General features: G+C 40.4%; 6 protein-coding genes across 10 annotated transcripts in view; 5 read left to right on the top strand and 1 right to left on the bottom strand.

The window, feature by feature from the left end:
* LOC103149460 (nipped-B-like protein B) overlaps positions 1–556 on the top strand; it is a 27,341-nt gene extending 26,785 nt beyond the window's left edge. For all 3 annotated transcript variants that reach the window (XM_007568651.2, XM_007568665.2, XM_007568660.2), the window contains one exon: positions 1–556. This exon is cut by the window's left edge and continues 169 nt beyond it. In XM_007568651.2, coding sequence (XP_007568713.1) covers positions 1–182 — 182 coding nt within the window. In that variant the 3' untranslated portion in view covers positions 183–556.
* Positions 557–1,528: 972 nt separating this feature from the next.
* nup155 (nucleoporin 155) lies at positions 1,529–16,223 on the top strand. The gene is made up of 34 exons (XM_007568638.2): positions 1,529–1,697; positions 1,887–2,054; positions 2,647–2,784; positions 2,886–2,982; positions 3,113–3,183; positions 3,265–3,357; positions 3,547–3,810; positions 3,905–3,978; positions 4,759–4,850; positions 4,938–5,035; positions 5,123–5,290; positions 5,376–5,476; positions 5,854–6,024; positions 6,108–6,218; positions 6,355–6,449; positions 6,541–6,626; positions 7,084–7,225; positions 7,314–7,380; positions 8,100–8,215; positions 9,770–9,873; positions 10,025–10,158; positions 10,278–10,469; positions 11,243–11,381; positions 11,470–11,605; positions 11,688–11,841; positions 11,941–12,045; positions 12,433–12,587; positions 12,677–12,806; positions 12,899–13,012; positions 13,673–13,793; positions 13,882–13,992; positions 14,294–14,430; positions 14,517–14,623; positions 15,492–16,223. The coding sequence occupies exons 2-34, from the start codon at positions 1,913–1,915 to the stop codon at positions 15,628–15,630; spliced, it is 4,104 nt and encodes a 1,367-aa protein (XP_007568700.1). The 5' UTR covers positions 1,529–1,697; positions 1,887–1,912; the 3' UTR covers positions 15,631–16,223.
* Positions 16,224–17,321: 1,098 nt separating this feature from the next.
* Positions 17,322–18,814, bottom strand: ora5 (olfactory receptor class A related 5). The gene has a single exon (XM_007569839.2). It carries the CDS (start codon positions 18,574–18,576, stop codon positions 17,479–17,481), a length of 1,098 nt encoding a protein of 365 aa, XP_007569901.1. The 5' UTR covers positions 18,577–18,814; the 3' UTR covers positions 17,322–17,478.
* Positions 18,815–19,000: 186 nt separating this feature from the next.
* zdhhc8a (zDHHC palmitoyltransferase 8a) lies at positions 19,001–30,667 on the top strand. The gene is made up of 10 exons (XM_007568625.2): positions 19,001–19,326; positions 25,720–25,841; positions 25,948–26,105; positions 26,444–26,616; positions 26,733–26,835; positions 27,689–27,780; positions 27,892–28,021; positions 28,137–28,254; positions 28,790–28,902; positions 29,012–30,667. Exons 1-10 carry the CDS (start codon positions 19,223–19,225, stop codon positions 30,299–30,301), a joined length of 2,403 nt encoding a protein of 800 aa, XP_007568687.1. The 5' UTR covers positions 19,001–19,222; the 3' UTR covers positions 30,302–30,667.
* Positions 30,668–43,189: 12,522 nt separating this feature from the next.
* Positions 43,190–63,585, top strand: arvcfa (ARVCF delta catenin family member a). Of its 3 annotated transcripts, none has more exons than XM_016680036.1 (16): positions 43,190–43,645; positions 50,423–50,599; positions 51,119–51,708; positions 55,398–55,876; positions 55,957–56,143; positions 56,215–56,341; positions 56,593–56,761; positions 58,450–58,467; positions 58,628–58,699; positions 60,307–60,434; positions 61,183–61,333; positions 61,416–61,608; positions 61,859–61,970; positions 62,330–62,417; positions 62,535–62,611; positions 62,687–63,585. In XM_016680036.1, the coding sequence occupies exons 1-16, from the start codon at positions 43,625–43,627 to the stop codon at positions 62,777–62,779; spliced, it is 2,682 nt and encodes an 893-aa protein (XP_016535522.1). In that variant the 5' UTR covers positions 43,190–43,624; the 3' UTR covers positions 62,780–63,585. The 3 variants fall into 3 exon arrangements, with proteins under 3 accessions (XP_016535522.1, XP_007568667.1, XP_016535528.1); XM_007568605.2 differs by having other exon boundaries at positions 43,191–43,645; positions 56,215–56,332; XM_016680042.1 differs by lacking the exon at positions 58,628–58,699 and having other exon boundaries at positions 43,191–43,645.
* A 4,428-nt stretch (positions 63,586–68,013) lies between these two features.
* LOC103149423 (bone morphogenetic protein 10-like) overlaps positions 68,014–69,903 on the top strand; it is a 3,271-nt gene continuing 1,381 nt past the window's right edge. Inside the window, exons 1-2 of the mRNA XM_007568593.2 lie at positions 68,014–69,334; positions 69,589–69,903. The exon at positions 69,589–69,903 is cut by the window's right edge and continues 1,381 nt beyond it. Of these exons, the coding sequence (XP_007568655.1) occupies positions 69,001–69,334; positions 69,589–69,903 (649 nt within the window). The 5' untranslated portion in view covers positions 68,014–69,000. The remainder of the gene's footprint in view (positions 69,335–69,588) is intronic.

Below are 69,903 nucleotides of genomic sequence, written 5' to 3'. Positions count from 1 at the left end.
CTGGACCGTGGACTGTGGCGAAGAAACGGGACGGTCGCAAAAAGGTGCCTTGGGTCGACAGCATCAAGGAGTCGGACATTATTTACAAGAAAATCTCCTTGACGAGCGGACAGAAGCTCACGAACAAAGTGGCACAGACGTTGCGAGCGCTGTACGCGGCCAAGGATGGGTCAAAGAGTTAATGGCGAAAACGAGCGGCCCTCGCAGCTCACATCTCTGGATCTGCTATGTTACCTTCAGAGACAACATTCACGATTTAGATTTAAGGCTCTGGTGGCGGAAATCTTTTTGAAATACTGATGCTTAAGTTAACACAAGAGAAACGAAGAAAATGTTTGTGAAAACATTGTGTGGGAGTTCCTTCGCTGTTGTGCAGCAACTTGGATGTTTGATTTTTACTCCCGCTGTATCATAGTTTAACTAAAAAAAACATGTTTATATCTGAACATAATTCTGTAATAAAAAAAACAAAAAAAAAAACAAGCTGAATGTTGGAAGTTAGTGTATTGATGATGTTCTTAATAAAGTGTTTTTTGTTTTTGGAATTATAACTAGATCCAGATGAATTTATTTACTTGATGTGAAGTTCAACAAACTTTCATGTCTTGTTATTAAAAAAAAAAAAAAAAAATGGTGTAGCACCATCTCTGTTACGTTTGACATGATCTATTTATGGGGATAGCGGTACAGGATCTGTGCTAAAACTGTTTTAATATACAGTTGATTTGGTGTTTTATAGCGCAGGGCAACAATTAAGTGTCCTACCACCCCTCCGGTGGAGCTTATACTACAATTAATCGTTCTTATTCTTTTCTACGTATTGTGTTAGTTTTTGCAGAAATACTTTGACATTTTTTGTCCTTGGACTGTTTTTTTATCTGCTTTGTTCAGCTACTTATCTCCTGTTGTCTATAGTATCAGACTTCTTTAAAGCTGCATTTTAAAACCAACAAGACTAGTTTTACAACTCAGGTTTGGAGTTATTGGTAGCTCTAATTTGAATGTGCAAAACGTTTTCTGATTTGTGTTTATGTTACGTTTGTGATATAGTGTTATCTTTACTACTTGTTTGTGCTTCTGGGAGGCGTAGTAACAAAATGGCAACAGATTCAAGTTTGTTATTTGTAGACATTATTGGTGGGTTGATTAATTTCAGAAGTCTTTTTATGCCTGAGACACAGTAACAGTTCTCTAAAATGGTTAAAAAGATGTGAAAAAAGCAATGAAAAGCCTATGATTTTTTTTTAAAGAAGAGATAAAGAAAAAGTCTATTAACAATTAATAGCTCTACAGGCTATGATAAATATTATCAGGACATAAATGTTCCCTATTGTTTTCCTACATGTGTAGTACCTTTTCTTATAAATACTGAAAAGAATAGTACGTCTTTTAGAACAATATGATTGCTCAGTCTCCATTCCAGTAGGTGGCGGTAATGCACCAAAACATTACTTGCCTACTACCATTAAACAATGGTCTGATTGTTCAGACCAGTGGGTGGCAGCACCACCTTTTCTCGATCTCAAACAGCAAATCATTAGAGAGTAAAGAAGAAAACTTCCGCGCATGAGGTTGGCGGGTTGTTAGTTGCTTGTATGTGTATATGCCGGGTGTTTTTGTTTAAATTTGCAGCACAATAGACGTAACAAAACGCCTCAGTTAGCAAAGTCAGGCCCGCGCGGAACATTTGCATCCTGGTAAACTAACTAATTTACTTTTAAGAACAGTGTTTTTGACATGTAGCTAGTTGTTAGCTTGTATGCTACATATTGCATGCATAATTCCAGCAGTCAGCTAACCGGCGCTATATCAACTTGCTAGCATCGGCTAATTTTGACTCATAAAATATTTTAATTTGCTCGGACACGTCTCTGTTCGACTCCCAGGTTAGTCAGCGGTGGTTTTCCCTGCCATGCCGTCCGTCGCTGGAGCCAGCAGCCCCGCATCTGCGCTCGCCGAGGCGCTGGATAACTCTGCCCGGTTGATAGACAGACACTTGCAGGATGACCGCTGCTTTCCTGACCTGTCCGAGCTGCTCAGCGTCCCGTCACACAGTAAGTCTGAATTTTCATCCCTAACTTCAGAGGATGGGAGGAATGGGCGGGTCTGGGAAGTGAAAACACCTCTTCACACAAATTGGGCATTACTTTTAAACTTCTCAGAAACTAAATGATTTGCTCAGTTAAACACAAGAAATGTTCATCCCCCCTCAAATGGGTGTGAAATGTACATTTAAATGTAAGACTCCCTATTGCACACCATAGCAAATTGCAGCCGCCACAAAATCAATTTGTGCAATCTTGCAAATGACTAGCTATTCTGTATTTGTAAGGCATTTTCAGGTGACGTGCACATAAACACTGCTATTCGATAGCAGTGTTTATATTTATTATGATAAACCCTATTTTCCTGATTCTTCTTTCACAGTGTGTCCTGCAGAACAGAAGCAATATTGGCATGCATGATACCTACAGAATAACATCCAACCAGTTATTATGTTCAAGCATTCCTTTGCAATCGCAATGCACTCTGTGACGTTGCGATGACTGTTATTTGATACACTGCGCAGCTCTGTTTATGTCTGAGCTGAGAAATCATTTTATACACAGACTGACCCATTTCTTAATTTTATTTGTTCATTAACAGACATGCCGTCCATCTCTGGCGTGTCGGACATGGACTACCCTCTCCAGGGACCCGGCCTGCTCAGCGTACCAAACCTCCCAGAACTCAGCGCAGTCAGAAGAATCCCACTGCCGCCTGAGCTGGTGGAGCAGTTCAGCCGTATCCTTTCAGTCATTTAGTGAATGGTTGTCCTGTGGTTTCATACCAGAAAAGCATGTTTTGTTTTTTCCTTTTCGATTTTCAGCTTAACCGTCTTACAGATATGCAGTTTAATTGCATGATGGGGGTTTTTCCTGAGATCTCTCGAGCGTGGCTCACAATCGACAACGATATCTTCATGTGGAATTACGAAGACGGGTTGGTATTATTTGACGCTGTCATTTGAAATGTTTCTCAAAACCTGCTGAAACAGATTATTGGTCCTCACCAATTTCATTTGAGCCTTTGTTTATAATGTCTGTCTCTTCCTTTCTTGTGATATTTATAGGGGAGATGTGGCCTACTTTGATGGCCTAATTGAAACGATTCTAGCTGTGGGTCTTGTTAAACCAAAACAAGGTATGCGCAAAAATGTTTTTGCATCTGTATTTTTCCTCCCTTTTTATTTGAGTTTGAGCTCTTTTTCCTTTGTCTTCTCAGGGATTTTACAGCCCCATATCCACTACCTCCTGGTTTTAGCCACATCTGTGGATGTAGTAATCCTTGGACTGAGTTTCCCCAAGAGCCAAGCTGGTAAGTTTGTCCTATTTATTGGAGCATTTAATTTTTCTTGATGTTTCTGAGTGTTATTTGCATAAGTCATACCTTTAAAAAAAAATGCAGCCAGAAGCTTAATATTGATGCCTATTTTTATTAGGATTTGGTCAAACTACCTTTAATAAAACCAAGGTAACATATTTTTATGTCTCCATCTTTTTACAGCATTAAATGACAGCATGTCTGGTGGGATGCAGCTTCTGCCGGACCCCCTCTTCTCAATCCCAACAGACAACACCTACATCCTGTCCATCACCTCTACGGATCTGGGACGCATCTTCATGGCAGGAAAGGACGGTTGTCTCTATGAGATAGCTTACCAGGCGGAGGCGGGCTGGCTCAGCCAGCGCTGCAGAAAAATTAACCACTCCAAAAGCTCTTTGTCCTTCCTCATCCCCTCTGTGCTCCAGTTTTCTTTTTCTGAAGATGGTGAGAGGAAGGAACACATTTTCACATGAAATGAAGCTTTTGGCAGTCAAACGTTTCTGTTTGATGATTCTGTTTTTGGCCCCGTTCTCCGCAGATCCCATTGTGCAGATTGCGATCGATAACTCTCGCAACACACTCTTCACCCGCTCTGAGAAAGACGTCCTACAGGTATGACTGCAGCTCTGATCAGAAGTTTACATACGCCCAAATTTTGAGCTGTGAAAGATGCTTTTCAGCTCTTCTGTTTTCAGGTTGAGAGATAATTTCTGTGATTTTTTTTTTTTTTTTTAAAGAAGAATTGGGTGCACAGGTTTGAATTTGCAATAGATCTCTGGAGGGTTAATGCTGACCTTCTTATTCCTTTTCAAAACTAGTTTTGATGTGTGTTTGTAATTATTTTCTTGCTGGGGCATCCGACTCTGTGCAAGTTTCAATCATCTAAAAATGAGCCCAAAATATTCTCACCTCTTGCAGATTTAGATGTGAAGTTCTTTTCATTCAAATAAAAATTTTGTTCTGAAAGGAAATAAGATGGGTGTCTAAAGATAATGAAACTATGTGGAAGGGACATAAAGTATAAAGTATAAAAATCTTTATTAGCAAAGATTTTTCCACAGGTTTCTGAATGTTTATCATGTTATTTCAATGAATTATTCTGGTGTTGAGCTCCAAAGCATTGACGTTAGAAGGCCTTAATGCTTTTACACTTTGATGTTAGAAAGGGGCAAGCAAACCACATGTTGTTTGCAGTTGCTACCCTGTTGCTAGGTTTGAAAAGCTTGCCTCAAACATTGCTCTCATCATTGTGGGAATTGTCCATACAATGTTTCTCCAGAGTTAAACAACTGTTCAAGTGAATCCAGACTATTGCGTCTAGTTATTTGGATTACGACCTTCACACACACAAAATTCTACAGTGAGCTAAAATATTTCTCTATTTTTTCCTAGGTGTATGATCTGGGTGCTGATGGGCAAGGGATGAGTCGGGTGGCGACAATGTCGCAGAGCTCCATCATAGCGGCTGCAGGAAACATTGCTCGGTACATTGGGGTGTACAGGTTTGTTCCTTTTGCGTCAGTCAGTGTCCTCGCATTCTGACCAACGTTTTTGTACAACCTTGTTTTTAGGACAATTGATCGTTCGGTCTTCAAACCCATCGTCCAAATCTCAGTCATTGACAGATCGGAGTCCTTGGATTGCCACCTGCTTGCCGTTACTCATGCAGGTAAAAATTTGATGCTGAGGAGACAGATCTTTATTTTATTTTTTTAGTTGGAAGTTTGTAGTGACCTTGTTGTTTTTGTTTTTGCAGGTGTGCGCCTGTACTTCACCACCGCGCCTTTTGCACCTCAGCACCAGAAGCACGTCGCCGTTCGCCCGAGCCTGCTGTCGTTGATCCACGTTCGGCTGCCGCCTGGTTTTTCCGCCTCCTCCACACTGCAGAAGCCCTCCAAAGTCCACAAAGCTCTGCACAGCAAAGGTTGGAGACCAGATGTGATTCCCAAATTTAGCTATGTTTGTCTGATTTCTGTTACTGATGTGAAATTAAACGTCTGATGCTGCAGGCGTTCTCCTCATGGCCGCTTCGGAGACGGAGGACAGTGACATTCTGTGGTGCATCAACCACGACTCCTTTCCCTTCAAGAAACCCCTGATGGAAACTCAGGTTGAAGATAACAAACAATTACAAATTAGAATATTCAAATGAGGAGACTTGTATGTAGTGGAGACATTTTAGCTACATTTATAATTTATTTAACCTGTATTTATCCAGGATAAAGGAAAACCACACATGTACAATCAGATTGCAAGAAGTTATTTACTCAACATATTATGTATTCATTGTGGATGAAGAAAATCTGCATTAAAGTCGACTCCTGTTAAGAACCACTAATTATAAGTTATGCCATCAATCCAACCTGAAAACGCAGCGACTGAGATTTGGTGTGAAAAGCTCCAAATATTATTCCATTCTTCCCCTTCATGAGCTTATTATTAACTATTGCTGCGATATGTTTATTTTCTTGTACATTTCTTTTGCAGATGACGTCAAATGTTGATGGACACTCTTGGGCTCTTTGTGCCCTTAACGACGAAAAGCCTCCCAAGTTTTTTACTCCTCTCAACAAGGAGCATATCTCCATCACAGATTCGCCCGTGGTCGTCCAGCAGCACAACATTCCCGCGCAGAAATTCGTCCTCCTTTCCGCAAAGGTTAAAAAACCGCAGTCACTCCTCATCCCTTTAAAGTTTAATCTTAGTTTAAGAGTTTCTTCTAAACTCTTTCTACCTTTCAGGGAAGCCACATCTTTCAGAAACTGCGTCCGGTTGACCAGCTGCGCCACCTCCTGGTCAGCTGCGCTGCAGGAGAAAGTGAGGATATCGAGCGCTTCTTCAAGCTGCACAGGGTAAAGAGCTTTTCTGCTGCTGTTGATGCTTAAAGAGCCTTGATGTGTTGTTTTTTGTTGTTTTTTTAACCTGTATTATGCACGTATCTAAGCAACATGTTCTAATACATCTACATATTTATCTTGTTTTGTTCAGGAGGAGCAGGCCTGTGCCACAGCGCTCATCCTGGCTTGTTCCAACGCCGCCTGTGACAGAGAGGTCTCCCAGTGGGCCACCAGAGCTTTCTTCAGGTCAGATGATGATTCTTGCCCCTGCATAGCCGTGATTGTTCGCATTATGTGCAAACTAAAGACTGTTCTTTCTTTTATGTGTTGGGATTAGATATGGAGGAGAAGCACAGATGAGATTTCCTGCTGCCATGGCAACACCCAGTACTGTTGGGCCTGTGATGAGCTCTCCAGCACCGGGTCAGTGTAAAGATTTGTTGGAGATGGATCTGTTGCAATAACATATTTTGCTGAGTGATAAGTCATCCCTGAAATAAATACAAGAAATGATAATGTTGTTTTTGAGACCATTTTGTAGTAAAATATTGATAAAGGCTAATGAACTTTAATATTGTTTGAAATGAAACACCACAACCAAAAACGACAAATAAGGAGGAGTTTAAAAAAAAAAAAAACTACACACAACCGAATCAGTTAGTTATTGCCTTCCAAAAAATATTAATCAGAATGGAAGTTTTTGAGCTTATTTTAATTTATCTTGTGATCAATTAATTAATTGCTTATTGCGAGAGGCTTAGTTGGAGATGCATCCTCGTTTTAAAAAATAAAACTGTTGTCATAAGGTCTAAAACCCCATTCACACTATGACAGGACATGATTTATTTATTTTTTCATTTATTTTCATTACCTGTTTCAGGTGTGGTGCCTCCTGCGTTTGCAACACCATTTGCACCGATGCAGTCTGGATCTGCACCCATCACTCCCATGTCGGCTGGGCCTGAGGTGATTTTCTCCGGAAAACACAACGGCATCTGCATCTACTTTGCTCGCATTCTCGGGTAATTCTGCATGATTTTCTCCTCCAGATCTGCATGTTTTACGTTTGCCTGTGTTGACCTCTAAATATGCTTCCTTCTACGCTAACAGGAACCTTTGGGACGGGAGCCTTGCTTTTGAGAAAACGATGAGCAACGGAAATCAGACTGTCAGCATTGTAAGTGCAATGACACTTTAAAACTCCATCCAGATGTTCCTGGTAAATGAAAAAGTACTACCTCTATTTTTCCACTATTTTTTTTTTTTCTGGTAAGTGCAGTGGAGATGCAGGATGGTCATAACAGCTTCAGAAAACTTTCATAGTTCTCAGAAAAGGATCCTAATTTGGAAGCACACCTATAGTTTTAACTTAACATATATGGAAATCAACGTACAGCCATTATTCCGAAGACTAATTATCTGACATTGTGCCATAGAGATTTCTGATGGCGCCATGCGAGTATTTAACATTCTGCACAAGCATATGATCTCCTCTCATGGGCTCTGTTCCCTCCATTAGCATTACAGTTATTGACTTTTACACGTCTTGATGACACAAACCTGGATTTCAGTTTGAGAAAATTACACCTGAGTTTTGAGGGAATTTGATCAGTGTCTCGTCGGCCGTTTGAGCCAATGCCTGAATTGCTGTGTGACATTTGTAGACTGCTCCCTCTTCGTAATACACTTTCAGGTTGAAGATTGGTAATTTTACTGGGCTTTTTTTTTTTTTTTTCCCCAAGCTCTGGGATTCTTGGGAGCATCTGTCAGTTTTAGTTGATTTCAAAATGGGATTAAAGGAAATTATTGGTTTCTGTTCTACAGCACATATGATATACTGAAGTAGCCTTTTTTTTAAAAATATTTATTATTTTTTTTAATTCATTGCCCTCACAGTTGGAAAGCACCGTTGACTCGTTTGAGCTGGAGGCCATCCTCCTGCAGCTCAGAGGTTTACAGGAGTTCCTTGATAAAAACTCTCAGCTCAGTCCGTCTTCTCTTGGTGCTGCAAGGTAAGAAAGAGCCTTTTCCTGAAAGTGTTTCATCAGAACAGTGTTTTTGTTTTGGCAGCTGATCTCTACTTCACCTGTTATTTAATGACAACAGTCATTTTATATTTTTATATTTGTCAACTTGAGTGTAATAAAAAAAAAAAAAATGCATCCGTTATTTTTAAATTGAGCCATTAAAACGTAAAGCTACACCCACATTTTATCTAAGTCCAATTTATGTCCACAGTTTTGGTTACCAGACATTTAATCTAAAATTCCCTTATCTAAAAGCAAAGAGCTTTTTTACTGTGGTTTACAATTGAATCAAATTCATAGTATTTGGTTCCCCATACTAGAACCTAAATTGATGCAACAATTCTTCTGGGTTTTAAGAAAAATTGTGTGTAAACTGGACCTTCTTTTTAAATGTCAAATAATACATCGATTGTTGCTCATCTCTATATTTGCTTGGACACAATAAATGTAGAGCCAATAAAAATGGTGGTAAATACGGATATCAAGTTTATGGTGTCATAGGTCTGGTTGTGAAAACGGTATAGTAAAAAGTCTGAAATAATTATTTACCAAACCGCAGAATTAATTGCGACACAATCGATTAGTTGGTAAAGCTCAGCTATTTATGCAAATGTCTCCAATATTATAAAAACTACATGAGGAAGAACTTAGTGTGGGAAAGTTTGGAGCTTCGACTTGAGGAATGTGGAGGAACTTTATGATAACAAGCCCTGCAGTGAGGGTTTGTTTTGCTGGAATAAAGCTGCAGGCCTTTTTCATTTGAGCTACTTGAGCCTGGTTACCAGCACATCATTAGCTCTTATCAGCAGCAGCATTCAGCATCCAGCTCTTCTGCTTCCTCAGATGGGATTTTAAAAAGAGAAATCCATCTGAGGAGGCAGATGAGCTGGGCAGTTTGGACTAAATATACAGAATATGTGTCAGAGTTATTTCGGTGACCATTTCTGCCCATCTGTGTTTTAATCAGAAGGAAAACAAGTTCAGAGACTTGAAAGATGAATCAGTCAGACTGGGTTGCATAAAAAAAATAAATAAAAAAAAGCAGCTGCAGGACGCTGGTTCCACTGCTTTTCCTCCAGCTGACTGCACTCTCATTAGACACTGGAACAGGAGATAATACCTGAAGAACTCTGCAGATTACAACTGTTTTTGTTGTGCAACAAAGTTTGTTTATGGTTGGCATTGAAAAGCACAACTGAATATGATATTTGGTAGGATATTATATTTCAAATGCAATGTGGTCAATATATCTTACATGTCTTTATGACAAAGATGCTAAACTCAAAAACAGTGCTGGGGAAAACCCTGATTAGATTCATCATTGCAATATTTTAACAAAATCACAATTTTATGTTTTGTTCTAGTACTGTGCCAATCAAAGCTGTTAAAAATCATTTAAAATATTTGATTTCCATGGGCTTTCTGACCTGGAAACTGAACTTTCTTCACTTTCTAATATGACTTTGCCATCTCTTTGTGTCTCTCTCTTGCCTCCTTTTTAAACTTGCATGATTTTCCTTCTGTTCTGGCCCTCGTTAGCTTCAGCTCCCCCGCCAACCTGCAGCAAAGGCTGCTGGGATTTATGCGCCCTGACGGAGCCAGCTCCCAGCAGGTGCAGCAGGAGCTCCAGAGGAAATATCACAGTGAGTTTCAGCACTTCCCTCTGTCTTTTCATAGAAAGGCCACAAAGGAAAGACGTATTTACTTTGTAGTCAGCGCTGTTCACTGAACACTAATGGGCTTACTCTTCAGTTCTTCTCTTGTACAAGATTAATTTCCCATTTCGTTCTCCAGCTAAGGCTCAGGTCTATGAGAAAGCGTCTCTGCAGGGCATCCAGCAGCTTGTGTATCGCTCTTACCAAACTCTGGCACTTTGGAAACTCCTCTGCGATCATCACTTCAGCCTCATTATGTCTGAGCTGCCAAAGGTACTTGTGAGCACAAATACTTGCCTATTCTAAGTAGATGTATCCTATTTCCTTGCTTTGAGCCAAAAAAAAAAGCTCTTCTGCCTCATTTGTGCTTGGTGCCATTTTTTCATTCACAGGAGTTTCAAGAGCAAATGAAGGGGGCATGTTTTAAGGATATAGTGACCAGAGGCAAGGAGTTATCTGGAGCTCTAGTCACAGGCCTTATTAATGTCTATATTAAAGACAACGCCTCTGTGGACGCCATCAGCAATCACCTCCGAGACCTCTGTCCGCTGCTGTACAGCACCGACGACAGCGTTTGCTCAAAGGTACGCGCGGCGCATCGCAAATGCTTCTCCATGTTACGTTGCATTACGGTCACAGTTGTCCATGCGTTTCATTTCAGTGATGGACCAACACAAAGTAGCATAAAAATTAAATGATGAATAAAATGATACAGAGTTTTAGAGAGCTTTGTACAGATTAAAACCTGAACAGTGTGCTCTTTATTGCTGCAACCAACGATTATTTAAATTTATTATTCTGATGGTTAATTAGGAAACAAAAGTTTTAGCATTTCGGCCTTTTTTATGCAATATTCTAAATACATTTTTTTTTTAAAATGCAAACAATGATTCCATTCTCTTGTTTTTATTGCCTAAAATGCAAAAGTATTACGTCAAAGAACGCATCTGCAACTAAAACAATACAACATCGACGGGTGAAAAGCTCAGCTCTTTCTGCTTGGCTTAACATTAATGCAGTGTTAGGCTGATCTGTATTATTATTTATTATTACTTGATTAATGATTGGACAGCAAAAGGTTCTTGAGAGATTTTCTTTTACAGAATTTGAATCAGGTGAAGCTAAAACCATGCCACTTGAAGAGATTTTTTTGTTCAGTTTTGGCTTAATTACTGTTATTTCAGCAAATTTCCCTTTTTTTTATCAGTATATTCCAGTTAAGGATTAATCTATTACTAAATTAGTTGACGGTTATTTCAATAATCAGTTCCTCCCGATTAATCCGATTGCTTCATCCAATCTGCAAAGACTTTTGGGAAGCCGAGGTCTTGTTGACCGTATATTTTCCTGTTCTTAGGCCAACGAGTTGCTGCAGAGCTCGAAGCAGATCCAGAACAAAGTGGAGAAGGAGCGAACGCTGAGAGAGTCTCTGCAGCTCTACCAACAGATCAGCCAACATACAGACCTGCCGCTTGTTTGCTCCCAGTACAGACAAGGTGTTGTGGGTTTGCCTGCCACATTTTCTGTATTTTTTTGTTTGTTTTTTTTAGCCTTCGACTTGCTAATGCTTTTCTGTCATTTCAGTGCGTTTCTACGAAGGAGTTCTTGAGTTGTGCCTCACAGCAGCAGACAAAAAGGATCCACAGAGGCTCGGACCCCACTTCTATAAAAACGGAGAGCCTGAGGAGGACAAGGTGGGGCTGCAGGCCTTCCAGGAAAGGTAAGACCACAAAGACACAACCCTACAGTTCTCTGTGTCTGTGCTGGCTGTCGTCACAAACTAACTTCCTCTTATTTTCCAGGCTTTCTTGTTATAAGTGCATCACAGACACCATGCAGGAGCTGGTGAACCAGAGCAAAGCTGCCCCTCAGTCGCCCAGCGTTCCTAAGCAACCCGGACCCCCCGTCATGACCTCGGATCCTAACATGCTAAGCAATGAAGAAGCTACAGCACACGTGAGTTAAAAAGAAGGGAAGGGGGGTCAGCTGCTGACTTCCCTTCATCCTTATGTAAATGATCTGCATTTCTAATGAGAATCTGTCACTGCCCTGCAGTTTGAGCAGATGCTCGGCTTGGCCCAGAGGTCCCAGGACGAGCTGTTTCACATCGCCCTGTACAACTGGCTGATCCAGGCTGACCTGACGGACAAGCTGCTGGAGGTAATTCAACCATGTAGTCTCTCTTTGAATCAGTGCTCGTTTTTCTCAAAATGCACCTTTTTTAGGACTTGAGGGGATTTTCACACAGACCTGTTTTGTGTCTAGGGGGCTAAAATGAGGTAGAACTGGATTTCTGAAGAGATAAAATGTTCATATATTATCCAAACAGGAAATTGCATAGACTTTTCATTCATTCTAAGCTTTTCACATTCTACTATTTGCTAGCTGTGAATGATAAATCCTTTCTTCCTTTTTTTTTTTAAGCAAGTTTGGGCGCACACATTTGACATTTTCACTCTGGATGAAATGCTCGAATGTATACCTACCTATTTGTATTCTTTTAAAATCCCCATAAATCTTGAACCTTTTTTGACTTCTGTTTCCCAGGTGAATTCCCCTTACCTTGAAGAACACCTGATGCATATAATAAAACAGGACCAGAGCAAGGTTCACAACATGGACCTGTTGTGGCGCTACTACGAGAAGAACCGCAACTTTGGCAAAGCAGCTCACGTCTTGGCCCGCCTCGCTGACATGCACAGGTCTGAGCAGAACAGGAGAAAAGTTTTACCTGTGTTTTCTTTTTTCACATCAAGTTTTTAATGATTTTTTTTTCACTTGGATGTTCCAGCACTGAGATCTCCCTGAAGCAGCGTCTGGAGTACATTGCTCGAGCCATCCTGTCTGCAAAGAGTTCCTCCTGCATCTCTGCTCAGGCGTCTGACGGAGAATTCCTTCACGAACTGGAGGAAAAGATGGAGGTACGTCAGCCTGGCTGAAAGCCACGAGGCGTCCTAACCTGAGATCACTTTGGGAGCTTCTTTAATGTTTGCATGTTTCCACTTTCTTCCAGCTTGTCCGCATTCAACTGCAGATCCAGGAAACCCTGATCAGACAGTACTCCAGTCATCCCTCAGTGAAAAACGCCATCTCACAACTAGACTCTGAGCTTATGGACATTACAAAGGTACCTCCAAATACAATTTTTACTGTTGATCGCAGGGTTCACATGGGTGCTTAAGATCCTTTAATGCTTGAATTTCAGTTATTTGGATAGTGCTTGATTTCTGTGTAAAGTCCTTCAAAGTGCTTAATATTCTAACCGCACAGTTTTCTAATAAACTGCAATTTAACGTTTGATTGAAAGCCTAAACTTGGAAAACTTTATTTATAGTTGAAACCAGATGTTTTCATACACCTAATAAAAAAGATGTTCAAATTGATCTTCTCACTGTGTGAAGTTAATTTAAACTTTTCTTGTTGGAATTACGAAAATTAATTTCTATTTGCTAAATACCAGAAAACTTTGTGGGAACATTTCATTGTTGCTTTTGTAACTTTCTTTGTAGATTGTATTTAAGCATTTAATAGGAGCAGGAAGATCATTTATGATCATGTGTGATGGAGACATTTCAAAACATAAAATTGTGCTATATTTTACTTCACCTTGCGTCTGCTGTAGAATGTAGCTTCTGTAGTTCATTTTTATTGGTTCCATCTCCAAAGTTTGGCGCTGGAAAAGTTTCAAATCAAACCTGGAAAGTGCTTAAATTTTACTGTGGGAAAAGTGTATGAATCTTGTGATTGGGAATGTAAAATTATCTTTTTTTTTTTTTCTGCCACACAGCTCTACGGAGAGTTTGCTGACCATTATAAACTGTCCGAGTGCAAGCTGGCCATAATCCACTGTGCAGGACACTCGGACCAAATCCTGGTCCACTCGCTATGGCAGGAGATCTTGGAAAAAGGTGAATTAAAATCAAGATCCTGCGGAATATTTCTTCTTTGTCTCTATTCAACACACGTCCCTTACTCTTCGGGTGTTTTGTCTTCCAGAGCTGAGCGACAGTGTGGCCATGAGTCCAGCAGACAGGATGAGGTCCCTCAATCTGAAACTGGTTACACTGGGGAAGATTTACGCTGGAACACCCAGATACTTCCCTCTGGGTATGTTTCAGTCATGTTCAGTTTTAGGATTGTTGTTTGCAATTTAGTATTATAATTAGGCATCCTTTCTGCGTGTTTTAAGTGAGCGTGTCCCCGAGGCGCAGGTCTGTTTAACCAAACAACTGCTCATGCTCTTAATTATCCACATTTTACAAGCAGCCTGTTCAAACATGTCATGTCTGTGGAGACGTTGATTCGAGGTAGATTGTCTTTGGTTTTTTGGGACATAATCAGTTCTTTCCCCAGGTGCCAACATGACGAGTGTGCCGTGTTAACGAGGAGCGATGTGTTATGATTGCAGAGTTTCTTGTAAAGTTTCTGGAGCAGGAAGTCTGCCGACTGAACTGGGATGTGGGATTTGTCACGTTTACGATGCTGGAGATCGGAGTACAGCTGCCACGGCTTCTGGAGGTTTACGATCAGCTCTTCAAATCCCGGGTATTTCCCTTCAGTTCAGATTTTGTCTTGAACATGAATGGATAATACAATGTTCCTCAATAAATAATGTGATCGCTGTTGCCTAGGATCCCTGCTGGCTTCGGTTGAGGAAACCTCTACATTTGGTGGAGTGCATCCATGTGCTTCTCTCAGGATATGTGGACGACCCCAGCAGAGTGGCAACATATGACAGGTCAGCACAAACTTTGCTGGACGATAAATTGTTCCAGAAGTTATTGCGATAAACAATAATATTGTTGTTTTGAGACCATTTTTAAGAAATACAATGGTAATGGCAAAATAATACTGCAAGAGCGCATCCTAAAAGATTAGCAAACGTTAAATTCTAATGAACATTTAACAGTAGACCTGGAAGAAATTTCAAATATCCAAAATAAATAAACAAAACAACAAATAAAACGAATTTTGAAGTTTTTGTAAACAAAATTGTCCTTCAAAAAAAGAGCTAGTTGAGACCAGACCATCAAACTGAAGACTTTTATCATCCAGTTTTTGATGGGAGAGAAGAAAAGAGATAAACAATAAATCATGCCAGTTGAAATAATTCAGTTTGTTTTAATTTATCATGCAATTAATTGATTATTGTGACAGACCTAACTGTCACTTCACCTCCTTGCCTATAGTGGGCGACGTAAGAAAAAAACTGAGGTTTTTAAGTTGTGGGTGGTGACGGTTGCAATGTCCTTTTTTGCATTTGCAGAAAAATATTAATTTAAGATACAATTTTGCTTTTCCCTCAATCCAGATTGGTTGTGTGTAAAAATTGCAGACTATGAGGAAATAAAGATACATAAAAAAAAACAACTGGTCATTATGATGATCATTTTTCTGTAAAAATGAGTTTGCATTTAGTCAGATCTACTCTCTGTGTAAAGTTTATTGAACATTTTCACAAATCCATCCACTTCATGTCTGTATGTTGTAATATTGTGGTTGAGCCTGCATTTGGGTAAATAACTGTACCGTAGTGATGTGTGAAACAAGTATGACGATGAATCTGCATCATCAGGCTGCTGTTATCGTCGTGTGATATTTTCCAGGCGCCGATTCACCAACGTTTGCCTCGACAACATCTGCGGATACCTGGTGGAGCTGCAGTCTTTAAGCCCAAACTCGGCCCTTCAGCAAATAATCGGCAACTTCAAGTCCCTGCAGGCCAAGCTGGAGAAGCTCCATTGACAGGAGCCACAATCTTCATCAATAAACATTTGGCTGACCTCTGGCTGGTACTCTGATGGCCTTTAAACAAAGACACTTGGCATCGTTTTTGTTGTGATGAGAGACTGGCAAAGTGACAAGTTTTATAACTTATTTCCTACCGTTTATTTGTTAGTTTGAATATTGTGCGGAGTTTTGAAAAGACTGCTTGTAATTTGCATTGTTTGCAAATAGCTGTTTGATATCTAGAAATGGAGGGGCTTTCAATAATGTGTTTATTAAAAACTCATCAAATCTGTTGCATATATCAAAAACTAGCTCAATTTTAGTCTCACTTCGGGACAGAGTCGATTCAAGCATCACAAGGTTTTGACTGTTTTATCAGTTTATTTTGTATTTATGTACATACCTTGGCTTTAACATTATCTTTGCCAAACCTCTCTTGCAAACCTGTGGGTTAACAGAAAATGATTGTTTGGATATTAAAACTGTGCCATTATGAATAAGAGTTTTTCCGACTCTTTGACTTGGTGCTGTTCATAATTTCACCTACACTAAAAAAAAAAAAAATCAGACCTAATTTTGGCTGGGCTAATAAAACATTTTTAGAAAGAAATCTAACTTGTTGTGACTTCTGTGGATCTCTTCTTATTAAAGCATGACCTTATGTTAAGTTGCTGGAGTAATTAGATGTGAAGGGCAGCAGGTTGCTCCTTTAATGTGACACTGGTCATGCAATGCAGTTATCTTTAATTTGAAACCTCACTCAGGATTTCCTACAGTAATGACTAACAAGGTGCTAATTAGTGTCGGTCTCCAATTAGCTGCTCTCTAGTGCATAATTATGGTTAATTTGTATTCTCATGGAAAATAAACTCATTTTGTTGCTGTGTGGACATAAATTGCACAGTTTCCTTGAGCACAAAAACACAATGTTTAATTTCTAACATTTTTAAAAATAGGCTTGGATATAATCTTTAAACTTGTAAGGTGAAAAGACTAATAGTTTAGTAGAGGTTAAATATTTGTGCAGAACTGAGACTTGAGATTTTTAGGTTATTTTCCGCCTTACATATTGTGGAGTGCAGCTAAGATTATGAACGATTTGTTTACAACTGTAAGTCTTCCAGCGTAAACTGGAATAATATATACAGAATACAATTAACAGTATTTAAAATTCAGCTTTCCAACTAGCATTTTCTAAATGTATCTTGCTGTATGAAAGTATTAACAGAAAGGCACAATAAATTCATAGCATGGTTCATACGAAGTCTGAAAAGTCATTTGCTTTATTTACCATGTCTAGTTATGTAGGGATGATTTTTTTTTCAAAATAATCTTGTAAAGGATGAAAGTCTATGAAGATGTAATAAATCTAGTGATTTCCATATTTAGCATTTGATTATGTTAAATTGATGCACTATGTATTATCAGCCACATCGCAGCATTATAGCCATCAATAGTAGGGTTTTTAATTCAATTAGTCGCTCAAAAATGTTAAAGCAGCCATTACACTACCTTCTTAATCTCTTCAAAACTTTAAATTCACTTTGATCTACGTCAACAGCTATTAAACTTAATATTAGTAGTAGTAGGAGTGGCATTACAGCAAACAAACAAACCCTTCTGATAACTTCTGCTCAAATTATGCTTTGATGATTTGTGTGGGTCAGAGCTCCATTGAGTCATTTAGGTTGGAAAACCTGGATCTGTCCATGGATCCTCAAATCAAAAACATAAATGTCACTTCCAGTCAGAAGAAACAGTTTGGTAAATATTAAAATATTACTTTAAATCGAGCACTACCAGGTGTATGAATATTCTTGAACTTAACTGTGGCATCGTGGACGTCCCGTTTGACATTTCCTATCATTTACATGAACAAGACAGTTTTTTCACTCCATGCAGAAAAATATAAGGGATGATGCAGGTGTAGGCGGCTCCGATGTAACTGGCCAGCTCCATCATCAGTGATGAATCCTGGATGCTGTTGCTGATGCGCAGAATTAGATGAGTCATCCAACAGAGGAGGACCACAGTGGCCACAGCCACCACGCTCTTTGCTGCCCTCACCTGAGAGCTTGTGTTGTTACTCTGCTTCGAGGGTATCTGGTTGGACTTTGAGTGGTTTGGCTGAGCTTCTGCTCTGGAATCTGTTTTGTTGGCTAAGGGAGAACTCTGTGGACTTTTACCCAGACATTCTCCATTTGGACAAGAAGAAACACGCTCAGCTGGTGAAGAAGACTCTTTGAGGTCTTTATGGGAGTCTTGAACAGAAACACTGCTGACTGACCTCTCTGACTTGTCTTGTTTAACATTGACCCGATGAGAGGAAGCGCTCTGTATGCGCTTGTGATGTTGGAGCAAAGCTAAGACAATTTGGATACTTGCAACCCAGATCCCTGCAATAGGCAACGCATTAGCCAGTGATAAGAAAAAGACCTCATATGTTTGTCTGGAAAGCACATTAGGGAAGACATCTACGCAGTGTTCAAGGCTCTCATTTGTCACCTCCAGTGAAACGAAGAAGAGGCGAGGCATGCTGAGGACGACGGACAGCGTCCAGCTCCCGACCAGTAGACACCCCAGCAGACGCAGGTTGTCCAGCTGCACAGGGGCACCTCCACGCTTGAGAGAACCAACCAGCTTCTGGTGCCAAAAGACGCAGATGATGATGGTGGTGAAGAGGCTGCTGGTCTCTGAGAGGTCAGCACTGAAGCGAAAAATGCCACAGAAGGTCAGTCCCAAGAGCCATTGGCCAGCAAAGTCTTCCATGGTGACAGGGATGTCCACTAGGTAGTTGGTAATGAGGTTGGAGACGGCCAGGTTGATTAACAGGATCTCGTTGGTACGGATTTCAGATTTCTTTCTGGGAAGAGAGGCTATCGCCAGCCAGTTGTTTCCCAGGATGCCTGCAATGAACATGAGTATTCTGACGATGGATTCAACTAACTTATCTGCATCCATACTGTCACTGGATCAGGCACCAGCTACAGTGATGTAGAGGGTTTTACACAGATTGTACGGTCTGAAGAAAGCTTCAGGCATTTATAGAGAGCAGAAATGCCCCACCCAACAACTTCAGGTCCAAACAGTATTTCCTGTCAGGTTGCCCCGCAGAGGAGAGGAAGGCAGAATCTCTCAAGTAGCTTCATGTGTTTACATCTGTGAGATTTGAAATCTATCTATCTATCTATCTATCTATCTATCTATCTATCTATCTATCTATCTATCTATCTATCTATCTATCTATCTATCTATCTATCTATCTATCTAATAGGAAGTGAAGTAGTTCATCGGGTCACAGCAGGGGGTCTCAGTCAGAGTCGCTTCACGTCATTCATGAGTTGAAGCACCACCTCTGGTACAGCCGCATCTGTGCGCCAGCCTGTTGGACTAGTCGGGACGGGGGATGCGGGACCGATCTGCGGAGCTGCGGGTCTTATGCTTTCGGAGACTGTTTTTCTTTCTTTATTAGTAATTTTTTCCCCCCCTCCTCACGCTATGAATTCACTTTTCACGCCGTCTGCTATGTATGAAGGGCTAAACAGGCCACCGTTTGCGGTTCCTTCGGCCGGCGTGAGACCCCGATGAGCAGCGCGGAGAGGACAGGATGCCCGCCAGCGGCGCCGACTCGCTGAAGCCCAGCGCCTTCATCCCGGTGTGCACGGCCGCCTGCCTCCTGGTCGGCTCCACATCCATGTTCTTCGTCTTCACGTGAGTGCGACACAGGGAAAAGTGCTCTGAACGTGCCGTTGACGTGCTTTGTCTGTCCCCGCACGGTATGTTCAACCATGCAGCTGAATGTCAGAATGCATATTTCTTTTATTTATTATTATTTTTTTTAAATCCCTAAAATCACTTCTTTCGGGCTATTAGCTTAGAGGGTAAACATTATTCCTGTTACCCCAAATTTAGGCTTTTATATTGAGCAATAAAACCTTGAAAAATATTATAAAAGTTGCTTTATTTATTTATTTATTTATTTATTTATTTATTACTGATTTCACTTTGATGGCAGACCCCCAACATCTGGCCTGGGTGGCTGCCCGGCGCACCCTGAGGACTCACACTAAGCACATTTGAGGAGATAAGCCACCTACGATAAACATCAGTGCATTTTGGCGGTGCATCTATAGCAAATTTAATATGTGCAGTAATAAAGTTAGCAGCTGGACATCAACAACACCGCTGCGAGGGAAGACCCGTGTCAGATATGGGTCAAATATATGCAAAGCTTTAAAATGGTAAATAAACTCGTCTAATTCTTGGTGATTTGTGAGAAAAGGATTAAATGTGTGGTAAAAAAAATTAAGTAATTGATTTTGTTATGTTAGTCTCATGCAGCATTTGAAGAGTTTTATGTTAAGAACCGACGTTGACTTACTTTGACTGGCTTCCTACATCATCATCTGTGCCACTATACTGACCTTTGACCTCTGGAGCTGGATCTGTCCTAGTTTCCCCCTGTATTCTCCAGCCGCCGTACCATTTCCACTGGAGTCTGACACCAGATTGAGAGGGAGGAGGGAGCGGATTAGAATCCAGTGGCAGATGCCATGTGATTCGCCCATATATTTATATGTGAGAAAAAAAAAATACATATATATATATATATATATATATAGTCTGGATTGTTTGAATCTGTGGACACAGTAAGTCTGCTAGTATCTATAAAAGCTTTGTTTCATTTCTTAAGCCGGAGGCCTGAGACTTTCTCCTTTTTTTTTTGGAGAGGTTGGAGATTTAAAGACAGATTTGTGCCAGAAAATGCTCAGAACTCGCACCCTCCCCACCACTACTACCCTCCTTCTATGAACTCAATTTCTACAGAGAGAAAGAAAAAAAAAATCAATGACCTGCTGATGTGAGCGATTGAAAAGACTACTTAACTGGAGCGTCAGTGCTACACCAGCAAATCCAGGACACTTCAGATGAATGAATGAATGAAGGAGTGATTCTGCTTCTCCTGGGACTGGGGGGTTTAGCATTTGAGCTTATCAGTGAGGCAACAAGTTTCATTTATTTTATATTTGGTACAGATTCTATATGTAGGCCAATTAAGATACGATCTATATTCCTAAAATACCAAATAAGTCTTTTTTTTTTTTTGCCTAAAGTGATTTCTTTTTCTTTTTTCACCTAAATCATTTAAAATGCAGATTGTAACAGCAGCAAAGCATGTTAACATCTTCAGGTAGAACTCTGTGCAGTCTAGTTCAACATACTTCAGTGACCTATTTCTGCAGCGGCTCTGAAATAGATCCTACTGAGAAAGCAGAGACTCTTTAATGACCTTCTCAGCTCCCTTCACTATCCTCCGCAGGGCACCTCTTTCCTGCCATGTTATTAATTGTTGGGAATTTTAGTTGATGCCATACTTTTCTGGGATCAACAACAAATTGTTTAATTATTGAGCATCTGTGAGCTCACAAAGACCTGGATCCATCCAACCAGGCAGGGTGGGACATTCACAACATGGGAGCGCATTAGAGTATAGCGTCGACTTTTATTTGTGGCATGTACAAGGCAGTTTTTTTTTTACATCCACTGCACTTGAAGTTCTTCCTGCAGACTGTGAATATTCATGCGAATATGTACATTTACATGAGTATTTGCAACCCAAATGTCTACATTAACATAATTCCAGCCTTCCAGCCACATGTGAATTTCTTCTGAATTAAGACCTGCAGGGATATTATACATAAAAGTCAATCTGCCCCATCTACCCCCCCACCCCCTGTAATATTCATGCAGCTGTTATTGTCAGCAGTTCTGTTTCAGCATTCAGTAGCGTGAGCGTGTAAGGCTTCAGCATATTTTTTTCTAATGCCGCAGGTTTGGGAAAGTCAAAGAACAACCTTCAGCTTCACTTTGACGGGGCTTTTTTTTTTTTTTTTTTGTTCTCCTCCGCCTGATAACATCCAGCAACGTGTGATTTCCTGCTTTTGTTCCTCTGTGACGTTACCTTTTGTTCGGAAAAAAAACATTTCCATTTGGGCGCGGTTCACTTTTAAGCTCGGACCTGGAGAGATCTTGTAACATGTCTGAATAGGTATAGAAAATGAGTTTGTAAAAGTAGGAAAATATAAGCAAAAAGGAATTCATGCAGATTAAACAGTGACAATCGCTAATTACATTATGGGAAAATGCATACATATTCTGTACATAATGGATTAGTGTACCGATGGTGGGCCGCTCTGTGATGTCTGCATTCAATATATAAAGCTGGCCAGCAATAGCTAATGTTACCTTCATTAGCTAATGGTCACAACAAATCATATAAGTCTGTAAAACCTCAGAGTGGATTAAAATCAGCAGCAATTTGTTTTATTCTTATAGAATTAGTTTTTTTTTTGTTTTGTTTTTTTGCTCTGTTTAGAGTCGGCTACTTTCTTAAACCAGTGAGATGATCATCAGAGAAAGTGAAATATTTTAGATGACTTGAGAAAGCCCCATTTTGGAATGTTTTCTAGCTGAAACATATTTCTGCTCAGCTTCTGTGTCCATCTCAATCTCAAATGACACACATCAAGACTTCAACACATTTCCGCTCTCTTTTTCATACGTTCTTTCTCCACACTTGGTAAAATGTTAACCAAGGGCAAAATTAGAAAAAGCACCTTCGAGGTTAACAAACAGATTGTGCAAAACGAGGCTGCACTGCAGTCATGTAAAAGAATCTGCTGCCTTCGAAAACACGTAATTGCTGTTTTTCCACAAACGGACTCCAGGACTCTGTCAACTCGTGCGCCCTCACATTGTGGCGTCTGCTGTGCCACTGACCCACTGATGAGGGGATGAGGCCAGCATGCAGATTGCAGAGCAGCTTACTGTTCGGCGTGATTTATTAGAGCTCTGCCCGTGCCGTTTCATTAGGTTGGGCTTGTCCAACGGCGTAATGAACTGCCTCTAGTCTGCACTCCAGATGGTCTTAGACCAGATGATGGAGGCAACCACGCTGTAATCTGGCATTTTTTTTTCTTTTAGATTAAAAAAAAATAAAAAGCAGAAATCAACTCTATTTGTGTTCAAGGAATAACGCCGTCCTTGAACACAACATTCAGACAGCGTGTGGTTTAAAGTAGATTGGAGAAAGCTTTGTTGCATCCGTAGGTTATTGTAAATGTGAAGTGTTTGTCGTTAACTCAAGTGGAGAACGCAACGGCCTTGATCTGCGGCATCTCTGAGAGGCTCCTTTTGAGCAAAAAGCTAGAAAGATGTGCGAACTGTTTGCAGAAAATAAACTTCGATATTAAAAGGGCGATGAACCTTGCATGCTCTCCCTGTGTTCAGTATCTAATGTGAGGAGTTCACAATGCACAGGACAAGTAGAAATGGTCTACAATCCAAAATTTATAATCTAGGGATTACTGTGTTTGCAGCTGGCATGGCATCAGCAGCCGGCGCTCCTTTTGTAGAGGAGCAGGGATCCCTCCCCCCCTCTACCGCCTGAAACAAGCCCCACGCAGGGTTTGCTTTCTGCCGCACTGGGATGAAGCGCAAACGTCAACCTGCATATGAGTCTGCCTCGCTTTTTTGCTACGCAAAGGTTATTGAAGTGTTCAGAACATTCATTTTGTGAAAGAGTATTTCTGTCCGCATAAAATTAGACGCAGAATAAAAGTCTGTCTTAAAAAGCAAAAACTAAAAGCTAGCCGGAGAGCTGAGGTGTAAATGGGTCAGAGGAGCTACCAGGTTGGTCCACATGAGGTTCAATGTTGATATGTAAAGCTGGAACAGGTCAGGGATGTGATTAGGAGCTTGATATTATAAAGCCATAAAGGTTAACAACACAACGTTAAAGTAATTGTGCAGAAACAGCAATAGAGGAGTGACGTGTGTTGACCTGTTGGTTCTGGTAAGGAGAGTCCCAGCAGACTTGGACAGATTAAGGTGTATTTTAAAAACAAGGCAAAGCAAATTGCAATAATTTAGGAGATAAGCAATAAAAGCATGATGATCTAATTTTTTTGTTTTAATTGATGGGGACTGACTTTTTGTTGTTGTTTTGAACCCGATATTCGTGTAGCTGCTTAGAGACATAATGGACTGATTTCTGTAGACTACACTGGACCTTTAAATCTAAGTGGCTCATTTGCTGTCAGACCTGAAAAGTCAAGTGTTTTTTCAACTTGGCTGAAAATAGGTGTCATGTAACCATTTCCTTATGTCTGCAAAGAAATCCAGGTGGTTTGAGATTCATTAAAGGAGCAGGACAGCTGACTCATAAGCGTTGATGTTGTTTTGTTAATAATGTGTGTAACATGTACAGTAGAAACTGGAGTGGCACTCGATGGAAGTCTGTGGTTGTGTTGATCATTTATTGGATTTTGGCTTAAATTTCTTGTCAATTGTGGGAAATCATTCTGAAGATAATCTTGATTTTAAATGACACAATGCCAAACTAAGTAGCTTTTAGTGAAAAGTTCACCTCAATGTAATTCTTTTTGGTTTACTCATATAGTGGAGATTCACAACAGATGTTCTCCAAAGGCACTTTACAAAATCCAATAATTTCTTAGACAGATTCAAAGTCAAATACGTACATTCAAATTTGATACCTATAAAGCACTGAAGTCCTGTTCAATTTATTTTTCCTTTTAGGAAAAAAGAAAAAATTCATCCAAGAAATTCCACTCCAGCAGAATCTGACTCAGTGTGAGCATCCATATGTCGGCATTTTTGACAAAAAAAACAACAAAAAAACAAAAAAAAACCCAACAAAAATCCCACCGCAGGACTGGCCCATGAGTTTTTGATGCTTTTTCTACGTTACAGAAAAAAGTAGCTCCTTTAATAGCTTCAAATAGAAGAGAAACACATCTAGTAAGTAGTAGAAGTAAAATTTTTGCTATGAAAGACAGAGTACCTGGCATGTTTAGGTTAATTTAAGTCTGTTTACATACACCAACAACTCTTTCCTATGTCTATGACTGTAGCCTGATTTTAAACGTCCTTCTAATCTCACACCGAAGACATCCACTTGTCCAGTTGAACTGCCACTCACTGTCTCAGTGCTGGAAAAGATTAATCATCATTTCTATTTCTACACAAAGACCGTCTTTAATAGTTTCCATCAGTTCTCCATTGATTGAAACTTTCCTTAGGATTTATGGAAATTTACTGAATTTAGCTGAAAATGGGAGTGAATTGAAACAACCCGTATCACATCCATCCATTTATATATTTATATATGTTTTTGCTAAATAATGTAATTAAAAAAAACAGTTATTTATTTGTTGAACATTTGCTTCTTTAACTCAGTGATATAAACATGTTGATTAAGTCAAGTATAGCTCATTACCTGACCATTCCCTATCAAAAGTTAAATCTATTGATCCTCTAATTCAACTTCTAAATCATCAAGCATCTTCCCTAAAACTTTTGAGACCTGCTTTTGCGTTTTTTGCCAGTTGCTTTCTGACGATGGCCTCCTTCCGGGCCTCATCAACATCCTTTATTAAAAAAAGGTGGCCTAAATAGCGGCGGGTCCTTGAAATCCTCTTGTGCATCTGCATAGTGCATGTAGATGCACTATGTATCTACATGCACGACACCCCTGCAGTTTGCAATCTGTGTCTGATTATGAAACAGCGTAACTGAGGATACCTGTATGAAAACTGTTTGTTTTAGTCAAGCTTGTGCTAAAAAATAGATTTCCCCAAGCCATATTTGTATTTAAACCCAGTTTAGAGCCTGCGTTATTTGAAATTTCAGGTTTTTTTCTACAAGCTGCCGTTAATTCCTATGAAAACATTTTGCAGCCCTAATATAAACGAATTGATCACTGATGAAACGTCTAGTCCAGCGCTTTCTGTGTTGCCCTCGTCGAGACAGACGGACAGTGTCTTAGCTTGCAGCTTGTAGAGACCTCCTTATTTAATCCCTTGCTGCTGGTACTGGTGGACACACGCTAATACATGCTTATCTCTCACTGTAAACAATTACTTTTGTGATCCACAGCTCCCATCAGAATAAATAGGATGGAGATGATCCCCTAAAGTCCTTACTGTTGCCTTGATTTTGCAGCCTCAAGGGGACTGAAACTCCTATTTCCAGCTCAGAAAACAGGTTTTCTTCTTCTCTCCTGTGTGTGTGTGTATTCAGATGCCCGTGGTTGGCTGTGACCATCTGCCCCGCTGTTCCACCATGCTGTGCCGTCCTTTTTCTTTTTGTGCTTGCCAACTTCACCATGGCCACCTTCATGGATGCCGGGGTTCTCCCTGTAGGTCAGTAATCAAACTCTTGTTACTTTTCCACCCTGGGAGATGTTAGATTAGAAAATTATGTGCGTGCTTGCGTTTCTTTTGTTTTTGTTTTTGTTTTGTTTTTTAGCTGGCGAGGACGAAGACAAGGAGGACGAGTTCCGCGCTCCGTTGTACAAAAATGTGGACGTGAAAGGCGTCCAGGTGAGGATGAAGTGGTGCGCGTCGTGCCACTTCTACAGACCTCCTCGCTGCTCCCACTGCAGCGTCTGCGATCACTGTGTGGAGGTGAGCGCACACTCGACTCGTTCAACACCGACAGCGACAAAAACCATGGAACTACAGATTAGGATTAGAGAAAGTAATTAGAGAGCTTCAGAGGGGGGTGAGGAGGAGAAAAAAGAGTAATTGCAGCGGTGTAAAGTAGATTTTTTTTGCTGGATGAGTGGTGGACAGAGGGTGAGATCTTGTTAATCAGGTAAATCCTTTACTCGGATCCTTTGTTATTTCCGCGGAAACACAATTTGAAACGCCAAGCTATATTTGGAAAGCAGAGCGGATATTCGACGAGGTCCAAATGAATATTTTTGGATCGAACATGACTGATTCTCTGAATCTCTCCTCAGGATTTTGACCATCACTGTCCATGGGTGAACAACTGCATTGGGAGAAGAAACTACCGCTACTTCTTTCTCTTTCTCTTGTCCCTCACCTTTCACATGATCGCTGTGTTCACCTTTGGCCTCGTATACGTCCTGCACCACGCGGACGATTTATGGAAGCTGCATTGCCTCATCACGTATCCTTGGGACAAGCCTCTTGTTCGGACTATCAGTGCTTACACTTGTCTAAAAAAAAAAAAAAAATCAAAATCACAATTTGAAGTAGTTTTTTCTTTGACATTTTTTGTTGCAGTTTGGTAGTGATCAGCATATCAGGCCTGTTTCTCATACCAGTCCTGGGTCTCACTGGTTTCCACCTGTACCTGGTGTCCAGAGGTCGGACCACCAACGAACAAGTGAGAGGTTTTCAGAACAAAATCATGATTTTTCATCGTGTAAGAGTGTCCGGTGGGATTTTATGAGATAGACCGAAGTAGGAGAAAAAAGGATTTTATGCAAGTAAAAGTCTACCTCTGCCTAATTTACTCTGACACCCATAAAAATGCCACTTTACTAGCTCTTAGAATCCCTTGTGATTTAATCGCAGTAGAAATCCAGAGTTTTGCAAAGTCCTCGGGCTATGAATGAAGTTTAAATCAGATTTAAAATATAAAGCAGGTTTTGAAGACTCACTGTTTCCTCCATCTTATGAGAATGTCATAACTGCAAATCTAGCCAGACAGAATCGTCTACCTAAAGTGAGCAAAGAGATCATTACTTAGAGAAGCAGCAAAGATTGTTTTAGAGGTTCTCCTTCCAGCAGGACAGCAACCCAAAACGGCAACGACATGGTTTTCATCTGAGCATATCCACATGTTAGAATGTAGCCTAGTCAAAGTCCACACAAAAATCCTACATTATATTGGCATTCACAGATGCTCTCAGTCCCACCTGACTGAGCTTCAGCTAAATATCAGTTTCTAAATGCATGAGCTGGTAGTCACAAACCCCTAGTAGTTGACTCAGAGCGCTAAATCACACTTTTCAGATTATTATTTGTTAAAAGAAAATTAAGCCAAGCATGATCTCTCGCTCCTGGTTTGCAATAATGCACTTCCCAGATTTTGTCCATCGCATAAAATCATAACCCAGTACATTTGGTTTGTGGTTGTCATGACAGCACTTGAAAATATAAAAGGTTGTGAATACTTTTGCAATTTGTGTTCACTACTGCACAGCACCTAAACGTCTCTCTGCACGCTCCCACAGGTAACTGGCAAGTTTCAAGGAGGAATAAATCCTTTTTCACGAGGCTGTTGTAGCAACATGGAGTATCTAGTTTGCAGCCCCATTTCTCCAAAGTAAGAAACGTATTTTTCCCTGTCAAATCTGCATCTTTGTTAGCTGCATTATACCTTACTTGCTAAATCTTTGGTTTTTCTGTTTTTTTTTTTTTTGTCTGGGGAAACCAGTTACACATCAAGGACCTGCAAAAAAACAGTCATCCTGGTGCAGCCTCCGTTCCTCAGACCAGAGGTTGACAGACAGATGGCGGTGAAAATCAGGGACAACGGCATCCAGAGCCTAGCGATACAAAATAAGGTGTGCGTGAGTAAATATGTATTTCAAGCGCATCGTCTAAGGACTGTGACCTCAGCTGTCAAGAGATATGAGATGTATCCCTCACATCTCTATGCTTGTTTATTTCTCTCTCCAGCAATCCTCAGCTGGAGCTGTCGAGCTGTCAGACATCAAACAGCTAAAAAACCCGCCGCCGCCGCTGCCTCCAAAACCGGATCGCGGTCTGCTGAAAAGCCAAGTTGCTGTGTTGGATGGTGCGCTGGAATTACAAACACACATGAAGCATAACCTCTGATAACGAGACATGCCTCTCCAGATAGTTTTTTTTTTTTCACATTTATTGACTTACAGCGCTTTGCTTTGCAAACGATCTTATATATCCTGAGCTTTTATACATTTCTCTCTCACTGTGTTTGATTGGCGTAATAAAAAGTAGTGCAAAGTTTGTAATTAGAAGAAAATTATGACGTGACTTTTTTTAAATACTTTTTTTTAAGGGTGCTACAAAAACATGACATCACACTGAACAAAGCACATGTGTCACATGTAATAAACCTTCTTAAAAAAAATGTCCTAGCACATAGTGAGGTTCACAAGGCTGCTAAGGGTTGCAATGCCTTGACTTTAATGAATTTTAGAGGAGGGTCTGATCCTATTGTAACAAGAATAAGATGCACCTCTAATTGCTAAATCTTGCGTTTTAAAGTGTCATTATTAAAAATCCCATTGTAGATTTTTGTTTATATTTGCAGGTGCATTTTATTAATCCTAAAATAACCTATTTTCCAGATTTGGGACATCACACCAAATCCATCATTCCTGTTTCTATTCCGACTGTGCCACAGTTACGTCCGGTTCTGGAGGCCATCTCCAGAGGATCCTCACCCATTCCCCCAGAGCAGGTGACTTTCTTTTTTTTTTTCTTTTCCTTTTTTTTAAATGAGAAAATTTATAACGTTTTGATGGGTACCTGACAGACAGCACTGTGTGTTCTTGTGTCTCGATACTCAGCTGCTGAAGACATCCGAGCAGCAAGGCATCAACAAAGGTCCCGACCTCGGCTCTAACACCAGAGAAAGCCCTGCGAGAGGCAGCTATCAGGCCGGTGTGCCTGTCTCAGCCCCCCTCCAGCCCTTGACGGTCTCCAGCTCTCTGCAGCTCAACTCTCTGACGCTCAGCTCTCGCTCTCTCACCTTAAAACACAGCAGCCGCAATGGCAGCAAGTCCCAGCTTCTTTCGATGAACCCCGATGGGCTGGGATCCAATTCCTCCCCTGGGATCATCACAACTTCCAGTCTGTTGGCCAACCAGTGCAGCGGCAGCAGCAACAGCAAACCCTCCTATGATAACCTCGTCAGGCCTTCAGACCCTCAGTTCATGGTCCAAAGAGGGGCCCCTCCTGTCAGCTACCACACTCATTTTATGGGTCTGGGTACTGATGGGGCTGTGCAGCGTCCGCCTCCTCACTCCTACAGTCCTGTGTTTATGGGAGTCACCAGACAATCTCCACAACCCCGAGAGTCCACCTCAAGGGATCCCTCACCGTCTTTACCAGGTTTCCTTCAGAGAGACTCTTCCCCTGCCTATCACGGACTTATCACGAGAGACCTCCAATCCCAGAGCATAGCAACACGAGACATACCCCCTTCCGGTCTGGTGAAACGAGACTTGACCTCCCAAGGTCTTCAAGACAACCTTAGAGATCTCTATCCCCACGATGTGAGTCTTCCGATGTCTGCCGCCGCACGCTACGACAACTTTTCAAAAACAATCATGGCTTCCATCCAGGAGAGAAGGGAGCAGGAGGAGAGGGAGAGGATGCTCCGCGTCAGTGCCAGATCGCAGGTGCTCTACGGCCCAGACGTTGGGATCTACGACATCCCCAGCAGGAGGAGTCTACCACCGGACAACATTCGACCTCCAGGTTCCCGTGGACCAACACCACCGGCCTATGGCTCCAGGGAGTTCCTGATGAGCACGGGCATTCTGGGATACGGCATCAGGACCTCACCTCTCTCCAGCTCTTCCACGTCATCCCTGACCCGTGGCCCAAAAACCTCCAGCTCACCGCTGCAGAGCAGCAGCAGCAGCCTGCAAAGCAAGGGGCGCCCTACGTCCCCTGCCTACTGTCCTCCTGAGAGACACGCCCAGGGTCCACCGTCCTCCACGTCCACGCTGCCCCGTTTATCTTCCAGCGCCTATCCCACGCCCCCGTACACTTCCTACGCCACGGCAAAGCGCTCCTCGCTCCCGTTCCCCTCCGAGGGGAAGGAGTCTGTCAGCCTTGGAGCTCTGAAATAAAACCATATTCCAGGTTTTCAACGGTGCGAGTGAATCATCTATGCAGTGTTAGTTTTAGTTTTCTCAGCTCGAAAATCTTTTGTAAATAAGAGGCCGTTTGAGGCTTTCTGGTGTGGGAGAATGTGTGGAAAACAAAATGCACACAGGAACGAACTTGGAAGTGTCTATTGCGACGGAAAACAAACTGTGAATCTCAGGATATCTGTGCCTCCTAATTATATGTAAACAGGAAGCACCAGTGACTAAATCAACGCAGAAGAGCTAAATACCAGATACAGATTGAATATTATCTGTTTGAATTTTTGATATTGTGAAAATTCGTCAAACCACAACATCCAATTTGACTCGTATCCTTTAAAAAAAAAAGTTTAATATGCATTTTGTAGTTATTTCTACAAATAAACTGATTTTGTAATCTCCATTTCTGTTTTGCTGTTTTTTTTGGGACTGTGAATGATGATCCTTCTTACTGATTCTTCCGGAGTCACAGACACATAAAAGTGTGATCAAAAGCCAAAAATGAAAATTTATATAAATCTATTTACAGTTGAAACCAGAATTTTACATACACTGCTCAGAAACACACAATAATTTTCCCCCCAGACATTTTAAGATACTGTATTATTCACAGTGAAGCAAGTCATCTACCAACACAGACTGGCGTCATCAAAGATTAAAGCAACATCCTCAGAAATTAGTCCAGAGACAAAGGCATAAATGGGTCTTCCTCATGGAAAATTATCTAGTTAGGAAGGACAGGATGCCAAGGTCAGTGTTTTGGAGCAGTTATCATGTACGCCTCATCTTGCGCCCATAAAAATGTGAAGTCAGAGCCTGAAAAGTGTGAGAAAGTTCAGCCTAACAGTCTGACTCAGCTGCATCAGTTCTGTCAGAAGGCCATAATTTCACCAAAGTATTTTTAGAATAGCTTGAGGAAGAAAACTTTAAATGGAAAAGTCTGCCAAATTTGCGGAAGGCTAAAAACTGTTCTCTAAAATGTTCTCTCTTCCATTAGACTATGACATTCAGCAAACGTAGACGTCCTTTTAATCGTCAGTCCCATAAAACACGAAAAGTCTGCAGGGATTTAATTATAAATAATGGGAAAAACATGACATCTCATTTTGCACTGCATGTAGATCTATTTTCAAAGATATACATCCACTTTAAACATCCCACGGAGAAAGATATTTTACTCTAGTGCAGTAATTCGCCTTGTGAATGCTATTTTCTGCGCCGAGTTTGTGTACGGCGCCCTCTAGTGTGTAGCTTTAGGTGGTGACATGTCAAACCTCATATTTTATGATAACTTGGAGCCTTTTAGTAATGGGAATGACCAGCAGATACTTTATGATAACCTTCTGCGAAAAAATAAAATGCTCTACTGGCTGCATTCATTCCCTGAGAACAGACTCATTTAGTTTTTGTGACAAAAATAAATCCAACAAAACCAGCCTGGATCGAAGCCTGCATTTTTTTTATTTATTTGACTTGCAAAATTCATCATTTTGGGTCATTTTGTCCTTTGTATTTCTGTGAATTATAACAGATATGTCTTTGAAAACTTATTCAAAGTGTTGGCAGTTTATCAACAGACCAATAAACATAACAGAATAATATGAGCAAGCAAAAAGAAACAAAATATTCAGTTTTTAGGTGAAATCATAAAACTCTTCCTTTTTTCTAGTGTCTACACAAGCAGTTTGTATTGATACAGACAATTTTTATTTCTTGTGTCTAAACTGGGAAAACGTTTCAGACGTTAACAGTTTTTAAATGAACCATCCAATATTAAAATTTTATTCATGGCATTTTGGAAATCAGAACAAAGAACCTGCTGCTGAAAATAGATTAAATAATCTTTTATATATTATTACTCTTCACTTTTATACACATGTTAAATGAATAGGTTTAAAAATGTATTTAAAAAAAACGATTAAATTTGCTATTTGAGAATGAAGAGAAAATTAAACTTTGATAATTTGAACACTGGATTGCAGTCTATCGTAGCGTGTTTACTATAAAATTATACGTTGGATTAAAAACTATTCCCTAGTTCTGCCATTAATTAAAATAGGTGAGAAAATGAAACATAATCTATTCTGAAGTTCAAGAAACTGGACCTTCAAACCTTGATCTTCTGCTGGCATTTGCATTTCTCAGAGGCAAGTTAGTTAAAAAAATATTTTCTTTTCAATTCCTTTTTTTTTTTTTTTTTTTTAACTTTTTAACTTCATTCCCTTAATCTGGAAAATAACTTCCTCGACAATCAGAGAGCAGTGAATGTGTGCCAATCAAAAATAATTCAGGAGTTTCTGCCTGTCATGGTGGATGATGGCGCTGATTTTTTTGTTGTTGTTGTTGGATAACTTCAGGACTATAAAAGTGACAGATGTGGGTTGTAATGCCACAGTTTTGTTGTTTTCCTGAGGAGACAATGATAAAAGAGAAGTAACTTGACTCAGTCGTTGTTACATCACTGAATGCATCACCGAGTGGAAGAAATAAAGGACAGACATTTTTTGAAGCTCTTGAGTTTTGAGTGGTTTCAGCAGCTCTGCGACTGAAACTTAGGCCAAAAAGAAAGCGACATTCATGCAGTGGCCTTCACAAGCGCCCTCTCCCATCAGCAGTTTCTCTGAAATGAACTAAGTAAACAGACATAAGTACCTCAAATTCTCAGGATAAGAGAACAGCTCAACATGCTCAACAAGCCTTGAGTGTAATTATATAAACACATATATATCATCTAGAGTTAGAGAAAAAAAACAATGCAAGATTGTCGAAATTGTTTAAATGTTGAAATGTAAGGACTGTCAACCTGATTTACTCTGATATTCCTAAATAACATCCAGTGGAGCCATCTTCCTTAGGGAGCAACTTAATTAGATGTGTAATTAAATCACAGTATAACAACAGCAGGAAGAAAGCACACATGTGGGAGAACTTTCTTTGTCAGCTCAGTTTTGAGGTTTTTGGACTTGGGTTGTGCTTTTAGAAGATTTCCTGTCTCAGATTTAGATTTATGTTTTAGTCTTTATCCTCTTTAGATCATTATTCCCATTTATTTTTTGTTATCTGTCTTTGATTGAACTAACATATGTGCAGCTGTAGTAGTAGTTGTAGTGAAACATGACACAACAAAGGTTTGGCACAGGAAAGAGGACTAAATACAAAAGCCACGCTTTTCAGGTTTTCCAGACGTCTGTCACATAGATCCCAGTAAAACATTGTAATCGGTGGTTTTGATGTGACAAAATCTAAACAAGTTCAAAGAGTCAGAATATTTTTGATATGGAAACTGTACAAGAATTACACAAACCAAGTGTTTAAAGTGTTTAAAATGTTCATCCTACTTGCTTTGCTATTTTGGTTGCCCGCACCACAACCCCTCGCTCATCCTTCCTCCGTCCCAGTTTCTAGAGCCAGAGGAAAAATGTTAATGTTAAAATGTTAAAATGTTAATGACATGATGACAGGACTATTGCAATATTGTTGAGTTAGAGAGGCTGATCAACATTTTACCATGCAGATTGTCTGATGAGCTCTCTGTTTTACATCATGCTGTCTTCTGGTTTTAACAATGCATGAGGAGACTGTAGCCCTTACTGCCAGACTTTCTTCCTTCTTCATTTAAAAAAAAAAAAAGCAAGTGTTGTATTTAGAAATCAACTTCAAGATGCAACAAGAAGATTAACTAAACCGAATCCCAAGCTGTCTTTGCTGTTTTACTGCCATATATGAATAAAGTTAGGCAATATTGATTGAATGTTACTCTAATGTAAAAGTGCTTTGAGTGGCCATTATGTCTAAAATAGTGCAGTATAGTTTCAACATATTTACAGATGAGCTACTGCAGTTTTATATAAGTGACATATACGTTTCTGTAGTACAGCTGGATGCAGCAGAAACATAGAAAAGTGGAAACTAAAACCTCCAAATAGTCACTGCTTTGAAAGCCAGGCACTGACTCGTTATCTCTGTTGATTTTTATTATTATAAAACACGGAGAGGACGTACTTGTTGGAAATAATTACTTCACAGAATGCAACACTGAGACGTGTTCACAACACACAGCGTGTGAGAAAATCAGTCAAGTTGTGCTTGCATTTTAAATGTATCAACATAATTTGATTTGTATGATGTTTTCTGTGATCTACTTGATTTAATAGCTGCACCGTGTAAAAAAAAAAAAGAAAAAAAAAGTGGTTCATTAAATATTATTTTCTGCATTTCGTGTATAAAATCTTTGTGTTTTCGGTTGCCAATGTTGGAATGTTAATTGCGCTGTTGTCCGATGACACCATACGTCGAGCTCCGCAGGGGGCTCAGCCTAACCTCTTGACATGCGACGCGTTCATCCTCATCAGCCTTTAAGTCACACTTCTCTTCAGATGCTGCACACTGACCTACTTTCATCCCGCTGCCTGTGTGTCTCTGTGGGTGTGCCTCTCCCAGTCTCTTCCTCTCAGGCTCATTGATATGCCTGATCATCAGAGCCATCGCTGAACTGGCTGATTGTCATTTTCAGCTGCTCTGCCACTGATGCATTCCATTTCCTCTCTCTGGGCTGTCTCTCGAAATGATGAAGCACTCTCTGCAGCGACACTTGACAAGAAGGATTTGGATTAATAGCAACCCCGGCTTGTTGCTCCATCAGACTGGGGCATATTTTATAGAAATTAGCATTTTTCTTTTTTTAAATCTGAACCCAGAGAAGGGCAGAATTACATTGTGGCTTTAGGGGAACTTATTTTCCATTCCGGTGACCCCCGGACTAGCAGCTACTGCTGTTTTTTATAGCCTGCCAAAGGGGAGCAGCATTAAGTCAATGTGAAAGTCAGGACGTCAGGTGGTGTCGTTTATAATGTGAGGACAAACAGTCATTCTTACAGGACAGCTGGACAGATTATACCTTTGCTGGGCCAAAACCTTGGAGTGACAGGAAACTAATTATCCTATATTTTGCAGAAGTTATTCTGTAGAATAACCTCTCAACAATAAAACTAAAATGGAAAGGTTTTTGTGTTAAGGACTCATTATTAATTCTAGATCAACACAAATAAATAGTTCAAATAAGGAAGATGATTTTTCTCAGATGGCTATCAGTTCTCACAGAGCACTAACTTTAGGTCAGATTTATGCTGCTTCATCTCTCAAGAAACAGGAACCATCCAGTAGACGTGTGGCTCCAACATTCATCTCTCAGTTTTCATGACGTCTGAGTTTTGGCACAAACTGCTGTTCGTTCAGCCTGGGATCAGTACAAATATGGGAGATGCCAGTGTTACTTTTAGCACAGGACGTGGAATGCATGAACAGCCCTAACTCTTTCCTGTCTCGCATTTGCCAAAAAATCATCTTGGTGAGTGACAACAGTGTTTTTGTTCAGATATTCCAGTGCTTGGAGAGAGAAGAGCGGAACTTTGTTTTTGGACTGTCCTAGTCAAAGTCCGGACTCAAATCAAAGTAGGACGCAGTTACAAGACTTTAAAGATGCCGTTCATGCTGATAAGTCCTCCAATGCGGCTAAATTCAAATGATTTTGCAAAGACAGTGGTGTAGAGCTGCAATCATCCCACTGTGATGTAAAATACTAATTTCCAGTTTCTGGTGCAGGTTGCAATTTCAAGGATAAGATCAGTTCATTGAATAAAACATGGATTTACCATTGAAAATTCAACACAATTACCAGTCAACATTAATATTTATAGTTAGTAACGGATTGTTTCAAAGCTTCCAGGATTTCAAAATGAACCAAAGTCAAATAAATAATCTTACTGAAACTTTTTGCTGGTTCCGTCTGATCAGGGCATCCAGAAAAACAGCATGAGTGCAACACTTTGGTGGAGTGTTATACATCTTGCCGACGTTAATCAGAATTTCCTTTAATTAAACATTTGGGTCTTCAAGTCCGCTTGCAGTAATCCATCTGTGCTACAGTATTTAAGTAGAGTAAAAATAAATTATTTTTGTTCTCTAACCAACTTGAATCTTGTAATCTTGACTGAAATTTCTGAAATGTGTCCATCTGGATCATGAGCAGCGTTCAAGAAAGCCGTAAGCCGACTTTCCTGTCTTTTTTTTTTATGTGCTAAAAACTCCTAATGGTTTTGTCTCTGCAGTACGCTTCAGCGCCTGCTCTCGCCAGGATAAACAGAACAGCGGTGGGCAGTGCGGGGGCTTAATCAGGACAAAAGTCCGCATTCACTGTGCCACTGTGTGGCAAAAGGCCACAGGAAAAAGGATGTGAAATGCCCCGCTGAGGCCCCAACACTGTGTGGGCATTCTACTACAATTAATACATCACCATACTCTCTGTAATCTAATAAGGCTCTTTTTTTTTCTTTCTTTCTTTCCTTCTTCCCTTCTTTCTTTCTCTCTGTGTGTGCATGCTACCATATTCTGTGATTCTTCTCTGCACCCAATGTTTGTGTCAGTATGTGTGCAGATAATGGCCAGTGATAATAATTACATTCATCTCTGCCACACGTTTGGAGCAATTTACTATCCATTTACTGTGGCGATGAGTAGGAGCAGCGCGTTGTGAACAGCAGGCACAAAACAGCTTTTTTTTTTTTTTTTTTTTTTCCACACCTTAGCAGCCTGTGTGGCTGTGTGAAAGACGTGTGTTTTAAATTCATCAGTGAATTAGTTAACAGAAATAGCTCCAGGTGTTAATATAGGGGAGGATTTGAATGTCACACAGCTGGTATTAGCATTGGGTTCAACTCGAAACACTAATTTAAAAGAGAAAAGCACAGATTACTTGTGGAGTCCATACAGTTTAGAACATAATGCGCAGCCGAGGAAAAGATTTTGAAAACATATTCATGCCGTGACAGAGTGCATTTACTTAAAAATCGACAGGCTTTTCAGCTTCCTGGCCTTGAATAAGAATACACAAATGGTCCTGGTTACTTTTAGATTCTGCCACAAAAGATTGAAAAAAAAATAAAAAAAAATCCTTTTTTATGGACGTGTAGACAGGTTTAACTCCTTCAGTGCCGCAGCTCAACAGTGAACTTCTTGGTTGTCAAGACAGCTGATAAATGTCCGCCGTAAAACCACTGTGTTCTACATTAAGAATGAATGAATTATTTTCTGCTCTACAACTTGAATGCATATTTCATCTGACATTATGGTGCACAGAGACAGTGGAAGACAGTGTGGAATTTATAATAATAAATAATAGATAATGAACCAAAGGACATAACAAAAAGGGGGTTTAAAATATCTTGTAATTGCTGCACACTTCAGCTTAGTGTTAGCTTGCTTTATCTGCACCGAAACCAGGTTTGATGTGTTTGAGAGCGCCCAACAGTGTTCAAAGTTTAGATCCTTTTTGGGTGAAGTTTTCAATCTTAATCAGGAATCATTTTGCTGCCAATGGAACTGATGCATTAATCAAAGCGATACAACCTAAAAAAAACATTTAAAGTCCAACTTAGATCGACAGCCTGATGTTGGAAACTGGATGCTTCAACAGAACATGGATCCAAAAGACAAACATCAAAAGTGATTTTAGGATAGATAAATCGGGCTAACATTACGTTTCGCGTTTCTGGAATGACCCTGAATATTAGGCTGCTGACAAAATAAGAACAGCTTAAATTCGCAATTTAAAATCCAAAAATGACATGGCAGTCCATGCAGAAGTTTGACTTGAACTTCAGATTGCTTGTTATGAGCTGATTTATGTCCCTGATTAAGCACTTTTATGTCCCCAAGTTATCCAGCAAGTGTAAATGAACATACAGTGTGCTGTCTTCTGAAAATGAGTCATTTCCCAAGATGGATTTTCCATTTAGCGCAGACCCTGAAGGGATTCTGTAAAACAGCAGCATGGAAGATATCACGTCTTAATGTAGCATTCCTCATTTACATTGTGAAAGTAATTATAAACAGTGAGCTTTCCAGACAGTTGTTCAGCTGAAAATGATTTATTTTTCAAAATTCATTTCAAATGACCAGGGGTCAATGCGTGGGCTGAACTGATTTCTATTCAATATCTGCATATAAATATATGTGCATGTATATAAAAATGACTCTGCAGTCCTTTAAATTATAAAGCAGCTGTTTTATTAGTGGATTGAAACATCTGAATGTTTTATACAAAAATCAAAGCTTTTGAAAGCTAGCAATACCAAAGCTAATTACGCACAATTTTATACAGTTTTTCCATTCTGGAGTCAATCAAATATGAATTTGAAGTATAAAAAAGCTATCAACACTTTTGAAACCTTTTAAGTTTGTGTTAGACAGCTGGTCACACATTTGAATTCAAAATATTTTGGTACACAAAGGAGTCCATAGTTGACTCAGTGGGTGGGATATGTGCAGGTTCTGTGTCTTCAACACAAACCAGAGTCATCAGCCTTCCACCTCATGTTTGATAGATGACATGAGAAAAGGACATCCAGTTGATGCGTCGGAGAAACTGGATGTTTCTGCGACATTCTTTTCATCAATGATAATTTTCTTTTAAAAAAGTCAATAACAAAAAAACAAAAAAAACAAAAAAAAACATTGATACCGGAAGAAGTGCTTCTTTTACGTGAAGAAAGTCCAGCGTTTGAAACCCAGCACTCCGGGTACTCCGGCTTCCTCCCTCTAATTAAAATGTACTGTTTTAATTAGTCTCTCCAAATGATCCTTTTGCAGGATGGATGGGTGAATGGATTGGGAGAAAAGACTGGGACACTGATCAAATATGAGGTTGTCACAGTTGCATCTTCTTCTCTTATCAGTTTTCCTCACCACAGATGTTCGGGTCAGACAAGTCTCACAATTAACTTTTTCAATTTGCACAGAAATGAAATGCTTAAAGACAAGAACTTTTAATAAACCGGCTCTGCACTGTTTCCAGTGATGACCGTCTGGCCCACGTTGCCTCTGGACTCAAAGCTCTGAATTTCATGCTTGTTTGCACACTTTCCTTTGATCATATCCCACCGATCTTCACCCAGCTTCACTGGCTCCCTGTTCATCAATGTATTCATTACAAGATTTTTGCTTTTTTTTTTTTTTTTTTTACCTTCAAAGCCTTCTATAACCTCACTCCCCATCATACCTGTCGGGCCTTTGCTGGCCAAACACTCCCTCCCTCTCTTTGCATTCGTAATCAGCCGCACCGCAAGGAGTCCAAATATCAAAACCTCTTCTTTTTACTTTTTAAGACAATCCTGGGGCGCTTCAAGAGGCCTCCATATGTACAATCAGCCAATATAAGATTATCATGCAGCCGTGATGTAAATAATTTGAAATTTTAAACAAGATGCATGAAATCAGTCTGTGCCTTATAGTGACATAACACAGGAATCTCAGTACAGAGAACATTCATCATTCAAAACTAGACATCCTTCAAGCCAGTTAGTGTTAAACAGTGATAAAGGTTAAACAATCATTTGGGGCTTGAATCCAGAAGGACCACTCAGCTGAACAGACTAAGTAATGAGCTCACTTTAAAGGGGTTACTGCAGGCTCATACTAATGCCCCCAAGTTAAAAGCAACCGAGTGGAAATTAAAGAGTCTTTTAGGCAAGACGTGCTGACACGCTTAAATAACGCACGTGCATCAGGTGGAAAACAGACAAAGCGTCACAGCGGCTCTCTTCAGCAGCGAAGCGGCTTCTGTATTCAGCGTGTGGATAAGAAGCATTTGATGCCCTTGAAGACTGGAACTGTGGCCGGGACGTGGAAGGCCGGACGCTCATTGATTTCAGCTCACAGGTGTTCGAGGGTCACACTTTGTGACGTTAATTTTAATAAACTCCATTCAGCTTGCAACCTTGGGAAGTGCCAATAAATGCCGTCAAACTCGTGAATTCGTTCACCGTGAGGGATATATCAAACTTTCACTCTGCCGTCTCCCGTTTGCTCCAAGGTGACTTCCAGTTTTTTTTTTTTTTTTTGCTGGAATGAAGGATTGCAGTTTCGCGCGATATTTAGATACATTTAGTGATTCTCTTTACATACTACCAGAAAAAGACAAATGCCATCTGAAGAAAATCTTGGTATTGCCTAATAAAAGTATTTCTTTGTGCTGATGCTGAGTGTGTGTAAGCTTCAGATCAGAACTGTGTGCTTCCATAGAAATAGTGCAAATAGTGGACCAATATGAACATTTTCAAGCTTTTACAGTCCAGATGTGAACGGACCATGCCTTTAGAATGCGCTTGTCAGTCCCCAGATGTTAAAATTATTCCACTTTTGAGTTTTAGAAGTGAGCAACAAATTACTCAGGAGCAGAAGTTATCCACAAAGTTTCCAAAACATGAAAAACATTCCACCCAGTTGCAGGTGTGAATATTTTAAAACCAAGTGCTTATGTAGATTACTCTAAAAGCATTGACCTTCTCTTTGTTGTTTTGTAAACTGGGGGAGGAAAAAATTTGGAAACACAAAATGGATCCAACAGTTTTTTTTTTCTCTAAATGGTAAGTTTAATGTGTCATGTTTGACTTGATGTTTTAATAAAATTTGACCTAGTTTCAATTATGTTGCTTCAACAAAACGAATGCAGCAGCATTTTTTTCAAGATGCAGCAGAACCTGGTGTTTTTTTAAAATCATATTTTAATTTTAAAAAATGATTTAAAGAATTTACACAGTCAATTGCAGTTAAGTAGGATGGCAACGTGGAGAAAAAGATCAAATCTGGAAGAATTAGTAGAAGCTTTGTTGAAGCGAATAAGGCTTTTGAATTATGAAAACATCCATCAGTTTGAATTGTCATCTTCTAACATGCGACAGAGGCCGAAGATTTAAAAGATCAGATTTTTGCACCTCCCTGCGTCAAGCAGCTTCTCGTGTTACTTTCATGTTTTTGTATCGTGTACTCCACTCTTTGAAAGAAAAAACAAATAATAATATGCATCTTTTCTTGTGAGGCTCTCCGAAGCTGCTCTGCTCTGGCCTCTTTCTTTCTTTCTTTAAAGATCAAATCCATTCAGAGCCTTAATGGTGGTGTTTTCCATCTGGTGGAGCTTTTTGCTGAAGCGACATGGAAAGCAGGGCGAAGCAGAAATGACTTTAGTCTGTTTTAACACATCAGCGAGTCCTTCTCATGTGAAAATGGACTTTCATTAAGCCTGCTTTGATTTAGCGTCAGAAAACTTTTTCAGGAAACGTGCTGGACTCATTTCTTTTTCTCTGATTGACAGATTAATAATAGATGTTGCTCTGATGGCTGAAATGGAGATTCCCAAAGCTGCTTTTTTTTTTCCTTTTCTTTTCTCCAAAATGGTTCTAATCTGTGTGATGACTTTTCATCACATAGTTTAAATTTCTTGTGAAAATCAGAGCTACTGACTGGATCACCAGGCTATTAACTTTGCAAAAGTATTCATACCTTTGCGAGCTATTCCCCTTATTTAATGTGTTTTGTGTAGAGCAACAGCACAAAACTGTGAGGTGGAAAGAGCAATAGAGATTATGTTACCATTGGTCTCTTACAAAGTTTTCTATTCTATGTGTTTTGGTTTTCTTACTAGATTTATTTTTGTTACTAAGACAATCTTCAGTTATTATTGTTGCATTTTAGTTTATTCTTTTGTGTTATTTTCAGGCCTTAGTGTTTATTAGTCTCTCTCCCTCAGTCTTCATCCTTTTATTCTGGTGCAGCTGTCTAACATCTCCTCTCATCAGCTCATCTGGTTCCCTTGTCAGTTTCCACCCTTACCTCAGTATTTAATGTTCTGGGTTTTCATTATTCCCTGTGAGATTCTACTTTTCCTGCCCCGCTGGTTCCGTGTTTTCTTCCATTCGTTCCAGTACTTAAGTCTTGATTTAGATCTATATTAAAACTCTTCACTTTATCTTTCTGCCCAGATTTTGGTCCAGCCAAGAACCAAACATGACTGCTGCTTTGTCAGCAACAAAAGGTGGCTCAGCAAAGTGTCATTTCAGGAGAGCTGATGCAGGGCACACCACACTGTTCACATTTTAAAGACCATAAATCCTCTTGCCCTTCAAAAATCATTTCAGTGCATCTCAATTACAACAAAAACATCTCTATAAAATACATTCAGCATTGTGAAAGTGTGGAAAATGTCAAGGCATGTGAGCATTTTGCAAGGCACTGAGCATTAATCAAAGTTTAAAGAAGCTGAAGTGCTCGAGGGACAGATTCAAGATGGCCGTTTGAGGACCGTAAAGGACTTTGAAACATAAAAGTGCTTATGGGCCCACTGAGGCCAGGAGGAACCTCCAAATGCTCACAGGTCAATTTCATTTAAGGATTTTTCTTAAATCAATAAGAAAGAAAGCTGACAGAAAACAATAGGCTGGAAATTAATCCAGATTGACTCCTGGATCAAAAGTGTTAAGTAAAAACTGTGTTTACACATAATCAGGACAGCAAATAACTTCTTTTTCAGATTTTAAGATCACGTGAAAGGAATGGGCCATCTCTGATATTGGCTACCCTCCAGCCTCCAGAGTGAGTAAGAAAACAGGAAAAGCATCCGGCTTTGGGTCCCCTTTCTTTTTCATTTATTTTTTTTAACTTAACTCAGAATAAATCATGCAGGTTCAGACTGAAGTGCATTTGTGGGCGGACGGTAATGGTCTACCTCGTGCTGCTCTCTAAGCGGAGCGTATCGTCAACATGAAGTGTGTTCCTGTGCTGCATGCGGTGCTCCCCACCTCCCTCCATCGCCCCCTCCCCAGATCCTTCTCCTTGCAATGCCGCACATGGGTGACACAGGACTGAACCAGTGCAGGCTGCTCCGCGCTCCAGCTGCATCTGCTTCTGTGGCCACAGGGGAATGGTGTGTGTGTGTGTGTGTGTGCGTGTGCATGTGTGTGCGCAACCCTACCCCTGCACCGGGAAATGTGGGGTAGAGGGGTGGGAAGCACGGGGACTGCAGGGGTCTGCACCCACCTAAGCCATTCACAGGCTCAGCATCACTCAGTTGATTCAGCACCTTGCTAATAGCGCACACATTAACTGCAGCACAGATCAGAGGAGGAGTGCAGTTATGAGAGGGGAAGGGAGAGGGAGAGAGGAAGAGAGGGAGAACGTCTGTGTTGAGCAAATGTGTGCATGGTGAGTCTGTAGTGTGCGTGCGTGTGTGCGCGTGTGTTTGCGAGTGGAAGAGGAGCAAGAGAGTGTGTGAGCAAGAGGGAGAGAGCAGCGGTGGACGTGTGTTGGTGGGAGCTGAGAGGAAGGATGGCTGCTCATGTTTGAACTGCTTCAGAAGCTCTAAAAAAAAAAAGAAAAAGAGAAAGAAAGAAAGAAAAAAAAATCAGCAGAGCCATAGAAACACACTGAGGGACGCGTCTTGTTCATCATTCGTGGGGAGGCAGGAAAGACTTGGCAATGCCTGCTGAAGTGAAAGAGGTAAGTGTGTGCTGGAATGGCTCTATTTGCTCCGCATCCTCCCTCTTTTTTAGCCCGTCACTTTTCCTGCGGAGAACTGGCACTCCACAGCTCCCGCTTTCTGCCTCTGTCATGATGAATGGAGGAGGCATCACTTGCTTCACTCCCTTACCTCTCTCGGTGCTGCTCGGTGCTGCGGTCTGCTTGTGTTTCCTTCTGGTGACATGATTGCAAAAACATCTTCACCTCCTGCGTCCATGTGTGTTGAAGTGGAAGAGGCAATGCACGGATGCAGCCTCAGTTAAAGGGTGTGGGGAGGGGGGGCAGAACTTTGATGGCATTATCTCGGAGGGGGTTAATTCTGCACACTGGTGGTGAGCGCGTTGCCATGTTGTATAGCGGGGAGACATTAAATTTGACCATGCATCATTTTAGCTAATTGGGGGATCAGAGTGCGATGATCAGCGGTGGAGGGAAATGGAAACTTTCTCGTTTCATTTTTCTCTGAGAAGTGGTTTCTTGGCAGCCCGGTCAGGTTACGGTTAACCATGACGTTAATGGTGTTTCTGCAGAAAACAAGTCTTTTCTCGCACCTATGAGGGACCGTTTTCGGCGCAGTACAGTACCTTTAGCAGAGTGCCCAGCATCTGAATCTCCCCTGACACATTGAGGGCCACTGATTCAACAGATTGCACGGATTTGCGGATGAGTTTTGTGACAAAGTTGTAGCTAATGTTTTCTGACATAATTAGACTGGTGTGTGTTTTGTTTTGTATTTTTCCTCACTGTCCTGTCGAAGCATCTCTGTGTCAGTCCAGCATTTAGACCTGATGCAGATGCATTTGTGTTTAGCAGGGTTTTTTTTTCTTTTCAAAATCAGCTTGTTCTTCTAAGAAGAAGCTTAGTTTGATTTTGCTTGTCAGAAGTGACTGATATCAGGACATGTAAGCCTGTACCTTTAGCTAGCATTGATGCTGAGAGCTGATGCTAGTCTAACATCTTATTCTGTTTCTATCAACTTCTTTTATTTTTTTCCCTTAAACTCAGATCTGTCAACTTGACCCATGTCTTCAGGAAGTAATGGTGCAGTAAGTCGCTTAACTAAGCTTTGTTGGAACTTGAGTCAGGTAGAGACATAAATACACAGGCCCGTGTGGCAGTATCATGCTGTGGGCATGCTCTGCAGAGTTAAAAGGAAATAGAAAAAAAAAAAAAACTTCAGTTGTTCTGAGAGATGTCATAGGAAGCTAATGGTCCTCAGAGGTCAACCAACCATGCACACACATACACTACAATAATACTGCAGGGGATTTTAGTGTATAGCCAGTTGACAGTCATGTTAGAGAAAACTGGAGTGCACAGAGAGAACCTGCCCATTCACAGGGAGAACATGCAAACTCCAAGCAGGAAGAACCCCGGACCTTCTGTCAATTGCTCCACTGCGCCGCCTCTTTTGCAGATGATGCTTTCCAGTAAATCACCGCTCTTCTTTTAAAGAGGATGTGACAAAGATGCGCAATGAAGACGCTTAATAGTTTCTGACGTCACCTGGTGATTTGTTGCTTTGCTGTTTTATTGTGTCGTGATGGATCACAGGGACAGTTGCAGTTTTATAAAGATAAGCTTTCCAGTTCAAGCCAAGCTGTGCATTGGTTAACTTGGATTTGAGGCAACTGCAAGTCGTTACTTGTGCCAGAGAGTTGCACCCTGCCTTTAACTGGCATTGATGCTGAGCATCTATGGGATGATGCAAATTGTGTCATTCTGCCCTCCGGATCCAGCATCCATTTGCCATTTTTGTTCTTTTTTTTTTTAAAGTCCTGTCTGATTCAGAGCCATCAGTTTGACATATCTGGCCTCAGAAGCACATTAAGCGATGGTGGAATGAGTTATTAGTCACAGTAGGGATGAACGTCTTCGGGGTTTAAATCAGACAGTCAGCATCACAGAGGCACCTGTGGTGGCAGCATCATGCTGTGGGAATGCCTTATTTTTGTAGCATTGAAAGGACAACGAGAACTTGCATCAGTTGCCTCTTTCTTGTGAGATATTGTATTAAGTTACAGAACAGAACTGGAAATGCCAAAAAGTCCACAGATCTCTTTGAATGCAGCAGTGATTTAAAGCTGCAGTATGTAACTTTTATTTAAAAAGACATATTATTTTTACACATTTGTCGAAACTGTCAGGATGTATTGACAGTATGGTGCTTGACAAAAACATTTTCCTTATTAAAAATACAAACTGCAGCTTTAGCAGATTGAACAGTTTGCAGACAAGTTTTGAGGCCCTTTAAATCACGGCTTGACCTTCTTTGGTGCTTGAATCAGACACTGGCCTCCAATGCAAGAGCCGGTGATGGCAGCATAGTGATGTGGAGTAAAACCTTAGAAACTGAGGGTAACTCTCCTCTTCTCCCTTGACTTTACCTGTGCCTTTTTCTGTGTCTGTGTCTTGTTACGGGTAGTCATGGATAAGATTGAGCAAGCAATGGTGTTTCTGCAGGAGTAACATCTGTTACGCTCCAGCTTCTATTTGCAGTGGGCATAGTGTCCTCCAAAAAAAAAAAATATGAGCGCCACTGATTCAACAGATTGCACGGCTTTGCAGATGGATTTTGTGACAAAGTTAATGCTTTCCCGACATCGCTCGGCTGATGTCTCTTTTTTTTTTATTGTCTTGTCAAGCCATCGCTGTGTCAGCTCTGCAGTTTCATAAAAACGGTCTTTCTGCTCAAGCCAAGCCGCACTTCAGCTTGATCTAATGACACTGCAATCCAGTGCATCAGTTTCTCACATTAAATTAGTCTTCTAATAAGACATCCGGGTCATTGCTTGTGTGCAGAAGGGGTTTATGTCTGGCCTTGCAGCTCCTTAAATTTCACGCTACCTTTAGTCGGCCGTGGCGATAAGAGTTCGCAGGACCTAGATGCCAGTTGTGCTGCTCTAGGTAGTATATATCTACCGTTTTTTTTTTTTTTTTGCCTATAAGCTAGCTCTAAATCAGTCGTTCCAACCTGACCTATTTGGCTTCAAGAGCACACTCAGTGATGGTGCAGTGAGTTATTTAAATAAGCTTTGACTCACACAGTGGCCCTGCCTTCCCTGGAGCTCGAATCAGACAGAGACGGCAGCACACAGGCTCGTGTCCAGCCTGTTATCATCCTCCAAATCCTTAATCAAGCTGTCTGTAGAGGACAGTGGCACCTCGCCTGTGTTCTGGCCAAGCATTTATTTAGTGCCGCCTAACAATATCCAATCAGTCTCCCCCAGAGGTGATCAAGCCAGGATGATCTCTCCCCACAGCCAGTTTTTTCCTGAGCAGGCCTTTTATCTCCTCTTCCCTCCGACACGTTTTTTTTGTTCAGGAATACGAGAGGGCCCTTGTGTTTGGTGTTTGAAAATCGAGCTCTTTTCCTCTCCACTTTCAGCCGACAGTCGTCCTCTCCAGGCTGATTTAATGCGGTTCAGCTCACGTTTGATTGTTTGGAAAGACAATAATTTGTGGAGATTAATCAATTTATCTGCTTCTAATCTCAGCAGACGCTTCAGCATGTTGAATACGAGCATGCGACGCATTTCTGATTGGACTGCACACATTTTCAATGTGAAAATTGATTTACTTAATGCTGAAACCCTTCAAATAATAATAATAATAAAAAAAATTAATGAAGGATTCAGTGCGGTGCCTTTTGTGTTTAATATATTTTTTAATAGGTTGTTTGCATTGCTATTGGAGGAATTCAGCTGTGTCAATGATTTCATTCAGATTACTAGAGCTGCAAATCCAATTTTTGTTGACACTCTGAAATGAATGAAAAGTTTGTAAAAGGAAAAAAAATAAATAAATAAATAAACCCAGCAATTAATTTCCACAGCCAAATAAAATGCATTATGTTGGAACGGAGAGATTTAACTTTTTCATAAAATCAGCAATAACAAATTAAAGAAACACAAACAGAGCCTTGCTGCAAGTATTCACTCCACATTGGAGCAGCAAACGTCAAAGTATTTTACTGGAATTTTATGTGACAGACCAAAACACAGTAATCTTGTTCTTTGTGATTCATAGATCTACGTTAAGATTACACTCCTCCTTACTAGACTATAGGTATCATAGTAAAGGGAGTTAAATTCAAATGCATGCCACACTTTTCAGATTTTTATTTAAAAAAAGAAAAAAAAAATCATGTATCATTTTTGTTCCAGTTACGTAGATTTGTCAGAAAAAAATGCAATAAAGTACAATGAAATATGTGGTTCCAATGCAATTGAATACTTTTGCAAAGCAAGGTTGAACTGCTGGGATGAATTATATGCAAAATTAGCACCATAGGCAAGACTCTCATTAAAGCAAATCTGTTTAGAGTAATTTAGTGCAGGTTTGAGCTGTCGGAATATTGCCTTTTTCCCTCTTGTTTCATAGTGAGGTCGACCTACTGTCTAAACAAATAAATGAAAATATGCTTTTTGTGAGTGTTTCAACAAACAGAAGAAAGGTTTTGCATATTAAAAAATGCGTTTGAGCAACAACCCTTTCATTCAGGTCAGAACAAACCAACTTCAGTGCTGTTAAACAGCAGGCAATGTCCAGCTAACCCTGCTTTTTTTTTTTATTTTTTTTTTACAGAGCTAACTAAAACCAATTGAAAAGGTCTCTACTCCTTTCTGACAGTTTGGTACCACAGGAGGAGAGCCACATTGAGCAAAATCAAAACCCGCCACTGATCAAATGTGAAAGCCAATAACTGCCCGACTCACTTCTAGTCCCATTACAATACTACTTTTGTCAAACATGCCATAAATACTTACATAACAAAGTGGGAATAAAATGGAAGACTCCATCAATAACATCCAATATCTTTGGCTTCCTCTCGCAGACAGACAGCCAAACAAATAGTACATGTGTTATATTTTCACCAGCGGAGCTGACCTACTAAACTGCACCAGAGCAGCATGCTACAAATAAATTTTGTTAAAAAAACCCCAGCATGAACGTCAACAAAATGTGTAGCTCTAGGTTTTCCCTCATGTTTACTGCAATCTGAGTTGAGACACAGACGACAAATGACAAACAGCATTTCTTCTTTCTCTGTCTTTTAGTTTAACCTTTGCAGCTCTATAAAAGGTTGTCGTTAAGCTTTAGGACAAATCACAGGAAAGCAGCTCGCATTGGGCGCTGGACATTTTCATAAGGGCAAAGAAAGCTGGCCAATAACTTAATTGATTTCATACTGGCAAGTAATTACTCAGTTTCAAGGCGATCAGGAATGGCGTGGTGTGGGTCAAATAAATGAAATCACACTTGAGTGAGCAAGTAAATAAGAAGACAATTGTGCAAATAGTCAATAATCTTCAGATATCAGGATGCATCTGCCAGCACATACATCATTCTTTCTTACACTTCAGTTTGACATCCTAAAGTTACTCACTGTGGCTTTTGTTCTCTTTTAAAGTACTAAGTGATTCATTTTAGTGGCCATATGTCACATATTTATTGCTTTTGCCCAATTCAACTCGAGGGTCCCAGGAAAAAAGTAAATGCAACATTCAGACAACGTGGTATTAGAAAAAAATGGATAATAACTGAGTGAATCAAGTGGCTCAAATAATAAAGCAAAATATATGAAATAAAAAAGAAATGCAACATAAATTAAAACAATATAAGAGGGAGAATAAACTTAGTATCACCACAGCTGCTCGCTCTGCTTGCCTTGCTGCTAGGCATTAAATTAAGATGTAAATGTTTGGCAGCCATGACAGTAGGTAAGGCATTCGATCGATGGAGACACGGCATGACATGAATGCGCAATAAGTGTAAGATTACATTGTTTCACAAAATTACATTTTGATCTTCCTCCCCCCCAAGAATATATTTTCATATTTGTAAAGAGCAACACAATGTTTGTTCACCATCTCTGTAAAAACATTTATATTTAAAGTGTACTATATATTTAATCTCTTTTTTCTTCTTTTTATTTGCTAAAAGTCAGCGTGGAGCAATGCTGAATTTGTGAGATATTAACTTGTTTGGTAAAGTTTTATAATTATTTTTGCTGCTGCTGTGATCTGCTCCTTCAGGCTGCTGAATGAATGTCATTTAATTTGATTCAATTCAATTTGTTTGTTTAGCACCAAATCATAAAGCATGTCAACTGGAGGCACTTGGCAAGAGAAACTGATCCACTTACAGAACATATCGAGGTGTCAAACTTCAAATCCTCAAGGCCTGTTTTTTCTTTTCTTTTTCTTAACACCTCAGCAATAAATTGTTTTGTGCAGACTGCATTAGTAACACAGAACATTGATTAGATTCATTTATCTATCTGCCCATTGTCTACTGAGCCTCATGAGCAACATATTAACAAAAGAAAACTCAAATTATCCAGATAGGTAACAGGTACTTACCCACAGGTGTGTGTGTGTGTGTGCGTGCGTGCGTGCGTGCGTGTGTGTGTGTGTGCGTTTGTTTGTAATACCTTGTGGAGACAATTTTCCTGACATATACTACGTTGTGGGGACCAATTGCTCCTTGTGGGGACCGGAGACTGGTCCCCACAAGGGGAAGCCCTGTTGTTGGGTCAGGGGTCAGAGTTAGGGCTAAGGTATGAATTGAGTTTTGGATAGGGTTAGGGTTAGGTATGTGATGGTTAGGGTTAGGAAAAGGGTAAAGGTAAGGTTTAGGCTGTAGAAATGAATGGAAGTCAATGGAAAGTCCCCACAAAGATAGCAACACAAACATGTGTGTGTGTGTGTGTGTGTGTGTGTGTGTGTGTGTGTGTGTGTGTGTGTGTTTTAGGAGCAGAGTTTGGAGGGTCCAACTCCCCTGTCTTTGCCCCAGGAGGCTAAAGAGGCAACCAGTGAAAACCCGACAACAGCTGATGAACTGGACACGCCCACTTCCATCGCCTCGGTGATGACCTCGACCAATGAAAGCTCCACAGAGACCGACACCCCACAGCAGACTGACTCCGAGGTTTATATGATGACTCATTAAAAAGCTGCATCCATGTCGCAAAAATGTCTTTGTTTTTGTCCTGCAGCCTACAGAAAAAACACATTTTTTTCCCCCTTGCGTTTCGGAACAAAAGAGTTCAAATCCGCAATCAATTTCGCACACCAGAAAATGTAATTCCTCCAATTTATTCTGCTGCTAAACAGCGACAAAACTCATTTCTAACTAAGGGGAATTCATTATTCTTTGGCAGGAAATCGGAATTCTTAATTTATCAGAAAGCCAGGGATGTGCTGAAGTGATGATGATTAATAGTTACTTTGAGGAAAGGGACGTGTTTTGTGGTCAACAACAAATCGTTGCTCGTCAATTTGAAGTAAACTGAGATGCTTCTTGTTCTGAGCTTAAGTAGCCATGTCAGGTGGCATTTAAGACGAAACTGGAGTGCCGCGGACCACTTAGGCAAATTAGATTCCAAAGACTAGCGGCTGTTGGGAGACTTTTGTGTATATAATTACAGTGGTGATTCCATTCTTATAGGAGTCCAAAGCGGTGGAACAAGAGGGTGAGAAGCCTCAGAGTGAGACGCAAGAAGAGATTAAAGAGGAGAACGTCCTCCCATCAGACACTCCTGATCTCACGTTGGCTCAGGAGGCTAAAGACAACGTATCTGCTGAGAAAGCCTCTCCCGAAGTGAAAGTTGAGCCCTCTGAACCTGCTCCAAACACGGCAACCGGCAGCGCCACCGTTGCGACAGCTCAACCCCAGCCGGTGCTGCAACCCGGTGAGCCTCATCCTGTAAACCCAGACAGCCAGAGCAGAGTCTACACCCTCCCCGATGCCTTCAGGGGGATGGGAGGCGACGCTTGCTCTGGATATGGAAGCCTCTCTCGTTTCAGCCTCCACGGCTACTTGCCCACCAAAAACTTCCAGCCTGGCGCTCACTACACTTTACCGTTCCTGAGGGACAGCTACGCCTCCGCAGGACTCAGCAACCAGACGGAGGAGAACAGGGAAAATCCTCTGGATGTGAAGGCCGACCACCCAGCTGCCGGTTACCACACATTGGGAATCCACCAGTTTAGGCCAATTACAACCATGGAGCTCCTCCGGGAGCCCTCCAGAACCAGGTGAGAAGATTTTGTATCATATAAAATGCTATCCATCTTCGAACTCTTGTTGATTATGTAGAATGTGCAAAAGTACTTCTTCCTGTTAATCTTTTTCACATTTTTTCAACAGCTAACAACTGCATGTAACCTTGATGTACTAGGAACCATCATGGTAGCACCTTGCTGTTGGGATACTTTCCTTCAGCAGGGACAGGCAGGTTTATTAGAAATGTTGGAGGATGGTTTAGTTAAAGTCCTGACCTGAATTCAACTGAGAAACCGTGGCAAGATTTACACACTCTCCAGTCTGACTGAGCTTCAGTTAGTTGCAAAGCAGGAGCAAAAATACTCACTGTCATACTGACACACTAGGAAAGACTGCAATTTCAAAAAGAACTATTCTTTTCCCACTTGACAGTTATGGCTACTTTGTGCAGCTCTATCACATAAAATACCAATGAAACACAATGGAGTTTGTAATGTAACAAATGGGAAAAGGTCCAATATGGTTGAATAGATTTGCAAGGCATTGTTTAATTTGTTTTTCAGTTGAAAGAACATTATAAACGCCTTTCTAAAGAAGATTTAGCTATCTGTCCTCTGAGATATGAGAATGGGTTTCTATTAGTTCCCAGCAAACAAAGAGTGTCATAATGGGTCATTTAGGGTGCTTTGTAATTAGTCGTTGCACCATGAAAAACCTATTTTTGACTCCCACTGCATCTAAACCAGCATTATAAGCTGAGCAGATTCATAAGTGGAGCCACCTATGGTCAAAGGGAAACAGTCAATTTTGCTTTAAAACTTGTAGGCTTTCTATGATAAAAACCTGTCAAGCTTGATAGCTGCACAGACATCCAGAGGATGCAGCTCAGCTCCAATCCTTTGAGTCCGTGTGGATAATAACAAGACAGATGGACAGCAGTTAAGCTGCAACTGGTATCAATCAGGGATGGCAGCCTGCTGCTGCAAAGTTGATAGATAAGGAGGTTTCAAGTGTTATTGCCTGCCAGAAGCTTTTCCTTGGCCCATACAAGAGTGATAGAACTGTTTACAAAAGAGACAACGAAACCTCAGTCTGTTGCACAAAGAAATTTGTCTGAACAAATTTTATTCAACATGTAAAACTGTTAGACCTTCACATTTGTAGCTGTGTGGATTGGCAGTGTTTCATTTTTGTTTGTTTCTTAGCTAATGGAGAGGGAGAAATGCAGATTATCACAAAGCTTAAAAGATTCTTCATTACACTTAAAGTGATTTAGAAAAATGGCAAGCTCTGAAAATCTGAAAACCGTTAATCAAGCAGAAGCACCAGCATGCCTTAGAAACTATTTTATACTCTTTGATTTCAGTATCAGATTGTTTAAGTATTCATAAAAATGAAATTACAAAACAGAAATCAAAGGATTTAAAGTCTCAAAATTTGATATTGTAGTTGAAAACATTTTTTACTGGAAAGTGAACTTTTCAGTAAAAAAAAGGTCACTAATTTGTCTGTATAATATTATCAGATAATATTTACCGATTAAACATTACAGAGGTGTACTAAAAAAGCTAATTGAATTTTGTAACGAGCTTGCTTATTCTCTAATAAATAACATGTAAAGTCGCAAAAGAAAAACAACTCTGCCTATACTTTATTATATTTGCTTTCTTATGTCATTAAAGGAACTTGCTTCTTTATAATTCAGCTAATAAGACATTTAAGATATTTAAACCATCCCAAAAAGTAAACAGAGCTCTGCCATTTTGAGTAAGAGATGAACCAATCACAGTTTTCTGCCTGATTTTTGATCTTGGTGTTTTTCTTATTCTTACCTACTAAAAGAAATTAAGAACAGAGGTCAAATAGTTTCTTCTGAGCGGTCACGCCTGTGAAGGTCAGAGTTTCATTCTTATATGTTCAAATAAAGGCAAGACTGTTATAGTTTGAGAATTTACTACCTGAATTTAAGCAGAAAACCAACAATGTTATTTTTCCCAATATCACTGAATAATGACAACAACAAAAAATAAATAAGTTTTACAGTTTAAATTTAAAAAAAATCTGCAATATTTCATTGTAGCACCAGAGTGGATTCGATGGGGAAATGTTGTCAGACACTGTAACGCAATAAAAAAAAACATTAGCTTTATGTTTGTACAGAGGCGCCAGGCATAATCTATTCTCAGTTTAGAGGCATCTCCTGTGATCCAAGTTGAAATATGTGTTGTAATCTTACAAATTAGTGTTTTGGATCTACAGCCAGTGAAATAAAAGTATGAAAAATGGTAAAAATAAAAGATGGAATGAATCTTGAGAAATGTCGCGAGCGACAAGTGTATAGGTCAGACTCTGCGAGTGTTGGATCCTGTATCAAATCCCTTGGCAAAATTATTTTACACTTCACTACTCCTTTTTTCTATATTGCATTTTGTGTTTGACACTTCTTCCTTTGCAGTTAGTTTTTTAGTGGGCATGGAGAGATACTTAATTCCACTCATCTCCTCTCTTCTGTGCAGCATTTCTTTTGAGATGGTTGTATAACCACAAAATTCAGGGAATAACCTCTAAAGAGAGCCTGCAGTACCCAGTACGACAGTTACCTCACACTATCCATCAAAAAAAAAAAAAAAAAAAAAAGATTAAAGAAATACCTGACTGGCACTTTTATTCTCATATACTTACATTTCCCTTGTCTGCTTTTCAACAGTGAACATTTGGCTTTAGGCTGCAATCTCGTTGTGAGGTATTGAACTAACCAAGGTTGTAAAAGCAGTTTAAGAAAATCCGAATTGCCCTGAAGCAAAGACAGAGGCCGAATTCAAGGTGTCAAATTGCAAAGTTAAATTTCTTTTCAGTTATGAATGAGATATACAATTTTTTTTTTTGATAAAAACTGAAGGTGACATAGTTACTTGATTGTGCTATAAAATGGTATTGTGTTCCTGGATAATATGTTACACTTCCCCTTTATCTGTTCTACTTACTCTATTACTTTTCCTGTCATGTCAGCCAGGATTGACAGAGTTAATTTAATTGGTTGAAGCCAGAATAATAAACAAACTAACTAGAGGCACGCCTCTGTGTGACATATATGCCAGATAATTGCGGATAATTCCAGACGTTTGAATGTCCCCTGTTCGTCCGACCGAAACAGTTACATGCGAGTAGGAAAACTGTGGAAGTGTCCAGCAATTATACTGGTCAGAAAGTTCTGAGTGCTGCAGCCAGACACTCTCTTTTATAAAAACACAAAATGTGTATATGCATATATAAATTTTTTTTAAATCTTGATTGCAAACCCCTAACAGTTCTCATCCCATTCATAGCTTACCACCCAAATCAAAGAGAAATATGAGATGTTTTCAAAGGAGATAAAATCTTGAAACGTGGAATTGAAAGACACATATGATGCAAATTCTTGGTTCAAATTGTTGGCAACTAATTTTGACAATTTTCTGCATTTTGTCTGTTTACGGGAGGCATCAGAAAGAGGGACTCAAGCAGGTTGTTGATGCAGGGGCCGCCTTATATCTTCACATGAGCACGTTTCAGCTAAATATTGTAGGGATTAAAACCGCACAGTCATAAATCAAATAAACACACCAAAAGCTATTTTTCAATATGAAATGGCTGTGCGATAAATTGAGATGCAATCCTCTTCAGGAAAGACTCGGGCATTGACTCTAATTTATCCAATGTCATCCAAACTTTGTCTTTGCAGAAGTGGCTACGATGACGCGTTTATGGCCCAGTTGGAGGGGAACCTGAATCCTTTCTTCCAGGCCATGTGCCGAGCGCAGACCCTGCAGCTGCCCCACAAACGCAGCAGCATGGTGAGCCTGGACAGCATCAGAAGGGACCCGCGCTGGAGAGACCCCAACTTGCATGAGGTGATCTCGATGCTCAGGCACCCAATGGACCCTGTCAAGTCCAACGCAGCTGCCTATCTGCAGCACCTCTGTTATGAAAACGACCTGATCAAACAGGAGGTTCGGCAGTTGAACGGGGTGCCGATCCTGGTGGAGCTGTTGGACCATCCCAAAGCTGAAGTCCATCGCAAGGCCTGCGGTGCTTTGCGCAACATATCCTACGGGAAAGACCACAACAACAAAATGGCCATCAAGAGCTGCGATGGCATTCAAGCTTTAGTCAGACTGCTGAGGAAGTCCAGCAGCATGGAAGTCAAAGAGTTAGCCACAGGTACCAATGAGACTTTTCAGCTGCTGATTGAACCTGCTCAGGTGTTTCCAATAATGTGTTCCCCCCTATTAAACCCACAGGAACTCTGTGGAACCTCTCATCACACGAACCACTCAAGATGACAATAATCAACCAGGGACTTCAAACCCTGACTGACGAAATCATCATCCCACACTCAGGCTGGAGGAGAAGAGACTCCGTGGATGCATCCAAACCGCTGAGCGCCGAGTGGACCACCGTCTTCAAGAACACCACCGGATGCCTGAGGTAAAGGTGGGCTGCTGTCATGGATTCGGCCGGCGTTTGCGCACACTCCTCTGACAGAGCTGTTTCCGCAGGAACGTCAGCTCCGATGGGGCCGAGGCTCGACAGAGGCTAAGGGAGTGCGAGGGGCTGGTGGCAGCTCTCCTTCATGCCCTGCAGTCAGCCGTCGTCAACAAGGATGCCGACAATAAGGTTGCTCAAGTAATCATTTTTAGTTTTCAGTCAGCTACCTTTAAAATTTGATAAGATGGAACAAGTTGCTTCCAAACAATAAAAGCGCCGTGCTGTTCTTTAAATATGGAAACTCTCAGAAATTCAGTTTTGCTATGAAAAGTCAGTATCTGTTTTTCTTTTCTCTTTTTTTAATATATCAAAGTTGAAGACACTTGACCAGTGCTATGTGCTTCACGTGTGATCTCTGATATAAACTGTCTGTCCCTTTCGCAATTAAGTCGGTGGAAAACTGCGTCTGCATCCTTCGAAACCTGTCCTATCACGTTCATAAAGAAATACCAGGAGCGGAGCGATTTCAGGAGCCCCATGCTGGCCATCTGATGAGAACAGTGGGGCATCAGAAGAAGAAGAGCGAGCCACAATGCTGTACGGGAAAAAGACCCAAAGGTTTGTAAAATATACATATATAGTTGAAGAATTTGATTATCTTTAGTGTTATGCATTTCTTGGCATTCTAATTAAAGTTAAGCCTTATTTCTTCCTCCCTCAAGCATCTTGAACTGCAGTGCACAAAGGGTTTTTTTCTCTTTTGAAATGTTCTGACCCAGCCACATTCCCTGAAGACTCTGTCTAGTTTCATACTGAGTACAGTGGACTTGTCCTCCCTTCCTAATGCAACTGACTTGCAGCTGCAGTGAACAAGGCATCTGCAGTAACATCAGTGTCAGTGATGCATTCCTAAAAAGCTGAGATTTCCCTCCCTATTTTTATTTTTTTTTTTTTTAGTAAAAGTTATTCACAAGCTAACTGCACTGGCAAGATTATTTTTTTTAAACTCACTAAGCTCTGCAGTTAATCTGAAGATTTATTTTTATAGCTTGAAGAACTCGAAGTAAAATGTCAACAGTGAAACTAAATGTACCTAATTGATAATTAATATTTGATGTACAGTAATAAACAGACTGGATTAGCTTGTCCTGAGGGCAAAGACATTAGGCATTGGAAAAAGATTAAAGCTGCTGCAAATCGCTAAATGGCCTGAACTCATACGGCACTTTTCCAGTCATTTTGACCACCCACGGCTGTGGTATTATAAGCAGACCACTGATCTGTGTAGAAATCAACTTGTGGCAGGAGGAAGCTGGAACCGAACCTACAACCTTCCAACTGACATACGATAACTCTACCCACTGACAGACACTGGAATCAATATGTAACTAACTGCTCAGTATGTCTGTTATTTGTTGTTTGATGCAGCATCTTGCTAAAGTGTTCACATCTCCTTAACTTTTTTATACTACTACTACAAACGCCAGTGTGTTTTACTGGAACTGTACGTAACAGTCCATGAAAAAGTTGTGCGTATTTTTAATGTGGAAGGAAAATGATTGTATTTTTGATTTATTTTTTCTTCCTCGAGAGCTGGAGCACTGCTGCTACTCTTCAGACATATCTGTGCTTAAAAAAAGAGTTTAATAATAAGGTCTTTAATAGAACTCTGTAAAACATGACTGCATGAAGAGGAAGTCATTTATCCTCTGGATTCAGCAGGAACAGATGCAACAGTTGAAGGATGCTGCAGCTCAAGGACAGGAGTTTGACACTTTGAAAGCTTTACTACAAGTGCACACTACAATCTTATGATTTTTATAAAGGAAAAAAAAAAACTTAACACAATGCAAGCCACATATTATTTCACTTCCACTTCATAAACATTTACTTTGTAATGGTCTGTCAAGTAAAACAAAATTGTAATGTCTCAAAATGTGGAAAATTCAAGTGAAGTAGACAAAAAAAATGTCAGACAACCTAATTATTTAGAAGTGATTCTATTAATTACCTTCAATCTGATGTAGGAGTTTTGTTTAATTAATATTTAGTTTACAGCAATAAAAAAAAAGAACTAGTCAGTTTGTCTCGAAGCCGAGGACATCATTGAAAAACATCAAAGTTATCGTCAATAATTGCTATATTGCTTTCAGGAAAGCTGCAGATCCAACTGATCCAATCAGCAACTCAGTGTCTCGCCACACGGAGGAGCTGTGTCTGCTTTCCTGCCTCTCTGTCCCTTTGCGCCACAATCTAATCTGTGACATTGTTCTTTTCTTCTTTTTCCTTCAAACTGGGCTCATCAGAAGAGTGGTTCAGTCAAGGTCAGTCTGCTCGCCACGCCGGGATATCTCCAAAGCAGTGGATACTGTGAATCAATGCTGCAGTGGATTTTTCTGCAATTGTCTATATCTGCTTGCTGATGTGATGAAAACTGGTGCTTGTGTTTGTGTGCATGTGTGTGTATGTATCTGTGATGTACAGGTTGGAAAAATGGATTTATGGAGAGGAAATACAATACTTTGGACTTGCCAAAATGTGCAGAACTGATTAAAGGTACATATTTAAAATAATAATAATAACCTCAGTTGAACTTGCAAATAAGCAACTTTTTTTTTTAATTAAGGTGGTAAGTAGTAGATAAAATATAAATAGTTTTATAAAATGCCTTCATGTGGTTCAACATCCTCATCATACAGAAGCAGTCTGAAGCATCCAGGCTGCAGCTGCTTCCTGGGTTCTGCTATCTGCTGTATAAGCATGACATTGACATGGCCTGGGAAGGAAGTCATTTAAATGCAGCTCCACGCATCTCCACCTGCACCGCTAAAGCAAAAACGGCCCAACATCTGAGACACTGATGGGGTTTCTGTTTGCGGTACAGAGAATGACAGAAATGCCAGGCTGGCACTTGCTTCAAACAACGCATGTCCCATCTTTTCCATATGTCTCCAGTTGCTGCTGCACCGTCTCCACGTTGTGTTTTGCTTTGTGTTTGCTTCTTGTTGCCATGAGTACAGTGTGGATTTAAAAAAAACAAAAAAATAAAAATAAAAAAACGGAGGAAAATAAGAACCCATAGCGCTACAAGCCTGTGGCTCCGACTGCCATTAAAACGGAGATCAGAGCTTAGCTAATGCCTCCCACGCTGCAGCCAGTGAATGCAAATCAGCCTGACAATCATGATACAGTTCAGGGTCAGCCTTATACTGTTATACTTGTCAGCCATCCAGCAGCCTCCACTGGCTCAGTGCAAAACAATCAGTTCATGAGTCTGCTACAGTTGTATTTTCCATTCAGCGCAGTCTCAGTTCAGTGCATGCAATGCACCATGCGTATTTTTTCTGCCAATCCACTAATCTACTAACTAGACTAAGTAGAAGAAATTCTAAAGAATGCATTTTGCCTTGCTGAAGTATTCACATCCATTGAACGTCAGTGTATTTTAGGAGCACAAAACGGTGAAGTGGAAGGAAAGGGATCATTGTCCAAACTTAAAAGGCTAAGAAAGGCAAAACCAACATTAATCAGAGAAGCAGTCCACAGATCAGGTGGGAGAACCTGCTGATAGGATAACTAATAATAGTTCATTCAACAAATCTGGCCTTTGTGAAACAGGACAGAAGAAAACCATTGTTAAAAGAGAGCCATAAAGTTAGCCTCAAGTCATGTTGGGGACACAGCAAACAGAGGTGCTCCAGTCAAAGGAGGACAAAATTGAACTTTTGGGCAACATGCAAATCCCAAGAAACATACTGATGATCATACAAATGATCTGGATCAAAGCATATTAAAATGTAAAATGGCCCCAGTCAAAGTCCAAAAGTAAATCACTGGTAAATCTTTAAAAAAATCCATGTCAACAGGTACTCTCCATTAGATAGAAAAAAGAGACTGTGCAAGCAATCCAGTTTTTAAACTTGTAACTGAAATATCGGCAAAATGCCTGACCCCGTATAGTTTGGTAGAAGACAAATGCACAAATTTTTATTTTCATTTGGGGAAAGTGTCAAAAACCGTTTTCTTCCACTACCGACGGTCTGTCTCATGCACAGTTTGCGCTTATGACGTGACAAACTGACGAGAGGTTTTTAACGGTTTGCAAAGTATATTCCATCCAACAGGTTAAAACTGCTGACGGTGCGTCTTCGTTTCTCTTGAAGGCCTGGATCTGCTGTACCAGCCGGAGGTGGTGAGGCTGTACCTCTCTCTTCTTACCTGCAGTCACAACCATAACACCCTGGAGGCAGCTGCAGGAGCTCTGCAGAACCTCGCTGCGGGACACTGGGCTGTAAGCACACGGAAAAGTTCAAAGTTATTTTTCACGATCCCTAATTACAGGAGCCGTACTCGGAGAACACGAAGCGCTATTCCCAGCACGTTTGGATGATTTTATCCCAATGCCACGCTCACTGCTGCCGAGAATGATCATTTATGTAGGTGAAGTCACCGTGGCTGCTGTCATAGTTTGTAAACATCATCTTGTGTCTGAGGAGCAGATCTGGGATGCGCTTCTTGACAGCATCGTTGCTGTCTCTGCCGTTCGGCTTGAGGAGAGACTTAAAATAGAGCTGGCCTGAAATAAAGTGCTGTGAGTAAAGCGTAAATGTGCCCCAACAGTGCAGGGTCAAAGAAGACAACGTCTAGAGGCCAGCACTCAGGGGGGGCCATGAGTACCTAAGGCTTCTCGTCTCTTCTCAGCTGGCTGGTCTTGTTTTTTCAGCGGGCATCATTAATCAACCTAATGTAAATGTGCGCTGACCTTGTCTCTAGCCAAGATAATCAGAAAAGCTGCAACTGAATTTCCCCTTGAGTGGTTCCATATGTCTTAGAAATAACATCCAAAGTAAAATGTAGGAATGTCCTCGGAGTGTGAAAGTGATTCAAGACAAAGGCTCGTTAAAAGATATTTGAATTCTTAAAGGGGAAGTAAAGGTGTTTACTAGTGAAGCGTAATTTAAGGAATCTTCTTTGAATGTTTTTAAATTTTCTTAAAATGATCCGACTGAGCCAACGGCCTCTTGTGTTTCTCCTTGCAGTGGTCGAGCTACATTCGAGCCACGGTGAGGAAAGAGAAAGGACTGCCAGTTTTAGTGGAGCTGCTGCGCTCAGACGTGGACAAAGTCGTGCGAGCCGTGGCCATCGCTCTTCGCAACCTCGCCATTGACAGAAGGAATAAGGACTTGATCGGTAGAGAATTAAAGATCTCCGCTTCGTTCGGAGGCGTCGACACCTGCGGACTCACGGTCTCTCCGCCTGTCTGTCTTTACAGGGAACTACGCTCTGAGGGACCTTGTTGCTAACTTGCCCTGTGGGCAGCAGCACCCCGTGAAAAATCTCGAGGGAGATACGGTGGTTTCTATTCTGAACACGATTTACGAGATCATCACAGACAACCCTGAGAACGCTCGAGTGCTCATACAGGGTCATGCTGTGCAGAAACTGGTGGCCATAAATAAGTCAAGGTATACAAATGTATCAGAAAGGAATTTTATCTAAATGTTAAAAAAAAAAAAAAAAAAAAAAGCGTTACTGCATTTAAAAGAATGATTACGTGCAAACGTTGAATAGCTGAAAAACATCACGTCTTTGTTTTGAATGGGTGTCTCATGTTAGTATGAGCACATTAAACAGCGGTCATAGATATCTGTCATTTAGATATTAATGTCTTGGTCCTGATTGTTGTGATTAACCATCAAAATAATATGTTGTCAGCCAATCAACACGAGAGACCAAAGCTGCTTCGCATGTACTTCAGACAATATGGGCCTACAAAGAGCTGAGACACAGTCTGACCAAGGCCGGATGGAACAAGAGCAACTTTAAGGTATTTTTATTTATTTTATAGCAATTTAAAACATCAGAAGATAGCTTAGTTGAGGTTAGGATAGGTTGGATTGGTATAGGGTAGGTTTGTTTACTTCATTTGTCAAATTGTCTACAGTAAAAATTTATTAATTTGGTAATTTTGTCTTTATTGAATTGATTTAAATTCAGAAAACTATGCCAGCAATAAACTGTTCAAAATGACTTAAAATAATAAAGAAAAAGGTATGATGTTTATTGTCTTCATTAAATAGTAAAGGTAAAATACGTAAAACAAATTCACAACGTGGATCACCATGTGCAGTAACATTGTAAAAAGTGTTTAACACTTAGTAGCTGAAATGCATTTCTCTTTTGAAGCCAACAGGAACGGGTGTAACTAAAAAACCCAAGAATGGGAAACAAAACAGCGATGACATCACATTGCCTCTCATGGAGAAAAACCAAGGTTAGAATATGTCACATAGTTTTATTTTACAACATAAATGATTATAAAAAAAATACCCACCAGTTCCTGGAACAGAAAATGTTTCTTATATCGCTATTATCTTGTGCTCTGTTGCAGATGTGTATTCCACCTTGGAGTCAAACGACAGAGTTGGAGACGGAAAGGGACCTGTTGTAGAAAGAGATGCTCTACAGGTAGGCTATAAAAGATCTTCAGTGTAAATTACTGTCTCTCTTATGGTAAATGACCAAAACTCCGTTTTCTGACAGGCGATAAGTGAAAGGAAACATTTCATCAGAGCTGGCAGGCCTGCAGTAGGCCTCATGGATAACAAACCTCCACCGCTGGACTCCTGGGTGTGAACTTGACAAAAGATCCGGTCCAGCTAGTTAAATCCTGTAGGGACACTTTCTGTTGGTGAAATGCAAATCTGTGTCATTTGTTCATTCTTGTAAAAAATAGAAAGAAAAGAAAGGAAAAAAAAGGCTTATTTGTTTACAGAACTTAATGTGCCAAACACTTATATGTACTTAATCTGGAGATTAGTCGACGATAGACTTTATTGTTTTAATATTTAGGATGACTTCTGTAAGCCTGGAACATACAGTGATAACATGTGATGTATGAATAGCCCAAATATGCAAACTGTGGGGAATCATGATTCCAAAGATTATATAACATGTACAAAGTGAATTTGACAGTTTATTAACAGCTTATGAATTGTTTAAGTTGTGTCGAAAGACGTACGTGGATCTTTTTTTTATTGTCCACTTCTATAATTATGGACCATTTCCAATCTGAAAAAGTCTCAAACCATTTTTTTTGTCTCTGATAAGTTAAGTGTACAGGCTGTTATCAGCCTAATCACATCCAAATCATTTGGAAATTAGTGTGATTTTGATATATCAGGGTAGAAACAATAAAGGTTCATTGCATTTGTTTATACAGAAAGGTAAACAAGGACTGTACATGTGTAACAAAGGACTGTTAATATTCAAAATAAAGGCATTTATATTGTAATGTTTATTGTAATACCCATGTTATTAATTAAGAGCTATTTATGTGTCTTAGCTAATGCCTATAAATGATACAGCTCTGCTTTGCAGTGGTCCTTTTTGCATTGCAATGTTAAATGAAACTGACAATAAATGCTGTGCATAGTTTCTCATTTATGTTTGTGTTACTTCTTAAGCAGTTCAGGTCAGAAGTTTACATGCACTCAGAACGGATTTCAATGCCAGTTTCACCCTAGGCTTTAATCTTATATTTGAATTGTTTATTTTCCAGGCAGAAATAGTCACCTGCAACTTCAGTTGATTTTAACAATGAGAATTTAACTCATAAATGTACATTTATTGTGGATGGAACCATTAAGACCACTTTATCATTGTCTGGAAGACAACGACAAAAGCTCAAGCCTACCTCTAACTGGAAGATAACAGTGAATATTCACATGGAATAAAGAGTGCCTTAGTGAAAAAAAGTACTTTAGTATAATTCAAATATACTTACATTTGAGTAAGTATATTTTAAGTATACTAAGTATTAAGTGTACTACCAATAAATGAAGTATACTAAAAGTGTGCTTGTACCAATTTTGACATTATAACTTTAAACATATAATTGTACCAAAATACACTTTTAAGAAATATATTAAATAAAAGTATACTTTAAGTGAAGAAAATATGTATTTGCCCAAGTTCAAATATACACTTGCTCAAGTGTACATTCAAAATATATTTTAAATATGTTTAAAATATCTTTTAAAGATATTTTGTGTATAGTTTAAAATATATGATCAAAATAGAATAAAAAAAACTCACTTAATGTTTATTTTAAATTATTAATTTCAGCATGTTTTAAATTACATCTCAGTGTATACTTTAGGCTTATAAAGTATGCCTTTTTAGGTACCTTAATAATCTTTTACTATTTTTGTTAAAATGACAAAGAATAATAATAAAAAAGTCCTAATAGTGGAACTTGATTTAATGTTGTTTAACAAATAATGTATTCATGCCTCAACATATCAAACATTGACAGTTTAGTGACAGAGGTTCTACAACAAAAACAATATTCAATATTCAAAAACAATATTCAATATCCATTAAATGTAGCAGGTATCTTCAGTTTTACATCTCTCCGAATACGATCTGTTGTTTTCAGTTTTTTAACTAAAACACGGAAGCTGTCTTTACCCAAGAGTCCCTCCCGGATGACCGACCTTCTCACCTTATCTAAGAGATATGCCTTATCTCTAAGGCAGAGCCCAGACACCCTACGCAGAAAACCCATTTCGGCCACTTGTATCTGCGACCTCGTTCTTTCGGTCATGACCCAAAGCTCATGACCATAGATGAGGGTGGGAACGTAGATTGACCGGTAAATCAACAGCTTCGCCTTTTGACTCAGCTCTCTCTTCACCACGAGGGACCTGTACAGCGCCCACTTCACGGCAGATGCTGCGCCAATCTGCCTGTCGATCTCCTTCCCTTCTTCCCTCATTCGTGAGCAAGATCCCCAGATACTTAAACTCCTCCACTTGGGGCAGGAGACCCCCCACCCCCGACTCGGAGAAGGCACTCTACCCTTTTCCGGCTCAATACTATGGCCTCGGATTTGGAGGCACTGATCCTCATACCGGCCGCTTCACACTAGGCTTCAAAACACTCCAGGGAGAGCTGCAGATCTTGATCTGATGAAGCCAACAGGACCACATCATCTGCAAAAATCAGAGATGTGATCCTAGAAATTCTGTCCATGAATCAATGACAAAGGGCAGCCTTAGCGGAGTCCAACTCTCACCGAAAACAAGCCCAACTTACTGCTGGCAATGCGGACCAGACTCTGACACCGGTTGTACAGGAACCTGACAGCCTGAATCAAAGGGCCTAGTACCCCATACTCCGGGAGGACCCTCCCACAGAACTCCCCAAGGGACACGGTCGAACGCTTTCTCCAAGTCCACAAAACACATGTAGATCGGTGGGGCGAACTCCCATGCACCCGACCCTGCTGAGGGTGTAGAGCTGGCCCAGCGTTCCACGACCAGGACGAAAACCACACTGATCTTCCTGAATCTGAGGTTCAACTATCCGAAGGACCCTCCTCTCCAGGAACCCTGAATAGACCTTACCAGGGAGGCTTAAGAGTGTTACTCCTCTGTAATTGGAGCACACCCTCCGGTCCCCTTTTTGAACAGGGGGACCACAATCCCAGTCTGCCATCGGGAGGAACTGCCCCCGATGTCCATGCAACACTGCAGAGTTGCGTCAGTCAACACAACCCTACAACATCCAGAGCCTTAAGAAACTTCGGCCAAATCTCATCCACCTCGGGGCCCTGCCACTGAGGAGCTTCTTAACCTCCTCGGCGACCTCATCCCAAGAGATTGAAAGCCCAACCCAGAATCCCCAGGCTCAGCTTCCACAACAGAAGGCATGTTGGTGGGATTGAGGAGGTCTTCGAAGTATTTTGCCCACCAGCCCACAACGTCCCGAGTTGAGGTCAGCAGCACACCATCTCCCCTATAACAGTGTTGGTGCTGCACTGTTATCCCCTCCTGAGACATCGGATGGTGGACCAGAATCGCCTCGAAGCCGTATGGAAGTCTTTCTCCATGGCCTCTCAGGCATCCATGGCCTCTTCAAACTTCTCCCATGCCCGAGTTTTTGAATCAGCAACTACACGAGCCTCATGCTGCTTTGACCACCGGCACCCATCAGATGCTTCTGAAGTCCCACAGGCCAAAAAGGCCCATTAGGATTCCTTCTTCAGCCTGATGGCATCCCTCACTGAAGGTGTCCACCAACGGGTTCAAGGGTTGCTGCCATGACAGGCACTAACAGCCTTGTGTCCACAGCTTCGATGAGCCGCCTCAACAATGAAGGCAAGGGACATAGTCCACTCAGACTCAATGTCCCCTCCCCCAGAACGTGTTCCAAGTTCTGCTGGACGTGGGAGTTAAAGCTCTGTCTCACAGGACACTACAGATAATAGGTACACCCTTTCATCAAATTGGACAGGTGCGCGTGGCTTCCGGTGGGGGAGGGGCACAGTGGGCGGTCCGGAAGCGGGGGAGGGGGATTAGTGGGGGGACTGGAAGTGGAGGGAGGGTCTCAGTGGGGCGTCCGTAAGTGGGGGTGGAGCTCAGTGGGGTCCAGAAGGGAGAGTGTCAGGGGAAGTGCACGGGAAGGGGTGAGTGGGGGTGAAAATGTTAATGATTTTAACACCTCTTATCCACAACACTTGGTAGCTTTTGATGTCATGAGATACAGGGGATGTCATTGACTTGTTGTAGTTCTTTATCACTACCCAGTCCTGTTCTTAGTGAGTCTGAAAGACACCCCCTACTGTTCTTTAGTGGTCCAGACTACATGTCTCCTTAGCTCTGATGGCTGTGTGTGTGAGTGTGTGCGAGTGGAGAGTGTGTGTGCACATTTGACTCCTTGTTAGGGAATTAAAGTACAACACAATTAAAGTATGAAAAATAAAACAATAAGTGATAATCGGGATCAAGAATAATATACAGTTTGTCACCTTTCCTAGAGAAGTTTAGATTTAGAATCTTGGGTAACACTTTATTTGAAGGGGGTGAATAAGACTGACATGACACTTTCATAAACATGACATAACACCTGTCATGAACATGAATAAGTTTTCATGAATATTTATGACTGTTGTCAAACTGTCATTCGGTAAATCATGACACTTTTAATACAAAGTTGACATTATTCAAAATGCCTTTGTTATGACAACTTGACATTAACCAAGAAATCATTACTGATATAAATTTGTTATAAAAGTATTACTGATTGCACTTTAAAAATTAGGTAACTTTGTTATTAAAGGTAAAGTTTAAACAGTAATGATTTTTTGGTTAATGTCAAGTTGTCATATAAAGACATTTTGAATAATTTCAACTTTGTATTAAAAGTGCTTATTCATGTTCATGACAGGTGTTATGTCATGTTTATGACAGTGTCATGACAGTCTTATTCACCCCCTTCAAATAAAGTGTTACCAAAACAATTTAATACAAGTGTTTTATAGAGTAAGTTTTTTTTCCAGAAGTTAGACACACATCAGTCACATTTAGAAACTGGCTCTAAGCATCTGCTTGATCCATTTTGAACTGTGAATGAGGAGGATCCCCTTAAACATATCATGTCTTGCCTTTATTGCTTGCTCTGTTCACAAGGAAAACATTTAACATCTAATAATTACATTACCATTATTATTATTTTTTTACATTTGAACTCAGGATGATACACCAAGCAGATCATCAGCCAAAGAATTTTATGTTTAATCTCACCTTTTTTTTTTTAACCTTTTCTCATTCTCTAACACCCCCCCATCTCAGCCTCTTTACTGTGTGTTTATGAATCACCCCTTTGTGAGATTTCCTGTTTACTCTTACCATCGCAGCATAAAGGGACACTCTACCCAAAACATTTGCAGTGGAAATTTTATTCTTGAGGTTGCTTCTTTGATTGCATTGCAAGACCAGTTAATGTTCTTCTACCAGTTTAGTTGTGTTTTATTGCCCTCTCATCGACATTTTTGAGTAAATGATTTTTTTCCCCCTGTTGTGTTATTAAGTATGTTGCGATAAAAAAAACCCCAACAAAAAACATTATAAAAATCGCAGCGAAAACCTGATACCACGGTTATGAATAGTTCCCCATTTATTTCCATGAAACCATCTCATTTGGAATAAACACCAAACACCCTCAGCGATACTACTGCTGCTTTTCTAGTTCTGCTTTTTTGGACCCAAATCCTGGTGCTGAAGAAAAAAAGTCCCATCTCCAAAATCTGCTCTTTCTTTTCCCATTCACAAGGCATTAATTATGCTGAAAAGGTTTATGTATTTAATAACCAGGAGAATGTTTGGGGAAGTCATGGTAAGGATTTCAAGTTTATAACTCAGTGCCAAACATAAAGCATGGTAACAGTAGCATTATGCTTCTGTGGTTCCATTTTGCTTAGATGTACATGTTCAAGCCTAAAGGCTTAAATCAACGCATTTGGGTTCAAGTTTTTATTAGCAGCAGGATAAATTAGAATTTATGGGGATCTAAATGTGCTTGCAAATGTGGTTGTAGATTTCTTCCAAAATGCACTGTGGAGGAAAATACAGAGAAACAACAAAACTCTACGAGCTTTACGAGTTTGTTTATAAGAGACTGTGTCATGGTTTGTAGACCAAATTAAATTCTTAATTAAATCCAAGCAGAGGATTTGCAGTTTTAGGGTCGCTCGTAGTTTGAATTGAAAGTCAGCTCAGTGATTCTAATCAAAAGTCCCTGTAAGTTGGGGTTAGAATCAAATGAGTGTATGGATGGTCATAAGTCCCTGGTGTGGTGAGAAAGAGGAGGGCAGAGCAGGGCCTTAGCGACATCTCCAAACATGTCAGCAGAGCAGCCCTGCCCTGCCCTCACGACCAAACTTCAAGATAAACCGGTGCACAGCTGTTTTCAGCAACCTGCTGTACTTTAATGAAGGAAAGTCTCCAAGAGATCCACATTTTCTCATCAAATGCTTGTCTGTCTTTGGATTTAAACCTTTCAGCTGCTCAAGAATGACCACTTTGGTTTTCTCAAACCTTGGGTTCCTAAATATTGTGATTGCAGCGTTAACTGGCTTGAGCCGCAGCAGTCCAATCAAGTCTGCAGAGACTTACCACAGGACATCCGTCGGCATGGATGTGATCAACAGTCCTCTCCACAGTGCACAGGACTTTTTGAGCCAGTTTCTGTCAACACTGAATCTCACCAGGCTAAGGTCCCAGCCTTGGACTCCTACAGCCCAGAAAGAGCCACTTCCAGAGTACATGCTGGAGCTCTACAATCGATTTGCCAATGACCGCACTGCAATGCCGTCTGCCGACATTGTGCGCAGTTTCAAGAATGAAGGTACAAACTTCTTTAAACAAATTGATCTAGAGGTATTTAGATAAATTAGATAAAATAAGACCATGTTTGAGATTGTGTCTTGGATATGATGGAACAGTCTGAGTTACCAAAATCAAAGAAAGATGCTCTAAGTATTGCATGTAGCGTGTCCAACAAAACCATCTTTTTGTGAAAATTCAACAAATTAATGCTAGCTTACTTGGTAAGCCCATACAGACAACATTGAGATACTTCTTGTGGTATTTTGATTTCAGATTCTTCCCCCCGAAGTATAAGAGCCACTGGTGTATGGATACATCCCCTCCTATTCAATATCTCCATGCCACACTACGAGCAAATTACATTGACTGAGCTTCGACTCTTCATGCTTGTGCGGAAGGCCCAAAGACCACATGCCGGCTTCAGATGCAAGGTGACAATCTACAAGGTACATGATGGTGTTGTTTGGACAAAAGAGGTGGGGAAAGAAGGGAGAGAGAGGGATAAAGAGGAGGTGGAGGCGATGAAGGATTTGGAGGAACTGGTGACAAAGCATATCCATGCCAAAGATAATAGCTGGGTGTCATTTG

The sequence above is a fragment of the Poecilia formosa genome, unplaced genomic scaffold, assembly GCF_000485575.1.
Source record: "Poecilia formosa unplaced genomic scaffold, Poecilia_formosa-5.1.2 Scaffold6, whole genome shotgun sequence".
In the NCBI taxonomy this organism is placed as follows: domain Eukaryota; kingdom Metazoa; phylum Chordata; class Actinopteri; order Cyprinodontiformes; family Poeciliidae; genus Poecilia; species Poecilia formosa.
The sequence above is the reverse complement of the archived record's forward strand: the minus strand, read 5'-3'. Positions and strand labels throughout refer to the sequence as shown.

Excerpts from the sequence above, each read along its gene's own strand:
- nup155 (XM_007568638.2), top strand. The coding sequence starts at position 1,913 with ATGCCGTCCGTCGCTGGAGCCAGCAGCCCCGCATCTGCGCTCGCCGAG. Across the intron at positions 2,055-2,646 it reads GCTCAGCGTCCCGTCACACA|ACATGCCGTCCATCTCTGGC; the intron begins GTAAGTCTGAAT and ends GTTCATTAACAG. Across the intron at positions 6,627-7,083 it reads GATGAGCTCTCCAGCACCGG|GTGTGGTGCCTCCTGCGTTT; the intron begins GTCAGTGTAAAG and ends TACCTGTTTCAG.
- ora5 (XM_007569839.2), bottom strand. The coding sequence starts at position 18,576 with ATGGATGCAGATAAGTTAGTTGAATCCATCGTCAGAATACTCATGTTC.
- zdhhc8a (XM_007568625.2), top strand. The coding sequence starts at position 19,223 with ATGCCCGCCAGCGGCGCCGACTCGCTGAAGCCCAGCGCCTTCATCCCG. Across the intron at positions 26,106-26,443 it reads TCTGCGATCACTGTGTGGAG|GATTTTGACCATCACTGTCC; the intron begins GTGAGCGCACAC and ends ATCTCTCCTCAG. Across the intron at positions 28,255-28,789 it reads CCAAGTTGCTGTGTTGGATG|ATTTGGGACATCACACCAAA; the intron begins GTGCGCTGGAAT and ends CCTATTTTCCAG.
- arvcfa (XM_016680036.1), top strand. The coding sequence starts at position 43,625 with ATGCCTGCTGAAGTGAAAGAG. Across the intron at positions 56,342-56,592 it reads CCGACAATAAGGTTGCTCAA|TCGGTGGAAAACTGCGTCTG; the intron begins GTAATCATTTTT and ends TTCGCAATTAAG. Across the intron at positions 58,700-60,306 it reads ATGTGCAGAACTGATTAAAG|GCCTGGATCTGCTGTACCAG; the intron begins GTACATATTTAA and ends TTTCTCTTGAAG.